Raw genomic sequence first — 60,948 nt, 5'->3', positions numbered from 1 at the left:
TCCTAACTAGACCCGTTCCCAAGGCTCTCGGGCTTTATCAGTCAACAAAATAGACATGACTCCCCATCACTGGGGGCTCAGAGTTTTAGCAGAGGAAACAGGCAGCATGTTGGGGGTAGCAAGAGCTTGGAAAAATTTTAAAAAATGAGTGATATGAGCAAACTCGGGTAATGGCGGTGGGGTGGGAGGCAGGCAGGAGGGAATAAGGCAATCCTGGCAGATCTCACGGAGTAATGAACTTGAAGCAGAATAGATCCGGAGGAAGAAGGAAGAGCCGGAGCCAGAGGCCCCCAGAGTGAGGGGGAGAGTGTGGGCGGAGAGGCAGAGCACGCCGGGTCCTGAGGCCTTTGTGACGACTTTGGCTCCTAATGAAATGGTGAACCGTTTAGTGAGTTTTGAGGGGAGGGGTGATGTAGTCCAACTTATGCTTTTGTGTTTGTGTTTTTCTGGGGGAGGTAATTTATTTATTTTAATGAAGGTGCTGGGGATTGAACCCAGGATCTCATGTATGCTAAGCATGCGCCCTACACCCACCCCCTCAATGTATGCTTTTACAGGCTCCCTATGACTCTATGTGGATGAGAGATTGTAGGAAAGCAAAGATGGAAACAGGAGGCTATTGGTGTCCAGGAAGGGCTGAAGGTGGCTCTTAGGAGGGTGGGGAGCAGGGAGCAGGTGGTTAATGAAGACAGAGTATCCAGAATTTTCTAACAAGCTGGATTTTCTGTCTGTGTGTGTAAGAGAAAGAGAGAGAAAGGACATGGTTCCAACATCTGGACCTGGAAAATGGGAGGGATGTCCTCTCCATCCACAGGGTATGGGACAAGGTGGAGCTGAGCAGGTGGAAAGGGGCTGGTTTCAGCTCAGTTCTTCAATGTCGTGATTAAGGGGTGTATTACATATTGCCATAGAAATGCCTAATAGGTAGAGGAGTCTGTTTTCTTTTTCTTTTTAACATTTAAAAAATATAATTTAAATGTATTAATTGTATTATGTGAATGATTTGGGAATTTTGTTTCATGCCAAGGTATATGTTATATATAGCCAAATGGAAAATATATCAGAAAAGGGGAGAAATGAGGGCTTTCACATAAACTGATTGTCCGTAACATAGGTAAAATTTCAATAAAACCAGTTTTCAGTGCAAAAACCTCATCTCGGTGTTACATAAAAATAAATGAAAAAGGACTATGTTGATGTATCATTATTTCATGTTACATAACAGCCCGAAACAAACTCACTGTTTCACTTTGAGGCTTGTACAAATACTATCTGCTTTATTCACATAAATACAGAAATGCAGAAATGTTCTCAGGTAAAATAAACATCTTAGTGGAAATAATACAGATTTGAGCATTTTACATGATATATATGTACTGATTCAAAATTTGGAAAAGTAATTACATAGTAGAACATATGTATGAATGTGAAACCAAGATGAATGAAAGAAAAAGAATGTGAGTCTCAGGGATAAAGGTCCAGATGGAAAGGGCAAATCAGGGATTTTTGGAGAAATTGAGAAATTGATGGCATGCCAATTTCCAAGGCTGGGTTGCTTCCACCAAAGGAATAGCAGAGAGAGGAGAGGCCTAGGAACCAGCTCTGGGACACACCCACAGTATATGTTTGGAAAAAAGAGGAGACATTGCCAAAGGACCAGCCAGTAGACCAAAAGCAGACAGAGCGATGGGCTAGAGGTTGAGTGAAGCAGGAACACGGAGGAGGAGGGATGGAAGAGCTGGGTCAAATGCTGCCGAGGGACCATGCATGATGAGGACTGAAAAGTGACCACTATATTTAGCAACGTGGGGTCACTGATGGCCTTGACAGGGCAGTTTCCATAGAGCGAGGGATCAGGGGGAAAAGCCAGAGTGGGTGTAAAAGGGGATGGTTCAGGAGAAGATGCAGACAGTGAGTTTAAACAACTCCTTAAATATTTTCTGCAAAGACACAGGGTGGCAATTGGTGGGGGTGAATTAGGGTCAAGGAGTGCTGTTTGTTTCTTTTAAGAGGATGGACGTTTATATACTGATGGGAGCCAACTAGCAGGAGAACAAAATAGATGAGGTAGTGAAAGAGAGGATGGTTTTGGGAGTGACAACCCAGAGAAGATGGGAGGGAAGGGGCCCCGGGGACTTTTGGAGGAATTGGCTTTCGATGTCACTTGTAATAAGAGGTGGGGCACAGAGAGTGAGGTCACAGACATCAGAAGGCGAGCGGATGTGCTGGGAGTTGCTTGTGAAATTTCTCTTCTGTTGGCTTGTAGGCTTGTTCAAAGTAGAAAAGTAACCTTACCAGCTGAGGGACGAGGAGGAAGAAAGAGTTACTGGAGCCATTAGCAGAAGATAAGAAAGAGCCTTCCATGGAGAATGGGACAGTGAAAAGAGCAGGGGGAGATGGGGGAGTGCGCTCCCAGAACGTTAAATTTTATCTTTGAGGTCCCCAAGTGTGTGATGTGTGATTATCCTTCCTGCTCTCTACAAAATAAAAATTAAGTATGATTCAGAGGAAATGCTATTTCATTCTAAGAGGCTGCCTGTTTCTCAGGAATGGTCATCTTAAACTGCAAACATTACAAGAAATGTTGAAAAGATGAACCTGTGTACCTAAAATCCCCTATTTTCTATTAATCTGGTTACTATTTAGTTCCCCTATGAATAACACATAACCAATACTGCCGTGATGGAGGTACATCGATGCTTAAAAGGAAATGAGATCTGTATCCTTCTCCTAAATTCCATGGCTTCCTTAATATGCAATTCCCCTTGGAATTTAGGAATGTCTAGTATAAGAAGTGAGAAACAGTTTGAGAAAATCCCGGCTCAGAATTACACAGCACAAACACATCTCAGAAGTATATACAGCTGTAAAGAATTTTACAAGCAAAACTCCGTAACTACTCTTAAAGACTTTTGCAAACCTGGGCCTGCCCAGATGTTTCCAAACTGGAAAGGAACTCCAATCACTTGCCTGGTACCGGGACCAGAGGCTGGCCAGCCTTTTCTGTAATAGCGAGAGAGGAAATATTTTCAGTTTTGCAGATCATTTTGTTGTAACCATGCAGGTCTGCAATAAGAAAGTGAAGAGCACTGGGAGACAGGAAACAAATGGGCATGCCCACACCCTCCCTTCCACTCAGGGCAGCTTCTCTGTGGTGGGGAGCTTTGCCACAATCACTTGCTTCTTTGTTTCCATTGGTTTCTTTGTTTCCACCTTACTGCTCAAGCTCAGAACTTCATGTTGGTCTGGTCCTTCTGCATCCATGCAGAGAGAAGGCTGAGCAGGGGTGGGAACCCCACCTGATGGAGAAGAGAGATTGCTGGGAGGGACACTGTGGTGGCCACCATGACACGACACAATCACACCTTCCGTGGTGAAAGGGAATGAAGACAAGGGAGGGACACAGCAGTGGGACCCCTAGGTCACCTGCCAGGCTTGCTCTCCCTCCGTGGCCACCCTGGGGGCCTGGGGGGTGTTGGGCTTCAGCTACAGATATTAGGCTGAAGGGACTCAATATAAAGGACCCTCCACCTCCTCACTAGGTTCCAAACGCAGCCCCTCTAAGTCCACCCTCTGAGTTTCTGGAACTCAGCTGGAAGAATACATGATCAGGCCAGACCCAGAGCCCAAGCCAAACACGACAGGGGTCACGTAGGGTTGTAACCCCGTGCTCAGTGGTCGGGGACTCCTTGCAAATCTGCAGAAATCCCCGTTCCGCCTCATTCCTGGGAGAAAGCCCAGATCTCCTCCTGCTTTGTCTGTTCTTCTCTTGAGGCTATTGTCCTGGAGGGATGCAGAGTCCTTGAACCTGGCCCTCCAAACGTACATAAGCAGCTTGTTCAATAAAACAAATTATGCACTTTTTCACATTTGCTAGTTTTTTGATTCCAGAAAGGCTGTGGGACTCATTCTCACACTCTTCTTTGCCCCCACCACTTGGTGGCCCTCTCCTCATGGAAACACGATTTCCCACATCTGCACCCTGCCTCCCAGCTTGTCAGAGGGGAGTGTCCCACAAAGACACAGGAGTTTGTGAGGATCCTGTCCCCCAGCAGAAAGACTACTCCTGGAGCGACGGACAGGGATCTGGCCTCCTGAGCCGCTCAGCTCTAATTCAAAGCGTAAAGTGGGGACCCCAAACATTGCTGAATGAATTTCTGAGTCACCTGGGCTGGAGGGGCCTGATTTTTCTTTCCAGGAATGGAGGTAGCGCAACTTCCATTTTCAGGGCTGACATTGACGATGGATCTAGTTCCCCCCACTGCACCGCAGGAAGGAGGGGCCCTTCCATCCCACAGCTAGGAAACCCAGCCCACGGGAGTTCTGAAGCAGTGCATCACTGCCAGGTCCAGCATCCCTCAGAGTGGCCTCTGCCCCTGAATGAGCCCCTTCCCTGGGCCTTTTCTGCCCCGACACGACCACACCCCAGGTTGTGCCAGAGCTCTGGGGCTCTGTGTCCAGGGTACACAGGTGGGACCTGAGCCAGGTGTCCCCTGGGCCTCAAGGGGGAGAGATCTGCCTCTGCATCAGGGGAAGGTGACCCCACATGGCTGGCAGGACACTCTCAATATGGACCTCCAGGAGCCCAGGGAGCAGTTTCCCTGCAGGTGTTAGGAGCCATCATCAGGAGGGCAGGACCCTCTTTGCGCAGAGCATCCAGCAGTGCTGGGCCCACGTGCTGACCACAGAAACCTACATGCCCCCAGGGTACCCCAGGCAACCTCACAACTTCGTCACCTAGTGACCTGGGTACCACGGGCTCCTTGGCCATCCCATGAGGGTAGTCCTTGCAGGCATGGTCTCCAGGTGCTCCCGTTAAGAAATCCCCCTGGGTTTCTGTGGTCACAGAGACCACACCAGAAAATTGTAGTCCTGCAGTGACCCCCACAGCAGTCAGCTCCCCTGTGCATGTCCAGGGACAAATGACAGCAATTTATTGCCAGGAACCATAATGAACAAGGGGGTGGGATTCCATACTAAGTTCAGGATCCTGGTAACTCACTCTGCACCCCAAAAAGCATCCATGAGAAATGTGTGTATTTGGATGCCTGTGCCCCTAGAAAAGCTGTTCCAGAGGGCTCCTGGGACTCTCCAGCCCCTCTCAAGATTCTCAGAGCCTGGGTCTAAATTTCTATCTCCCTCCTTTGGTGTACAGTCACCTGTGTCTCGTGGTCACGGGTCACTTTATTGCATGACTTGGCATGTTTTTAGTGCTCGTACTCCACCCCTGCACTAGACTCCCAAGATGTTCCCACTGACCCTTGGTTCCCTGTGTGGGTCAGGGGGCCCTAAGTCTGCAACTTTCACTCTCCTCCTCTACCCCCACCACTGGGGCCACCCCTAGGTGGACTGGGAGGTGTTTGTAAATGAGTCTTACACAAGGACATGACTGGACAAAGCAGGACCCCACCCCCAGAAAGCACACCTGCTCCCTTCTCTGAAGAGGACCCCACAGCCCCACATTGCCTCCCAGGGGTCTACTCAGGACACAGTCCCCCTGTTCTGGGCAAGGCATCTCCCTGGAATCCTTGCTTCCAGGCAATCTCTCTGTCATTCTTCAGAGTTTAGAGTTGTTCCCATGTCTCTGAGCACCTAGGTGACCAGCACAGGCCCTTCAGTGACCTGGAGAGACAAGGAAGATATGTGGCCACAGGTCTCACAGGACACACCTGCAGGGACCCCAGGCCAAAGGGCCGTCCTTCTGCCTTCTCAGGTGTGGATCCCGTGGTACCTTTTTGCAGGGGGCCCAAATGGGGAGTGGGGCCCAGAGCAGTTCATGGGGCTCTCTGGGCAGGGAAGACTTGGGCCAGGCGGCCTTGCCTGGTTTCCCTGCTGGACCACTCTGAAAACCCCGGCTCCTCTGGCTGTGGCTGGAGGCCCCCCAAACCTCAGGGCAGGGCCCTTTGTCTCAGCCTCCACTGCCTCCAAAGCCACGCTGGTGCTGGCATGTGGAAAGAGCTTTCTTGCTTTCTTGTGGCCAAGTTGCCACAGGTGGATGCTGTGGGGAGCTGGAGAGAGAGGTAGCACTTGCTCAGATGTGAGTGGTGAGGCAAATTGACACCCTGTCAATTAGCCTTAAACATTGGAAAGAGGGCTTTCCCGTGAAAGCTGGAAGTTACTTTCAGTAATTTGTCTAAAGATTTCTTTTTTTTTTCCCCTTAAAGACTCATAAAACCTCTCCCAGGTCATTCCTGGTATGGACCATTATCCAGGGATCAATCAAGAACTGCAGAAGGAGAGGGGTGGGGCTGAGGGAGAGGGGAGGGGAGATCAGAGCCCACGGAGAGGAGATGCCCCTCCCAGGAGCCACACACTGGGCAGTGGCTGCTGGCATCCAGCTCTCCTGTTCTCAGGCCCATTTCATCTGGGGGGTGTTTCCAAAAGAAACAATGGTGGAAGGGCCAAGGAGGACACCTAGACCTCCCAGAATAGACAGGGGGAGCAGAGTCACCATGCTGGCCCAGGGCTTGGAGACAGACCTGTAGTGGAGACCACAGGTCTCCTGAGAAGCCAGTTTTGAAATAAAGGCAGTATGCGCTGAAATACCCAGTTCGAGCGAGTGCTTCATCATAGACATGTAATTTACATAGTTCTTCTCACCACGAAACTGTGTTCCCAACACGCTATGTGAATGACGGCTTCAACACACATTCACTTCTGAGATGTGAACAAGTGTAGAGCCGCTCTTTCATCCAGCATAATGGGCATGGTCACACCTAGGAACGCTTACCAAGATTTCTCAGCTGGTTCCTTCACCCAGATTCAAAATAAAGGCACTTTGTGCTGGAAAAGCCTGTTGGAGCGTGTTCAGAGCTGTTTTGGGCTCTGTCCCAGCTGGAGGGTGCAAACCCCAACTTCCAGAAAGAGGGACCAGGACCCTACCCGCCAGGTGGTGTTGCCTTTGTTGGGGAACAGTGATCTTTGGGTTAGATATTTTGCGGCTCTCTCTAAAAACTGCTTTGACTTAAGTTTGCATCCTAGTCACCAGTTCCAGGGCAACAGAAAAAGCATACCCTACATCCCTTTGCACTCAAATCTTCCCAAAAGAGCAAATATTTGCCCATGAAAATACCAGCTGCTCTTCTAAGGCCCCCTAAATACCCAGCAGTTTGGGCGGTGCCCTCTTGACCAGGGACAGGAGGAAAGGGACCAGCGGCCCTCAGGCAGGCTTGGCCCAGTGTGGCAGCTGCACTGTGGGTGTGTAGTGGGGAGGGCCATGCAGGGAATCCTGTTTGAGGGGCCTCTGTGCACGACTGCTTTATGGTCTGAGGTTTCATAAAAAGGCTCCAGGCATCCTAACAGGTCAGATAAAGCCCCCACCCTCAGGCTGGAACCACCAGGAGCTCAGTACCTGTAACAGGGACAGTGCCTGGTGTGGGGAGAGGTCATGGGACACTCCGGGGGCAGGGGCAGTGGTGCTGGGGAAGGCAGGGGATGCAGTGAAGGGTGGAGGGAGCAGGGTCCCTTGCTTGGGGGTGAGAGTTCTTGGGGAGACCACAGAGCATGGCACACACCATCCCCACCCCATATCCCAAATTCCTAGCCCCGCCAACAAGGGGCTGCTCTACACCCTCTCACCGTGGCTCTCCTGTAAGACCGCACCCAACCCGGCATCTGGCACCCCTGCCCTACCTCCCCTCTTGGGACAGATCCCGTCTTCTTGGAAACTGCCCAGCAGCGTGATTTCAAGTCCGACAGCGGACCTGGCGGATCTGCACTTCAGGTGCCCTAACTGGCCAGCCATGCGTGCCTGGGCTCAGTCCTCTATCTTGCCCACCGGCAGCCTGGGTCCACGTCCGGTGCAAGTGGAGGCCAGCGGAGCCCAGGCTGAGCCCCGCACACTGACAGCTGAGAGTGCCCCCGCCCCGCTGCCCCGCTGCCCCGCTGCCCCGCTGCCCCGCTGCCCCGCTGCCCCGCTGCCCCGCTGCCCCGCTGCCCCGCTGCCCCGCTGCCCCGCCTACTGGTGGCAGCACCGCCCCAGCCTCCGGCGGGCGCCAACTGCAGGTGAGGACGTCCGCGCGGCTCCGCCCGCCCCGGCCCCGCCCAGCTGTCCCATAAGCCTCCCCCCAGCCCCCGTCCTGGCCTCGCCCTGGCTCCCATTGGCTCCGAAAGTTCTGCCCTCACACATCTAGACTCGGGAGGACGCACGACGCAAGCGCTAGGGGAGGGTCCCGTGACGTTGCCATGGCTACAGGCGCCGCGCTCCGCGCCAGCCGGTGTGCGCTTCTGGGGCGGGCAGCGGGCTCCGGAAGTGTGCAGCTGCCCGGGACCATGGCAGTGCTTGCTGCTGGGGCTGGCGGCTTGCTCGGCCGGGCGACTAGTTCTGGCCTGGTCAGTCGGCGGCCGACATCCTGTCTGGGGCGGCGTCCCACATACGGTAAACGTACGTCCGCGCCGTCGGCGGGGCCGGCGGACATGAACCGGGGTGGGATCGGGGTTGGGGCGGTGGCCAGGGAGGGCTGTGGTGCCAGGGAGCGGGTTGGGGAGGGGCAGGGCAGGGCTTGGGCACAGCCTCAAGCTTTCCTCCCCCTCAGGCCCTGGGGCTGGGGCCGCGAGTCTGGGTCGCCCTTGGTGGCCGTGGCCTCCCAGAACCCCCCAGGAAGGTCAGGCGGAGGACCCATCTTAGATGAAGCGGGGCCTTACCCGGGTTTCGAAGAGCCCCAGAATCAGATGTTGGAATGGGGTGGTTTATCAGCCTTGTTTATCTGCAGGGAAATTTCAGTTAAATCCAGATGTTGGTTCCTTCAGTCAACCTCAGGAATAAGACACAAGGGTCAGTGCCGATTAGCAGTTATCTAGGGCTTGACTCAAAATAGACTGTGTGGGGTGTAGGGATGGTAGATGGTCCCTCCCTCTCAAGGTTGGCAGTCTTCTGGGATTAGAGGCCCCAGTTGAGGATTACCTCAACTGCAGTAATGGAGGTTGTGGGAAACATTAACATAGAGAAGGGAGGCGTGTGGCTGCGGTAACTCATTAAAGAAGCCAGGACACTTGCCTGGCTCTTGTGTAGGAGGGTCTCGCCTATGGTAGGGCAGCAGTTATCAAAGTGTGTCTGAGGCCCCTGAGATGCAAGACTATTTTAGTAGAAACCCCGGTATGTCACCTGCCTTTTGCATACTCTTGCACTCCCGAGTTTCCTGTGGGGTTTTCCAGGGAAAACCTGGACTGTGATACCACAAAACAGGGAATATAGAGGCAGATAGAATTCAGCTCTCACCAGTCCAAAAGAGATTTGCAGAAATTAAAATCACTGCTATTCTTCTTATTAATGATTTTTGTTTAGAAAAATATACTTATTTTTTGCTTAAGAGTATTAATGGTAACATGTACTAGGTTGTTATTATTTTTAAGTGAACTCATAAGCATTTTTTAAAGTTCTAATTTAACTTCTAACACAGGAAATATTGATAGATTTAACCCACATAAACAGCAGCCTTTTGGAGTCCTCAGTAATTAAGAGTGTACAGGGGTCTGTAGACCAAGAAGCTTGAGAGCCCCTGGAGAACGGGTGCTCAGGTACTAGTCAGGTGCTTAGCGTTATTAGACAGATGCCAAGATGTCTTCTGCATGTGCTCCTGGACTCGAAGTAATTGGCCACATGGAGATGGGTGGGCAGTGCCTCCACTATACAAACCAGAAGCTGCTGAACGTGTCTTGAGTCTAGGCCATGTACTGTGCAGGGATTCCCGTTGTATCTGTTATATCTAAGCCCGGATTCCTGTGCAGAGGCCTGGCCCTGAAGACCCGCTCTCCTTTGCTCCCTGCCAGGTACCTTCTGTGTGACGTCAACCCTCCAGAGGGCTTCAGCCTCCGTAGGGGCGTCTGTATCCACATCGCCTTCTTCCTGAAGACCCTGCTGAAAATGGAGGAGTCGGTGCTGGTGCTACCCCCTTGGGGCCGCCTCTACCATTGGCAGAGCCTGGCCATCCACCAGGTCCTGATTCCCTGGTCTGACTTTTTTGATCTCTCAAGTCTCAACAGAAACATCCCTGACACTGAGTACGAACAGTTCATTGCAGGTGAGATGGTGATCGTTTAACTGGGGCCAGACGGTTGTTGTTCTGGTTCCGATGTGAACATCGGGCCACCTTGCTTCGGGCTTGTTGGTCTGCTTAGGGGCCCTGCTCATGTTTCCCGCACTGCAGGTGAATTTGGTCTTTCCATAGTTTTTCTCAGGAAATAGATCTGAAGTGTATGAACTCTGTGTTCCCTCCCCTCTTAAATCCCTGGCCTCCTGGTGAGATGGAGTGGTGACAAGGAGGCCACTGCCACAGAGGCCTTGTCCCAGCAGGACTCGCTCCCTGGGCAGTAAGGGCCATTCTTACCTGAAGGAAAACACGATGTGTGTGTAGCATGGGCCACATGCTGGAGAAGGTATGTAACCTCTCATTCAGTATAATTTGGTCCTGCTCAAGCTTGCCATTTTACTTTCTGTAAGAGGTAAGGGTTGAAGATTTTCTTTGAATAAAGCTATTTAGAGCTTATCTTTTTTTAATTGAAATGTGGTTGATTTAAAGTGTTTTGTTAGTTTCAGATATACAGCTGTTTTGTTAGTTTCAGGTATACAGCATAGAGATTCATTTGCACATATACATAGTCTATTCTTTTTCAGGTTCTTTTCCATTATAGGTTGCAAGATACTGAATATTTTCCCCTGTGTTCTACAGTGAATCCTTGTTGTTTGTCTGTTTTACATATAGTAGTTTGTAATTGTTAATCCCAAACTCCTAAGTTTGTTTTCTAAGTCTGTGAGTGTGTTTTTGTTTTGTAAATAAGTTCATTTGTACCATTTTTTAAAATTCCACATATAAGTAATATCATATAATACTTGTCTTCCTCTGTCTGAGTTATTTCACTTTAGTGTGATAATCTCCAGGTCCATCCATGTTGATGTAAACGGCATTATTTCCTTCTTTATTATGACTGAGTAATATTCTTTTATATCTAAATACTACATATTTATCCAGTCATCTGTCAGTGGGCCTTTAGGTTGCTTCTATGTCTTGGCCATTGTAAACAATGCTGCTGTGATCATTGGGGTGCAGGTATATTTTGGAATTAAGGTTCCCTCTGGATATATACCCAGGAGTGGGATTGCTGGATCAAATGATAAGTCTTTTTTTAGTCTTTTGAGGAATCTCCATACTGTTTTCCACAGTGGCTGCACCAAACTACATTCCCACCAAAAATGTAGGAGAGTTCCCTTTTCTCCACAGCCTCTCCAGCATTTATGGTTTGTGGATTTTTCAATGGTGGCAATTCTGACTAGTGTGAGATGATAACATTATAGTTTTGATTTGCATTTCTATGATAATTAGCTATATTAAGCTTTTTTTATATGCCTATTGGCCATTTGTATATCTTCATTGGAGAATTGCTTGTTTAGTTGTTCTGTCCATTTTTGGACTGGGATGTTTATTTTTTTATTAAGTTTTATGAACTATTTATATAGTCTAGAAGTTAAGCCATGTTCAGTCTCATCTTTTGCAAATATTTTCTCCCATTCCATAGGTTGTCTTTTTGTTTTGTTTACGGTTTCTATTGCTGTGAAAAAGCTGATAGGTGTAATTAGGTCCCATTTGTTTATTTTGGCTTTTATTTCTCTTGCTTGGGTGGATTGCCCTAGGAAAACTTGCTGAGATGTATGTCAAATGATGTTTTGCCAATGTTTTCTTCTGAAAGGTTTATAGCGTCTTGTCTAATGTTTAAGTCTTTAAGCCATTTTGAGTTTGTTTCTTTTTGGGTTTTGTTTTTTGCGACTCTATTTTATGCTTTCGATTTGGGGTTACCTTATTTTTCAAGTATATCAACCCGTTACTATATCTATTTCCTTTAGACTGATAATCACGCAGGCTCCAATACATCCTAAGAATAATGAGAAAAAGAAAAGAAAGAGAAAAAAATCTATCTTTTCTTGCTACTATCTCCCATTCCCACCTTTTTGTATTTTGATGTACTTTTTCTTTTTTACATCTTCATGTTTATTCTCTTGTAACTCGTTATTGCATTTCCAACTATGGTTTTCCCATTTCTATAGCATCCTGCTTCCTTTCTGTTTAGAGTAGAACCTTTTAATATCTATGTTTTGTTCAATAATGCTGAATTATCTCCCCACCCCCCTCCCCCCGCGCCTCTGATTCCTCAGTCCAGGGAAGCCAAAACATCCTTGCCTTCATTGGTTCTGGGAAAGCAATCTTCAGAGTGGGAAAAAAACATTGAAAAGTAATATTCTGTGTGTTGCTTTCTACCCTTGCCCAGAGAGTGAGAATCACCTCTGAAGGCAGAGGAAGAAAGTTGGTGGTGTGGAGCACAAAGTCTTTTCTGCTTTTGCTACTGAAAAAAAGATTGCTTTTATAATTAGTGATGATACCGTTTAAATTGGTGAGATTGAGATTCCACAGCTTCAGCACCTGTGAATAACCAGCTGGGAGAAAGCTCTCCAGGGCCCCTGCAGTGGGAAAGGCAGCCCCTCTGAGTACCTGTTGTTCTATATTCTTACTGCCTCCACACGGGTTTGCTAGGCACCGTGCAGGACAATGCAGTTACACAAGGTGGAGGACGGGGAGACCCCTGCTTGGTGGAGAGCCACAGGAGCCCACACTTGAAGGACAAAGTGAAGAGTAGTGGGGCGGGCATAGGAGGAGAGGATGGTTGAGACACAGGATGGTGTCCTAGAGTCCAGCAGGCGAGGCTGGTGGGGCAGATGGGGCCCTGGGACATGGGCAGACCTTGAGGGATCTGAAGCAAAGATATGAACCAAGAGACTGGGTTCGTGTGGGCGTACAGCGCCCCCTGGGGGCCGCGGGGCAGCGCAGCGAGCCCAGGAGGAGCGGGCACTTCCCCAAAGTTGGGTTGACAGGTCACAACCAACTCACTGGGAACCGAGAGGTACCGAGATATTGCTAATTTTTGTCCCTCGTCCTTGAAAATAACTGCTTCCTGTTGAGTAGCCTGTGTCGTTAGTGAGAATTAAAGACATGAAGCAACATTGCCTCAAAGGTCACCCATTGTGTAGCTGTTAATAAGGGTCAGATGCAAACTTGAATAGATGAAATCAAACATTCATCATCGGATTTTAAAATCCTCTAAAGTAAAAATACTTGCTGTCTTTGTTCTTCATTTCAGGGTTCACTTGGTGATAATAATAGTAACCAAAGCAACAGCAAACCCTTAAAGAACTCTGTCCTGCTGTTCCAGGAACGCTGTGTTCACGACAACCCAATGAGGTGGCACTTTAAAGGAAGGACAGTCATTAATCACACAGCTAGTAAATGGCAGAGCTGGGACTTGAACCCAAGCTCTCTGGCCCCAGAGCCCCCTTTCAGCCCCTTCACTGCAGCTCATCACTTGGCATGCCTGACACAGGCCACCATTAAGGAGCGGCGTGTCCTTGGCCAAGGCTGCTTCACCGCTTGGTCTCTGTTTCCTCATCTGTAGAATGGGGGTGTGGGCAGTGAACTCTGTGAGCTCAGTTGTCACTTCCTCCAGCCCTGCTATTCTACTGCTTTGAGTTAATTTAGTAAGTATCCAAGCCTCTGAATGGCCCACCCATAGGCTGGCGCTTTGCTAGGCCCTGGGTTACGGAGAAAAGTAAGATCAGCCTGCTTCTCCAAGGAGCCTGTGTCCCTCCACGGCAAACAGCTGCGAGGCCCAGGCTCCCTCACTGGCGGTCGGGGGCTGGGCAGGAAAGTCTGATAGAAGATGGAGGTAGAGCCACTCTGAGAACAGTGGTGGCCACACAGCTCTCAGGAGCGGGAGCGTCTGTCCAGGCTGGTGAGAGGGGAGTCCTCATAAGGCCAGTAGCCCCCCAACCTAAGCTCTCAGGACAAAGTTCCAGCCATCCCTGCAGTGTCACCATAGAGCCAGTCCATCCTCATCACTGTGCCTCTGTGCTTCTTTGTCCTGGGGCCTCTCTTCCCCCTACACCCAGAAGACTCTTCTCCCTCTCTTCTCTGAGTGTCCCCTCACTTCACCCGTGGTCCCTGCTTCCTGGGCCACCATCTCTGGAGTTGACGCTTTGCCCCCTCACACCCCCACGTTTGATCAGGAGCCTGGGTTGGCCTCCTTGTGCTCACTTTCCCCCTTCAGATGATTGCTCCCACTCTCGTGGGAGCACCTGGAAAACCCAGATCCTTTCCTAGCAGTGCCTGCCACCCTGGCCTCCCTGCTCATCTGCCTCAGTCAGGAGCACCTGGACCACCAGCTCTGTATTGCCTCGCCTCCTACCATCAAGACGTCAAAGTTCATTCTTCCTTCACCACCCAGTGTGGTCATTGTAGGGTCTTCTTCTCCGTCAGCCTGAGCCAGCCACCCCCCATTCACCCTACCCCCGGGCTCATACCCTGGCGGGTCTCCAACCCCGGTCCAGCCTCTCTCCTTTAAGTGCCCACCTCTAGCCGTCCAGCTGCTTCTCCACCAGCCTCCCTGGCCCTCATTCACCCTCACTGGGGCATCATGTGCTGACTCCTCTGCTTTCCTGCCTGTCCACGTTCCTCTTACTTCCACTTCCCCACCTTCCAGCTCTGCATCCACAGTCAGCACTCTCTTTATGACAGACAAAACCCCCTTGAGCCTTGACCTTTTCAGCTCCTCACCAGGATGACTTCCATCTCGGTTCACCCAGCTCTACTTGTTCTGAGCCTGCAGGCAGCAGGCTCTCCCAGCACAGGTTTCTAAGACTGCAAATCAATGCCCACCGTGTTGCCACTGCCAGGCAATCCTCCAGGATTTCTCTTGTGAGCACATTTCCCCACATCACTCAGTGGTGTCAACATTCTCTGCTCTCTGCACACCTCTAACCTTCCCTCTGTCTCTTCCCCGACTCCCATCAGATGGCCTTCCCTCCTGCTTCAGAGAGAATAGCATGTCACTGGAAAGGAACTCGCTCACCTGCAGCAAATCTGCTCACCTCACCTTTTCTCTGTCCCTCTCCCACTGGACTCTAGCTGTAGTTGTTCTTAGTTTAGTGAGTTTAGTTGACATATATATACACATTAAAAGCATAGCACACTATCGGCTACCTTCTAGGGCTTACTTTTTCAATTTAACATATAGTGTATGATGCATCCACTTCATTGCATGTACCTGCAGTTCACTTGTTTTAACTGATCTTAAATGTTGTGTGTGTGAAAGTAACACAAGAGAAGGGTAAGCCAGGATTCAGGATGCTGGTTACTTCCTGTGAGAAGAGGCCAAGAGCAGGATAGGACACAGTATGTGACTGTCAATACTCCTGTTCTGATGCTGGGTGAAAGGTTCACAACTGTTTCTTATAATATTAATTTTAATACATAAATACCTCTGACAGGCACCTAAGGTGAGAATGTGTCATGAACCAAGACATACAATGGGTAATATTACATCATTATTGTTATGTAATCTTGTTATAAAATATATTAATCATAATCCTACATTGATATGTGTTATATATTATATAGATGCATGAATTATATATTATGTATAAAAATACCTACATATGTATTATATACTATCTGATAATAAATAAACAGAACATAATATGCTAGTATATCTACTATTATGTATTATTTAATAAATAATAACATACTATATCCTGTTATATCACATGGCACATAATCTTCAATCAAATAAAATTATGTCACTATATGTAATGGTAATTAATAAAATTAAATGAAAATGCCCGCAGCTTTTAACACTGACACCACTCCAGCTGTCACTGTCTTTTCTCTTCCCTTTCATGGTCGAGGTCCTCACAGTGCTGTCCATTACCCCTTTCATCTCCTTATCCTGAACCTTCCTCCTCCTCTCATCCCATGCTGCCTTCCACCCCGTGGTCTCTCTAGTCTCCAGCGGCCTCTGGGGCACTGATATGCGGGCGCGGTCTCAGATCCCAACTCACCTGCCTGTCCGCCGCCTCTGCCACCGCTGGTGGGGGCGGGGAGGGGGGCAGAGTGCACCTCTCGTCCTGGAAGAGAACACAGCACAGACTGTGACCAGCAGCAGGTGTGGCCGGGAACTGCAGGACTGGGGGGAGAGCCAGACTGTCTGCATCCAGACCTGGGGCACTTGGAGTGTGAAGAAGCCCCGTCCTCACTGCCCCTGAAGTGAGGAAAACACCCTCAGGTGAGTTAAAGTGCTTATGACCTAGGTCTGTTGGCTGGAAAGGACAAACGGGCCCCTAAGGGGAGGGTAGTTGATGTTCCAGGCCCCACCATGGCCCTAAGGGCTGGCGGGGAACCAGGCTGGACCCTCCACTGGACCCAGTGCCCCCACGGGTGTGGGGCCTTCAGGAACAAGCAGAAAGCCCTTGGTCTCTGGGGGGAACTGGGCAGTGTGGGAGCATCCCTGCAGCGAGTCAAGTGATGTCAGGGCTTGTGGGCTCCCTTTTTATGGCCACATCGAGCCTCAGCAGAAGCCACAGCAGAAGTGGATTCCTGTCCCTCCAGCAGTCATCGTGTCTGAGTGCCAGGCTTCAGACCCGATCCCCTGGGGTACTTGGACAGTTATAGACAGAGGCCGCTTGGGGAGGCCTCAAAGGGGCGGTACTGGCCTTCCTGCCACCACGATTACACAAAGATCAAACAATCCATTTATGGAAATAAAATAAGAAACATAGTCACATCTGGATGCCAAGCTTAGAGGTGGTGTATGGGTGACATTTATTGACAATCCAGCGAGGTTCTGGCCAGAGCTAGAGGCCAGGGCAGCAAGACGGGAGTGGCACTAAGTAGCATCGTGGTTCAGAGGCTGGACTGGGGCCCCGCAGGTTCCTCCCAGGAGGAAACTCAGTGTTTTGGAGGTGGCTAACATACCTCCTTCGTATCACCAGCAAGTGATGCCACCTGCGGAAAATCAGCTATAATCCTGAGCCGGATCAGCCCTAGTGATGTGATAAAGGCTCCTACAAGAGGGGGGGCCAGACAGATAGTGAACCAACCAACAGGCTGGTGAGTTTCTGGCCTGTGTTTATCGTGCTTTTGTATCAAGAATGAGGAGAGAGTTGAATGGCTCACCATGAAGATTTTAACAACTTAAAGAGGGTTCCGTGTCTCACCCGAAGGAATTCAGGAGGTGTTTAGACCCTGTGGAGACTAACGGCCTCTTGGTTCCTCATGAACCTGGCAAACCCACCAGCCCTCTATGGCCAGACCTTGGCAAGTGCCTTCCCTTGTTCTAACAAAATCCTTTCCACCCACGCCTGTGGTAAGCTTTTTTTTTTTTTTTTTAAATAATGGGAATGAAGTTACCTTACAGCCTCCTCAGAACTCTCCGTAGGGTTTCTGCCCTTAGACCCCAGCAAGGGGGCCTGCTGCCCTGGGTCCTGAAATACAGAGGGTCCCTCTGGCCCTGACACTTCCTCTGGCCACGCCCTCCATGGGGTGGAGTCAGCAGGGCCAAGGGGACATGGTCATTGTCTCCATCCCGTGCTGTAGAAACCCAGGACCCCAAATGCACTGCCTCAACAGCCCCTGACCCACTTGTAGTGCCTGCACCGGCTCTCCCCAGAGTTCAGATTCCCAGGACTCACAGAGAGGCCAACGGGCAGCTGTTTGCATGGAGGGTATGGACAAAGCCCGGATGTGAGGTCTGAGTGTCCCCCTGTGCACATCCAAGGCCCCTTGTGGCAAAGGATGGACCCAACATTGGGAAGAAAATGGTCAGGCTAGTGATCAGAGACTGGGAATCAGCTATCCCCACACCCTCACTTTCTTTGCGGGACTCGCTTGAGTCTGGGAATTCTAAATTTGATCCTGGATTTCCCCCTTATAATGAATGTATATTTGTAAAGGCAGGAGTTTAGAACCTACTGCACTTAACATGTTTACATGTATAGGATGTGAGCTCCCAGGTATGCTCTAGCCCTGCACTTCCAAAGTTCCAGAGCAGTTATGTTGGCTCTACTGGGACTGTAAGTGGTAAAGACTATCTCCAGAGAGGAGGGGCTCCTGCTTCATGCTCCAAAGTCAGGATCTTCTAAGTGGATAAAACAATGGACACTGACCCTCAATTGTAAATTGATTTAGAATAACGCCAAAGTGTGTAAGACGTGTGTGTATGCATGCGCACACCTGGGGACGTGTGTGGTACATGACTGTGTGTGTGTTTGCGTGTGCGCACGCCTGGGGATGTATGTGGTTCTGTTTGTTATGTGTGTGTGTGCGCCTGAGGACGTGTGTGGTTGTGTGTATGGTATGTGTGTGTGTGTGGTACATGACTCCATGTGTGTGTGCACATGGGGATGTATGTGGAGCAGAGTCAGTGTGTCTGCACGTGTGTTTGTGTGTACGTGCATGCATTAGTTTTAACAGTAGAAGCTGTCCTTTAGAATTATGAAGAAGTAAAAATTGTATGATGTCCTTTGCTGTATAATTCAAATTTAAAATAATCTTCAATCACCAGAAATTTAGTCCCCCTCATATTCTGATTTTTTTTCCATATTGATTATGTCTTCATTTTACTGATGGGAAAACTGTAGCTTAGAGATGCTAACTGACTCAACAAAGGGCATGGAGCTCGCGAGCCCAGGACCAGGACGCAGTCCAAGCCGCGCTGCTCCAGAGGCCTGGAGCCCTGCTCACGATCACACGTGGCCTCTTGGCAGGGGAACAGACACTGATGGGCCGGGGCCAGCGTGCAGGCTGCCCAAGCCGGGGACTCGGGAAGCCGGGCGGAGAGTACCAGACAGCAGACAAGGGTGAAGGGCTGCTAAGAAGTCAGATAGTTTCCTAGGTCTTGGATGAGGAATGAGGCTCACTGCTCATCCTTGATCCCTTTGCTGGTGGCTAAAAGGTACCAAGGCCCACGAAAGCACTTCTGGGAGCTGCCTGCCAAAACCAGGAAAAGTGCTGCTCAGGACTGGCTCTGCAGTAGGAGCAGAGGGAGGCAATGTCGCCTCCAGGTGGACATCCTTGGTGATGGCAGTGGGAGGCCTAGCAGTCTTGGTTTGGAGGTGGCAGGATAAGGTCCTAGTGGATGATCGTTTTCACATGTCTTAAAAATCATTGCTTCATATATTTTATCCATTTTGTGGTTTATTTTAGGATGGTAAATACAGTCTCTGTTACTCCATATTAAATGGATTGATTAATTTTTTTATTGTTAATTTTCTCTTCAGTGATTTGGAAGCTATATTGCCTCTTAATGAAAATTCTCTAAATTTTTATAAATGATCTCTAAGTTCATTACTTTATATGTAATTGAACCAGTATTCCTATAAGAGTCTCAAAAGTGAAATAATCTATTAGATCCTGTTCCTCAATAATGATAAATTTAGCATATTTTACCTATCTGCTGTTCCAAATTGTGTGTGTGTTTGTGTGTGTGTGCTCCAGTTACTATTTTTTAGACTGTTGCTTTAAGTTTGTTACATTAACAAAGAAAATATAGGTATAAACACCTTGGATTTCATTGCTCACTACCACTATTTAATCCTATGTCTTTCCCACTTTTCAGTTATTTACTTATCGGGATTTCCCAATCAACTGGACACATGATTGACTAATTTTTTTCTAGCGGTGGACTTGTAACACTTACATATCTATATGCAGATTTATGTTCTCCTGATCAACAACTCTCAGCGTGTTGTTGATGGCCCAAGCCTTGTATTAAAATAAGGCATAGTTTTTCATTAGCAAAAAAAAAAAAAAAATTCTTAATTTAAGGTGCTGTCTTTTTATGGCTGTCTAGTCTTGTATGGTGAATGGATATTAATAGAGATTTCCTTAACTTTCCTCCTTCTTTTTGCCATATCTCGAATTCATTGAGAAGAATGTTTTTACCATTTCTCAGATGGGCTTCCGCTTTGACTTCCACTTTAAACCATCACCCCACTCTTTTTCCCCATGCTTATTCCTGAAAAAGTGAGCTCTCTATCGGATTAAAGGTGGTTCCCATCAGAGATGTGTGGCTCCCTGTCCAAAGGTCCAAAGGAAGAGAAAAGGAAAGATTCCTATTTTTGGTGGTTACATTTTGTCACGTTAGAGATCTAGTTATCCCTGTGGCTGTGGTGGAATCTGCAATATCCTAGCTCATAGTTTCCTTTTTCTGGCTTACTAGGGGAGCCGCATTAGCTGGGGTCACGGCGCTGTGGCTGTTGTCAGGATCCCGGGGCTGAGGCAGCCCCTCTCAGCCCTTGTTATTTTGATCTTGCAAACTGGGTCCCAGCTATGCGAACCCTGCATTTGGCGGCCAGGTCGCCCCCCACGCGACGTGTCCCCAGTTCCTCGGCATCCCTCACTGCTATCAGCTAGCTCTAGTAAGGGTACAAGATGGCTTCCACTGCGGTCCTTCATCTTTCCTCTCTATTCAGGCCCTCCTTTCCCACTAGTGGCCCTAAGCCTTCTCTCCTGCGCTACTTAAGCTGAAGGAATTCCTCAGGATTTCCATCAGGTAGATGGCGCTCTTCTATGTTTGGACCACTTCAGTGCTTGCAGTGGAAATTTAGGAGGTGGGAAGAAGGAGCTTGCGGGTTCTCCATATCAAGGGGTTCCCTATCCAGCAGATTCAACTAACTGTGGATTGAAAATATTCGGGTAAAAAACAGAAAGTTTCAAAAAGCAACACTTGAATTTGCCATAAACTGGCAACTACTTACATAGCATTCATGTTGTATTAGATACCATGTGTAATCTAGAGATAATTTAAAGTACACAGGAGGACACAGCGAAAGAGAAAGTGACAACAAATATATGTGTATATTCATGTATAACTGAAAACTTGTGCTGTATGCTGGAATTTGAAACAACATTGTAAAATGACTATAACTCAATAAAAAAAAAGTTTGAATATATATAAAAAAAAGTACATGGGAGGATGTACATGATTTCCATGCAAGCCCTATGTCATTTTATACAAGAGATGTCAGCATCCATGAATGTTGATGTCGGGGGGAGTCCTGGAAACAGTGCCCCATGGTTACCAAGGGATGACTGGAAGTCTAGGCTCCTTATCACAGCCTGTCAAGTCCCCACGTGGTCTGAATCCTACTTGTACCACACTTCCCTTGTCACTCTCCTCCAGCCCTGGCAGACTGCCCTCAGGTTCTTGAACAGGCCACCCTCACTGCACTTCATGTCTGGCCCCTAGAAATACCCGTTTCTTTCTAAGCATGGCTCTGCTTTCACAAAATGGGCTGCACTGTCACTAGAGAAGACAGTGTGGAGGTTCCTTTAAAAACTGAAAATGGACTTACCTCATGATCCAGCCTTCCCACTCCCAGGCATATGTCAGAAGAAAACTCTAATTCAAAAAGTCACATGCACCTCAATGCTCACAGCAGCACTATTTATAATAGCCAGGACATGGCAATAACCCAAATGTCCATCAGCAGCTGACTGGATAAAGAAGTCGTAGGATACAATGGAATACTATGCAGCCATGAAAAAAACAAATAATGTCATTTGCAGCCACATGGATGGACATAGAGATAGTCATTCTAAGTGAAGTAAGCCAGAAAAAGAGAAAAATGCCATATTATATCACTAAAATCTGGAATCTAAAAATGACACAAATGAACTTAGCTACAAAAGAGAAACAGACCCACAGAGTTAGAGAAACAAACTTTCGGTTATCAGGGAGAGAAGGGGATGGGAAGGGATAAATATGGGAATTCGAAAAGTGCCCCTCTTGGGGAGTGATGGAAATGTTAGCTATCTTGATTGTGGTGATGGTTTTCTGGGTGTAGACATTTATCAAATTCATCAAATACTACAGGTGAAATATGTGTATTTTACTGTACAGGAATCATACCACAATAAAGGTGCCTGTAAAAGAACAAGAAAAGATTGGCGGCATTGTGTCCTATGTTTTTATGTGTCTTTAGTGAGTGGGTCTTCAAGTTTCTGATCTGCCATATTTTCTGAACCAGAAGTGCCCTCCTTCCCTTTTCTTTGGTAAACTGTCAGTGGGTGGCATTTATTCCCGTGGCTTCAACTGCTCTCAGTCCACTGATTAACTGTCAAATCTTTTCCAGCATGAACATCTCAGTTCAGTCCCAGAAATATACTAATAATTGACAAGTAGACATTCCCATTTGATTAGCCCATAAAAATCTCAAGCTCTGTATGTTTGGATTTACACTCGCTCAGAACTAGATTTACTTCTTCAAACAATGGCATCACTATCCCATCTGATTTCCGAGCCGTACATCTGGGATTTTTCCTTTACTTTTTCACTCCTTCACCCCCGTCAGTACTACAATTCTATTCCTTAATGTCCCCCAACTAAGTCCCTGCTCCTCGCTCCCCACTGCATTAATTCACACCCCTTGCTAGTCCCCCCAGTCTGTTCTTTAGAGTGAACAATCCACTTTGCTCACTTTTAATGACTAATCTGTGTCACTCTCCTCCTTAAAACCCCAAAGAATTCCCCACTGTCTATGTGAGGAAGTCCACGCTCCCTGATTTAACGTCACATCTTCTCATCACCTAGTTGCTGCTTTTTTTCAGCCTCAGCTTCCGTTAGTTCCTCACAGCCTGTAGCCTCACTGACCTTCCTTCCCTAAGTGCAAAGTGCTCTTAGACACGACCAGGCGTCTGCACGAGACCTGCAAGCTGCCGAGAATCCCGTCCCCACCACGCACTCTCCTGGTCTACAGATTTGCTGGAATCCTTCAGATGTCAGTGCAGAAAGCGTTTCCCCTCTGACACCTTCCCTACCTTCTAGAATCCTGCCCCTGGCAGTGCAAAAGCCCCTCTGAACATACAGTATACATGATGCCAAGTGACTCTTACCGCATTGTTTTGAAAACCTATTTAAATTTGTCTCTTCCATGACACACTGTGATCTCCTTGAGGGATGGGGGCTGGGTGGTATTTGTCTAGACAGCTAATGTCTGGCACAGACCCCGGGCCATTGGAAACAGTCTGCTGACTCATCAAGAATTGTCGTCTTTGCGATGTAAGAAAGACTACATGATCTCTGATCTTACACCATCCGGCAAGGGTCAAAATAATTTCACATAGAACTGCACAGGCAAAATATGTGTATTCTTTTCCTCTTTGTGAGCCCGAGATCATAGGCATCCTGGAACGGAGGTGTCACTCTAAGCTGTCTGACCCCTAGGCTGTCACGTCCAGCTCCAACATATTTTTTAGAAGTTGTAGGGATACGTGTACATCACCCCATCTTAGAGCAAACGGCGCTTCAGCCTGACCCAGTTTAATGTCTATATGAAAATCAGAAATCTTCCAAACTGAAGCCTGAAGAAACATTTCCCATCTCTCCTTCCAGTCTGTCTTCCATCTGCATCACACATCCCCACTACTCATCTGCGTCAGGCCACATTCTACCTAGAAACATTGTTGGTGGGACACTTGGATGAGAACTAATTACAGGAGTCATAAATATGGTCCCATGAACGTAGGCTCTGCACAACAAGGATGCTTTGACCGGAGGCCTCAGCCGTGCCTGTAGGGTCTGTTCACGTGTTCTGCCTGGCTTCCCTGCAGACGTTCTGCAGAAAATCAAGCCTGCAGTTAAAGTCAGAGAAGGTCCAAGAAATCCAGAAAAATGAAGTGAGATTCAGTTCCTTGGGAATATTTCTGAAAACCATCCACTAATAGGAAGAAGAGATTTTAGAGGTTTGTTTCAGAGCAGATGATGTCCAACTGCAGGTGGGTCAGTTTTGTCATTGTTGCTCGCTAGTTGGCTTTCTGCTGCTTCTAACACGCCTCTTTATAGAGAAGTGGCCTAAGTCGGCCCTCAGAGCAGAAAGGTGAGCTGGGCCTGAAGACAGCCAAGCTCTTCTGCTGTGTAGTGACCCGCTGAGAAGGAAGGGATGGCCCAGGGCTTCCTCTGACTCTCTCCCTCAGTTATAAACTCTATGAAGGAAAATGGAACAAAAAATCTTAATTCAATATGGTATTGTCAATGTATAAAAATAATTGTCTTTGGAGGGGATGGCATAGTTCAAGGGCTAGAGTACGTGCGGGGTTCAATTTACAGTACCTCAATGTAAAAAAATAACAAGAAAAATTCTTTTAAAAAAAGAAAAAGAACAAAGAAGAAAAGAGATCTCAAACAACCCAAGTTTAAAAAGAAAAAAAGTCTTTTAAAAATAGTAATCAGCTCGGTCTTTTGCTAGATTAGGAGTTTGGGATTAAAAGATACACACTACTATGTATAAAATAAATAACCAACTCTCAGGTCCTTAATAACCTAGTTCAACCTGAATCCTTGCTCTTTTTTCCCCTAAGCAACCCGTGGAAGCCTCTGAAATTCTCATCTTATAAAATAATTCATTTAAAGGCGGCTTGAAAGTTACTGGTTAAAACAGTTATTTGTGGTTCCATGAATATAAGCCTAGTAAGAAAGACAGACAATAAACCAGTAGGCAAATAAATATATGATGTACTGCCAGGTACTAACAATTGCCACAAAGAAACATAAAGCATATTAGGAGAGAAAATGATTGAATAGGACATATGTGCATTCTATTTTAAATAATGTGGTCAGATAAGTCCTCTCTGAGGGTAAAATAATTTGAACAAAGTCCTGAATGAAGCAAAAGAATAAGCCACATAGGTAACAGACAAGGAAAGCCTCCCAGGCCGGGAGAAGTGTAAGTACGAGACTTGGAGTTAAAAACACAGCTGTCCCAGTGGGGACCATCTGGGCGGTGAAGATGGGCTGGAGCAGAACGGTGAGAACTGAGGCTGCAGAGACGGGTGAGGGACCGGATCACACAGGGCCTTGGTAGGGACTCCGGATATCCTTCTGAATACAATGGAAAATCACGAGAGTATTTTGTAAAGCGGAAAAACTTGATCTGATTCATACTTTAATAAGACCGTTCTGGGTAACATATGGGGAATAAGCAATGGAAGCAGGGCAAGGTAACCTGATGGGAAGCCAGTGGGATGAGTGCTGCTGACCTGGAGAGAGACACCGAGGTTGGGCTGGGATGATAACGGGAGACGGGCTGAAAGGGGACACGATTTGACAGTAACGGTCACAGGCTTTAATGCTTGAGTTGGACACAGACACAGAGTGTTTCAGTGTGATGGGTATGTGATATTTGGGGCTGAGCCACAGTTTTTGTGCAGAGACCTGACAGAAGAATAAAGTGGGGACGTTGACGTCGGTAAGAAGAGCTGGTGGGTGTTGACTTCCCCCAAGAGCCGTGACTCTGTTTCTCTGTAGATGAAGTCAGCAGAGCAGGGATGGGTGTTCCTACTTCTGCAGAGAATTCCATGTCCTCCTCACCGACAAATTCGAGAGGCTGACCTGCCCATCCAATTGCAACATCTTGAATCCGCTTCTTTCTATCCAGGAGGAGATTTCCAACTAAGATGCCAATCAAAAATTCCCGTGTCCAGAGTTAGAGCTGTGTGCCTTTGGGATGATCTCAGAGATGCCTACACAAAGGCTCTGTGTGCTCTCTCTCCCTCAGAGCACACTATTCCCTTCAGTCTGGTGGGTCTCAGCAGAGAAGATTTCACAAATAGCCCCTCTCAGGCCCTCGGGACCAACCTCCCACTTAGCCGAGCTCTGAAAATGAGCACGAGTTCCGGGGAAAGGACCTTCTCCAGGGCGCTATCTGGCAGATTACATGAGGACAGTGTACAAAGGAGTGGGAGGGTTGATGGTATAAATGGATTTTAATTTTTGTTCTGAATCTGATTCTGTCCTTCCGTTTTGTTAAGGAAGAGTTCTTAGGCCAGACATGATTCTCCTTTTTTATTTCTATTTGATCATCCAAGAGGTTTAGATAGGGTATTTGTTTTAGGGTAAGAATCTTTAAAAAAAAAAAAAAACAAACCTTGCAAATTTGTCTTGTTAGACATTTGGACAAGTAAATTCTCCCAGCAGTATTGAACCCCCTTGTTCCTCCAGGGGGTCTCCAAAGGTATACATGTTCCAAATCTGACCCAAAACCAATGAACCTTTTTTTTTAAGCACTTCACCATGGACAAAAGATGTCACTAAAGAAGGTGAGAAAAGAGCAGGTCCCCATCATCCAGAGTCCCTCCCAAAGAGCCCACAGAAGTAAAGAGGAGATGAACGAGAGAAACGGGTTATTTATACACACGCAGGAGCCAACCAGAAAAGTAACTACCATGTTAAATGGTGAAAGTTAAAGGCTTTTTTATCAAACTAACTTAATAGGGCAAAGGGGGAGGAGAGAACTGGCTTCCATGACAGGTTTTCTTCTACATCTATAGAATCTCAGGTATCTTCAGATTAAAGTGCTTTTGTATTAACCATGGGTTCCATCTGATTTTCCATTCCTCGAAATTTGTTCTTCTTTTTCAAGATTCAGTCATGTATTCTGAGCCCCTGGATTTTCCACGTGAATTTTAGATTGATTGCGAAGTCCAGCAAAACACCACCTGGGATTTGGGTAAGCATTCTTTGAATCCTTTGATCTATTCGTGGACTATAGTCATCTTAGTAGAATGAAGCCTTCTGCTCCATGAATATGGGATTATTCTCTGTGAACGTAGGTCTTAATTTCTCTCAACAGAATCTCTAATCTATTGTAGTCTTCAGTGTCCAAGTCTGGGACTTCTTCCTCACCTCTATTGGATGCTGATTCAGAAGAGACACGACCTCCTGGAGAACCTCTGTTGCCACGGAGCTGACATGGAACTGAGTCCTGAGAAGGCTTTAAATTCTTTTAAAGATAGGATAAATGTACTTTAATTACTCCATAGATGAGTAATGAATGGGTCACATTAACATAGGATTTTAATCCTTCTAGAATTAGTAGAGTAATATAGACACATTACAAAAAATTGAAATATTGCCTAAAAGAGAAGAGATTTGTAATTCCCACCCACAGAGGTGACTGTCATGAATGATTTGGTGCTTATGTCTCAGTCTCTGGGTCTCTCAATATGTCTCTCTCCATCTCTGTCTCTCACACACTCACAATCAGATCAATTTACATCTATACTGATTTCACACATATGTGGTAGTGCAGATGGGACCCTGAATGCAGACAGTGGGTCTGCATACTTCCACCCTGAGGCCTCCCTTGACATTGGGTTGAGACCAGACACCCACTTTTCCAACTGCACAGCATTCATTCATCCACATGAACCAGAACGAGTGGACCCCATCCCCTCTCCATCAACATTAGTTTTGCTTTAATTCCGACTTTTTCAACCAGTGCTGAGATGAACACCCTTGTAAAGGCATCTTTGAATAAGTGTGTAAGGATTTTAGTGGGATAAACTCTAAGGATCAGAACTTCTGGGGAAGAGATGCATCTGTGGCCCTTTGATGCATCCTGCACCATGTTCTCCTGAAGAGGAGTGACCCTTCACTCTTCCCTCCAGGGTATCTGCCGGAGCCTCTGTCTGCTTACATTGTCACCAGGGCTGGTTGTCACCTGACTAAAGACCCACCAGTGTGATGGTGACCGGTGCTGTCTCTGCAGTGTTTCCGTCTGCCTGTGTTCTCACCAGAGAGGTCAAGCATCTCTAACACAAACTGGCCACCTGCATTGCCTCTCATTGGAACTGTCCATGTCTGTTCTGTTTCTGTTTAGAACACTGGGTTTTGAAAGGATTTTGGACTACAGGGATGGGAAATCTTCCTCCAACCCTGGGTTATGAGGAATGATTTTTCCACCTTGTGGTTTGTCTTTCAAGCAGTTTTTCTAGGCTTTTGCTAATTTTTTTGATTTGTTTGGTTTTGTTTTTGCCACAGGAAGAGCTAAGCATCTCCCTTATGTCTTCTGACTGTGGTGTCACAGGAGGAACAGCAGTGTCTACCCTGAGATTATGCACAGAGTTACTAAAAGGGCTTCATTTTGTACATCACATCTTTAATCCCCCTGGATAACCCCTTAAAATAATAAAAATGCTGTTTCAAGTGAAAACAACAAAAAATCACCATCCCCAGCTTAAAACATGTGGGCAGGGACAAAAGAAATCTTTTTTTAAAGTTTCATTGACAGGGAACAACCAGGAGAGGTAAAGACACGCAGAGAGAAAGAGGACTTGGGGTTGTCAGGGGCTGGGTGAGGAGGGAGGGGAGTGCGCTCTGGATCCATGGTTTCAATTTGAGGAAAGAAATAGTGTGAAACTAGATGGTAGTGATGGTCGCACAACATTGTGAATGCCCCTAATGCTCCTGAATTGCACAATTTAAAAGCGGAAAAGTCTATATTTTATTAATGAAACTCTAAAAAGCAAAATAAATGATGCCATAAATGACGTGAAACAAACAAAGGAAACTAAAGAAAACCAAACAAATACATCTCCAGCGGAAGGGACGTCAACTTTGGGAGGGGGAGGGGGAGGGGACTGATGCTGGGATTTTGGAGAACATTTTGGAGAAGAAGGTGTGGGTGGGTGCAGAGGGGGCTCTGCCCCAGGGGGTGGTGATGCCTGAACTGGTTCTCTGTTGCCCAGCAGTCCAGGTGCAGATGCAGGTTCAGGAGGAGCTGCAGGAGCAGCAGGAGGGAGCTCAGGGTCTCCTGCTGGATCCAGATCGTCCTTTTTTTGGTTTCTGACATCCTCCCCTGCCCTTGCCTGCTCTGTAACTTTTGGATGTGGAGAGCGTTTTAAGTCTTTTGGAAGAGCTCATGCTGTGAGAGAGGAAAATTTTACCCACCTGCCTCCATTTCCATGTGCCTCTTCAAGGACAGAAACCTTCCCAGAGCTTTCCAGACAGCTCCCACCCAGAAAGTGCCCACAGGATGTGTTCTGTGACTGAATTTTTCCAGACAGGTGGTCTGAGGCCATTCTTTGCTCTGGTCCCAACAGTAGCCTCTGGGGACACCTCCCTGTGTGGCCCAGCCCTCGCCCCTCCCTCACCTGCACACATGCACCAGCCCCGCCTTTCTGACCTTCGGGCTTTGCTTCGGGGGCTCCTGGTCCTCCACCTGACTTGCAGCGAGGTGGGCACGGTGCTCCAGGTCAGAGCCGGGTGTGCTGAGCTGCCCGTTAGCCCCGGGCAGATCCCTGGGGAGAGCCCTGGGTGATGTCTGGGTCGGAGGCCTGCCCCACTGATTTGTGGGCCATGGTGGTGGGGACCCCGCCATATCCAGACCCACCTGGAGCCTGCGCTGGCCCTCAGAAGAGTGGCACATCAGCCCTTCACTTGGAGAGGGGGCGTTGGTGTTCTTATTCATCAGCTTCTGTTCAATATGTGGTATCTGGCTCTGCAATGACAGTGACCAGCCGCTGACCCGGCCTGGAAGTCTCAGAGCCCTGCCCAGCCAGGAACACTCCTGATTCTGTCCACTCGACCCTCTGCTGCCACATCAGACCGGGACCTTGTTCAGCTCAGACACCGGGAGGGAAAAGACATACCCAGAGAGCATGGGCTCCACCTCGGGCAGCAGGACCCTTCCCCGGCTCTCCACATCCCAGCCAGCCAGCTTTGACCTGGGCTGTGGATGTGACCAGCCCCCCAGACCTTTGACCTGCTCTTGCTTGAGTCAGAAACCCATCCCCAACATGACTGCTCCACCTCAACCAGCCAGGACTTGGCCGTGTGGCTACCTTGGTGGGATCTGAGTGGTGGCCCGGCCTGGGCAGGCCTGTCCTGGGCATCCCTGTGTTACCTTTGGGTCTCTCTGGCCAAAAGGCCAGAGGCGCCTTGAGTGAGACCTGACCCAGCATCGGCAGCGTTGGTACAGCCCCTCGCTGCAGGCTTTCCAGGGTCTGCGGCCTCGGGATATTGGGATGCAGCAGAACATGCCTCTGTCTCCAACCAAGTGAGCTGAGTAGGGACTTCTCTACAGACTGGGTGCCTGGTGACTTCGGTTCCAAGTTCTGTTGGGCTCTATTGCCAGGGAAGTGAAGTCACTTCCTGGGGTCCACTTATCCAAACTTCCTCCTGACACAAAGCTCCCCAAGGGACTTTCTGGGCTGCTGATCTCTCATTTCTCACTCCATGCCATGTCCACACACAGTGACATCAACTCAGCCCCCCCATAGCCCTGGGGAGGCCTGGATGCAGCCAGCGCCGCAGCTCTGAAGACACAGCTGTGTTCAGACATGGCTCCCCCCACTCAGCAGTGCTGTCACCCTGGACAAGCCACGTGCCTCTCAGGGTCTCCCCAATCCCCCATTGGCACAATGGGGATCATTCTGTCCCCTGTTTCCTAGAGAAGCCATCCTGTCTCTAGACCTAGAAACACCCACTGCATCTGTCACCCCCACGGGCTGGCATCACAGGGAGCTCGTGCACAGACTCAGCAAAGGAAGGACCCCACAGAGGGCTGGCGGAGCGCAGAGCACATGCCACACAGGCCTGGGTCTGCCCTGGGGTCTGGAGAAAGTCACTTTCCTTGCTGCTTGCTTCCCAGGTCCCAGTCATGCGACTGAAATTAAATACAACTGTGACATCGTCCGCTCTGGCATGCAACCTCCTAGGTCATTCTGTCATGTTGACATACAGGCCCAGGGTCCCATCTCGGCCTCTGTGGTGGGCTGCCCCACAATGGCTTCCTATTTTTTTGCCTTCTGTTCCCACGCCCTTGTGTGATTCGCACACCGTCCCCTGGAGGGTGGATGGAATTTGGGACCAGGTTCTGACATGTACACTGACTTGTGAAAATGTGAGTGAGTTCCAGTCATTACCAGCTCCAGTGTTCCTTCTCTCTGTCTCTGTCTCTCTCTCTGTTTCTCTGTCTCTCCCTGCTTCTCTGTGTTTCAGTCTGTCTGTTTCTTTTCCTGTATGTATGTGTGTATATATTTATGTGTTTATGTGTGTATTTATCTGTGTGTATTGTTTGGGCCCAGGGCAGGTCTCTTCTCAAAATCCCTTGATGACATATTGATTATTTTGAATTCATGTTACTGAAGAAAAATTATCTTTGAAAATTGTGCAAGAACTTTGGTGGGATCTTCTCTAAGGATCAGCACTGCTAGGGAAGGGATGCACCTGTGCCACTTTGTTGTATCCTGCACCTTGTTCTGCCGGAGAGAAGCGTCCATTTGCTCTTCCCTCCAGGGGACCTCCTGGGGCCTCTGCCTGCTCACGTTGTCACCAGGGCTGGTTGTCACCGGGCTAAAGACCTGCCAGTGTGATGGTGGCCAGTGCTGTCTCTGCAGTCTGTCCGTCTGACTGTGTCCTCACCTGAGAGGTCGAGCATCTCTAGCACACACTGGCCACCTGCACTGCCTCTCGTTGGAACTGCCTGTGTGTGTTTTGTTTCTTTTCAGAACACTGGGCTTCAAGAGGTTTTTGGACCACAGGGATGTGAAGCTTTTCTCTGACCTTGGGTCATGAGGAAACCTTTTTCCAGGCTGTGGTTTGTCTTTCCAGCTGTCTTTCTTGGCCTTTGTTTTCTGCTTTTGTTTGGTTTTATTTTGCCACAAGAAGAGCTAAGCATCTCACTTTTGGCTCTGGTTTCACACTTAGAACAGCAGTGCCTACCCTGAGATCATGCACAGAGTTACTAAAAGGGCTTCATTTGGTACGTCTCATCTTTAATCCATCTGGATTTTCCTCTCAAAATACAAAAATGCTCATTCACGTGAAAACAAACAAACAAAAAATTCACCCGTCCCTACTTAAGATATGTGGGCAGACAAAAAAAAAAAATCCACCTTTTATATGATTTCATTGATAGGGAACCTCCAGGATAGGTAAAGACAGAGAGAGACAAAGGGGATTAGGGCTTGTCATGGGCTGGGTGAGGTAGGATTTGGGGTGCGCTTTGTATACAAGCTTTTACTTTGAGGAAGGAAATAGTCTGAAACCAGTGGTGTTGGTCTCACAGCATTGTGAATGCACTTAAACCTCCTGAGAATTGCACGATTTAAAATGGGAAAAGGCTAAACTTTATTCTTATAAACTTTAAACAAAAATAGAATATACTATAGTAGAAAAGAAAAACATCTGACTCCATAGAAGATCTGTCCTTTTAGCTTTAACCCTGTGCCCTCTTTTCTAGGCTTAATCTTACTAGCTCTGCACCTTTTGTAAAACAATGTTGCCTTTAGCCTGAAATATACAGGAGAACCTGTTTTCAAGGCTCTGATCTTTAAGGATATTAACACTTTTGCACTTATATAAAGACCACAAGTTGCAGAATAGAAAATAACTTTTGTTTTGTTAGAGGTTTTACAGAGGCACTATGACCTGGTCTATGTAGACAGCTGCAGACCAAGATAATGGCAGACTAATATCTTGGATAACCATCTTCCCCAAGTCAGACTTTAGGCTCCTTTTCTAGTAACTAGGGGAGGGGCTGTGGTTGGTTGTTGCAAACTTGTTGGTGTAGGATTTCTTTGTTCTTGGAATACTTTGCAGCTGTCCACGTGGGTCAGATCATCGTGTTCTTGTAAAACCTGCAACAAAACAAATTTCTATTCTGCAACTTGTTATCTTTATAGGAGTGCAAAAGTGTTAATATCCTTAAAGGTCAGAGTTTTAAGAATAGGCTCTCCTGTTTATTTCAGGCTAAAGGCAACATTGTTTTGCAAAAGGAGCATAGCTAGCAAGACTAAGCCTAGAAAACAGGGCAGAGGGTTAAAGGAAAAGGAACAGAACCAGTATGGAGTCAGATTTGTTCTTCTCTATTACAGTGCCTTTTGGTGAGAGCTAAGAGGATGATTCCTGGGTGGGTCCTCCACTGTCCCAGACTGGGGTTCAGGCAGGATCCCTGCCAGATTCACCATGACTTTGGACCTGATCTCCCGCATGACATTGGACCTGATCTCCCGCAGAGAAAGTGACAATTATTGAATAATTGAATTATTGAATAAAATTGCCTGTCAAAATCCCTTCAATTTCCTGTAAACTATACCACAGCAGGGGATGTCTCATTGGCCAGTCAACTGCCAGTCTCCCCTGAAACAAGGGACCAGCGTCGTAGCGGGATCCACGGTGGCCTGGCCAGTGCACCTCCCTACTTTGCTCTCCAGCCTTGGCTTCCTCACTTTGAAGCTTTAAAAGCTCCCGTCCCTCTTCCCACTGGCCTGGTGTGAATGAACAAGTTCCCTTCACACAACTGGGCTTAGCCCAGGCCACGCACACAGCCCCATACACACAACCCACCATCTGCTGTCTAACCCTGGGTTCAAGTGCACCCTCTGAACTCCCCCACCCCAAATGTCTGCGTGCCCAGTGCCTCCGCCCTAGGTGTCCAGATCACCATCAGGACCATCAAACACCCAAGGCCCACAGGCCAGTGGCTGGCAGCCTGGGATCACCCTGACCCATTGGGTCAGTTGAGGCACAGGGTGCGGGGATCAGGGTGACAGGGCGGGAATTGGAACCGCCTTCAGTCCAGCCTGCCTCTCCCTGTAGACTCAGACATTACTATGAAGGTGCACACTAGGCTGGATCCCCCACTGGTGGCAGTAGTCATCATTACTGGAGCCCGGATTTCCCCACCCCAACCACCGGGTGAAGGGTGAGGTAGTCAGCTCAGAGTAGGGGTCCACTCAGAGCGAAGGGGATCCTATGGTGAGGGGGTACAGAATGAGGGGTGTGGGGCCCACTCAGAGTGGAACTGACCTGGCTGAGAGGTGAGGGGGACAATTTCAGGATGCTGGGGGTCCTGTGGTGAGGCATGAGGGGTAAGCTTGTGGGTGTAGGGGCCACAGGTTAGGACCTAGCAGGATGGAGTGTCAGGGCAGGGACCTAGGTGTGAGGAGAAGGAGCCCTGTCTTCAAGGTCTGGTGGGAGACTGGGCCTGGCCAGGGGTGAGAGGGTAGTAACAGGGAGGGGAAGGTGAGCAGGGGAAGTGGGGCTGGCGGGGTGTGGCATGGCCCAGGGCAGTCGTGTTTCTAGTTCAGTGCCAGGACCCAGTCGGTGGCAGAGTGAAGGCTCTGGGGACGGAGACCCGGCGGGACGAGCAGGAGGGGCCCCACCTGGCTCCTCCCGGCCCCAGTGGCCTGGTCTGGTAAAGCAGGAGACCCACCCGGGCAGTTTGCGCTGCGGGCAGGAGGAGGAGGGGCACGCACGCGCAGACAGACAGACGCGCGATGCCGGAACACGCCCAGAACGCGTGGAAGCTGGCGGCAGCCGGTTGCTCCTGGACCAGCTCCTGGAAGAGGAACACGGCCTGGGGTCTGGGCCGCCGCTTGCCCGCGGCTCGGCTGCCGCTGCCGGGCAGTCAAGGGGGCGCTGGTGGGGGCGCGCTGCTCGAAGCCGGCGGGTGACGCCTGGGCTGTGCGGCTGGGGAGGCGCCCAGGGAGGGGTGCGGAGGTGAGGTCCCAGCCGCGCGTCCCGTTAGGACCCTGAGGCGGGTCCCAGCCGCTGCTGTGGTTAGTGGTAACCCCGCTATTAGTAGTTCCTGAACCCCGCGTTTTTGCCGCCGCTTATACCCGGGTTTATGAGAGCAGGTAGAGCCCCGGGAGGTGGGAGGGCGCCGGACGGCTCCAGAGCATCTCCGACTGGCCCTCAGACCATGGCCTGCTCCTGGGAGGTGGGTGTGGTGCGGGCGCGGGGCCTCGGATGGAATGGGGGCTGCCCCATGAGAGCCCCTGGATTTGCTCCCATCTTCCCCGCGCCCTGACCTTGGGGGCGGCCTCTAAAGCCCCAGGTTCGTGGTACTGAGGTTACATGTCAGGCTGCTCCTGGGAGGTGGGCGCGGTGCAGTCAGTGTGTTGGGATGGCTGCAGCAACAGCAGGAAATGGTCGCAACCCCCGCGCTCTCACAGGGCAGCCCCAATCCCACCATCGCAGCCACCGCCATTCCCTGACAGCACAGCACCCGCCTTCCAGGAGCAGGCGGACCTGTAACCTGAGTTCCACGAACCTGGGGCAGCAAAAGCCAAGCTCAGGCCATGCGCTGGGGAGTTTGAAGCAAATCCACGGGCTCCCATGGGCAGACCCCATAACCCGCCACTGCCTACGACCACACCGCGCCTTCCTCCCGGGAGCAGGCCGACCTGGGGACCGTGCCAGGAGCAGCAGAGGCTGAGCCCTGGACAGGCCGTGGGGGAGATGGGGGCAAATCGACCAGCTTGCCAGGTCGCTGCCCATCTCCCTGCCATTGCCCCAGGTTCGTGGATCACTTGTTTTCAAGTCAGTGGGTTCCTGAGAGGCAGGCTTGGTGCAGTCAGGTGGCGGGGGCTGTGGGGAGGGTTGCTGCCCCATAGGGACCAGGTGGACTTGTTCCCTTCTCCCCCAGGGCCAGACCTGGGGACGGCCTCTGCTGCCTCAGGTTGGCAGGACACATGTCATGTCAGCCTGTCCCTGGAAGGCGGGCTCAGTGTACTCGGGGCAGCCTCAGTGGCTGACAAGGATTTTAGAAGTGGGTTCTAGCACAGCATAACTAACTCTCCTTTCTTCTCTTGCTTCCTCAGTTGGTGGCTGTACCGGCTTTTTCATTATAGGTTATTGCTGGATAATGAACGTAGGGTTCTGTGCTATACAGAAGAAACTTTACTTAAAATCTATATTTATATATATAGTGGCTAATGTTTGTAAATCTCAAACTCCCAAATTTAGCCCTTCCCATCCCCTTTCCCTGGTAACCTTAAGATTGTTTACTAAGTCTGCAAGTCTGTTTCCGTTTTGTAGATGAGTTCACAGTGTCTTTTTCTCTCTTTTTTTAGATTGCACATATGAGTCGGTATCATTTGGTATTTTTCTGTTTCTGGCTGCTTTCACTTAGAATGACGATCTCTGGCTCCATCGATGTTGCTGCAAATGGTTTTATTTTGTCCTTTTCATGGTAGAGTAGTATTCCAGTGTATAAATATACCACAACTTCTTTATCCAGTCATCTGTTGCTACATTTAGCTTTCCTCCATGTCTCGTCTATTGTATACAGTGGTGCTATGAATACTGGGGTGCAGGTATCTTTTCACATTGGAGTTCCTTCCAGTTATATACCCAGAAGCGGGATTGCTGGGTCATAGGATAAGTCTACTTTTATTTTTTGAGGGATTTCCGTGCTTTCCATAATGACTACACCAAACTGAATTCCCACCAGCAGTATAAGAGGGTTCCCTTCCCTCTACAGCCACTCTAGTATTTATCATTCATAAACTTCTGAGCGATGGCCATTCTGACTGGTGTGAGCTGATACCTCATTGAAGTTTTGATTTGCATTTCTCTGTTTATTAGTGATACTGAGCATTTTTTCATGTGTCTATTGGCCATTTGTGTCTTCATTGGAGAAATGCTTGTTTAGGTCTTCTGCCTATTTTTGGATTGAGTCGTTTGTTTTTTTGTTACTAAGTTGTATCAGCTGTTTATATATTCTGAAAATTAAGCCTTTGTTAGTCATATCATTTGGAAATATTTTCTCCAATTCGTAGGTTGTTGTTTTGTTTTACTTATGGTTGCCTTTGCTGTGAAGAAATTTATGAGTTTAATTGCGTCCCATTTGTTTGTTTTTTTCTCTTATTTCCATTGCCTGGGTAGATTGCCCTAGGAGAACGTTCCTAAGATTTATGTCAGATAATGTTTTGCCTATGTTTTCTTTTAGGAGATTTATCATGTCTTGTCCATCTGCATCTTAAGCCTGTACTCTAGATCTGTGCTTCAGTTTTGAATTTTGAGCTTCTTAGAGAACACCTACTCTTAGCTCATATGTCACATTCAAAATTTCTAAAGCTGATTTCATAATCTTTTTTCTTGCAGTGTCTCCACTTATTCAGTGGGATAATCATTCTTCCGATCTTGAATACCCAAAGGCTTGGAGTGGTCTTTGATTTATTTCTCTCATCACCCTCCACATTTTGTCAGCTTCTGGAACTGTATGTTTTTGATTTCAAGTGTCTATTCTGATTGCTGATGCTCTGATGAAGAGCTTTCATCCCTGATAAATGAATTTTTCCTTCTGCTGAATTCTTGGATATTCTCTCCCCCCCCACCTTTCAGTCAACCTACAGTTTTGACGCTCCAACATCTAGAGTCAAGTCAAAGATTTACCACAACCAGGTCTCAGCCAGGTAGTCTCGACCTTCCATCACTTTGGCCTTACCTTATGTGTTCCAATCATTATGTGACCTATCCTCCTAGGGTAACCTGTGCCTTATTAAAAACCAGGAATCACCAGGCTTTTCCTATCCAGTCCTCAGTTAAATAGCTTAGAATTGCCCTGAGAACTAGTTGGAGCCCCATCCCCTTCATAGAGTCTTCCTTATTTACTCCAAATACTTCTAGTTCCTCTTTGTATTCCTGCAGTGTTTATGACCAGTAGCCTGTAATCTTGGCTTTGAGTACTGACTTGGTACCACTCCCGGGTGGTTTCCAATGTGTCTCATCACTTAGCTCGTAACTGGAGAAGACTCCCTTGTTCAGCCTCCTTTATAACCCTCACCCTGCTTAGCATCAGGCAATAGCAGGCATCCAGGCAGTGCTTACCTACTTTACTTATTCGCAGGGGTGGTGGTGTGGATTATAGCTGGTAACTATTAATTCAGTGTTGCAATTAAAAAAGAAAGCCAAGAAAATCCATAAAACTTTATCTCCATGTTCAGTTTAGCGCTTTACCTCAACAGTTTTCTTAACTATGTGTTTACATTTACATAGTGTTCAGTGCTTGTACAGTTCCCTGAGGCAAGCAGGTGAGATGTCATTATGCTTACATTTCATATTGGATATATTTGTGCAATGACAAAACCTCCTTTTATAAGTAAACAGCCGGAAGCCCAGAGAGACTAAGAGCCTAACCCAGGGTCACCTGGTTAGTGTTGGGCACAGGCCAGGACTGCGGTTCACATCTTCCAGCTGCCCCTCTTCCAGTGCCTTTTCATTCCAGTGCTGGGAAATGTAGCCCCATCAGCCAAGTGGCCAAGTCCCATTGCTGCCCCTTTACCTGCCAGTGATGGCAGTGCTACAAAAAGTGGCAAAGGAAAGGTCAGAAATAGGAGTGATAAAAGACATGGTAGTGCTGGAAATGGATCCTCAACCTCCTCCTCCCTATTTGAGCGCCTCACAAGTGTCCCACTCTGACAGTGCTGCTCATTGTTTATGACATAGTCTTTAAAATCAGACTGATTTTTTATAGGACATGCTTTTATCTTGGTCCCTTTCCTGCTAGTAGTCACTGTCATGGGTAGAAAGTGCCTGACTCTGCTCTGTTTGTCACTTAGGTGGGAGGGAAAGTGGGAGAGGGAGAGGGTTGAACTGAAGCCGAGCTTTTTACAGATCTGTTGTTCTAGGACCAGAGCACTTCCACTCTTCCTTTCACCACCTCTCCACCTCCAAGTCCCAGCCACCCACTCCTGCCTGCTTCCCCACATGCCACATCCTGGGGGAGGACAGGGTGGTGGGCAATGCCCTCACTGCCCTCCGCTTTGGGAGGTGAAGGAGTCTGCTTTAACTTTTGAGCTGTTTTGGTAATTGGGCATTTCCAGCTTTTCTAGACATCTCCTATCTAGCTCTGAGAAATTGGAGATGTAACTTAGCCATACATGGACTCTACTAATGTATTCAGTGGCATTAATGTGATGTTGTCTGTAAGGTGTTCTGTGACTGGATAGGAGGTTTTTTATCTCACAGGATGCTTCATATCCAATTCTAAAGACCTACAGGCTGCAGGTGTAATTCAAGTTCTTACATGTCTGTAAGGCAGACATGAACATTATTTGGTAATATGACCATATGTTCATTGATTACGGTTAGTCCGCCGGCTCTGTATCTAATAAAAGTTTAAATTCCAAACGCTTGAAGAAAATTTGTGGAACATGTCTTTTTGCCTGTAAGTAGTTGCAAAAACTGAAGTCACATCTCTACCACAGGCCACAGTGTTTTCCAGTAGAGAAAGCCCTCTACTTTTACAACCTCTAAGTAATGTGGTGGTTCTTTGTGTGAGCTGAGGGATACCAGAGTATTTTGTTGGAAAACTAGAGTGGCATGACATGTATTCTGGGACTGGTTACAGTTGAATCTCTACTTCTTATATCCTGCACTGATTACAGAGGCAATGTTAGTGCGGTAACCAGCTCCTGAATGCAAGTGTAGCTAGGAAGAAAACAGAGAAAATAGAAGGGATATAAAGTAATGGAGGGACTTCATAGCAGGACAAATGGTGACTTTGACACCACCAGCTGCTGACGTGGACTTGGCAGGAATTTGTGAGAAGTGGTGAGTGTCTTTGCAAGCAGGAGAGTCCTGCAGCTTTTGGGGTGAACAGGCAAAGGGGAGAGCAGATATGGTGGCCACCCTGGGGCTATTTGTGTCTTGAATGTGAAAATATCTGGTCCCCTGTTCAATTTTGCAGCCACAACTTCACATGACTCAGGGCATTATTTCCACCAGAAAACCATAAAAACATAAAGAACCTCTGTTTCCCAAAGTGTTTGTTCTCGATCTGAGATGATTGTCCTGTGGTGGGAGGTAAATGGGCGGTGGGGCCTGTTACATCACCCCCTTTCACTAAAAGTCTACCTCACTGTTTTTCACCCCACTCCTAGAGGTGCTGTCATTCTATTACACCTAGACCTGTGAGATGGGCTTGCCTGAATCCTCACCTGAAGAGGGACGGTTATGTGCAGTTTTAAAAAATTGCTTGGGTCATGGGGTCCTATGTCCCCTCCATTGGAAATCACTGTTCCAGAGCAAATAGTATGCATCTATAGAAACTATATTGTTTGTAAGATGTCTTCAGAAGTTTTGCAGTAGGTTTAAATATTTGCTTGCTGATGGCGTCTTGATTGTTTGAAGGTGGCAACCCTCACTAGGGGCTTTGTTTGCTTCCTGTCTGAGATTTCCTTTACTGGCAGTAGAGTGTTCGTAGGAAGAGTTAGAAAGTTACCTGGTCTGAGAAGCCGAATTTGCCCGCAGCTGGGAATTGGCAGAAGAGTCAGTTATGGAAGGAAGGCTTTAGGATTATCTGATAGCAGAGTTCTGGGATCCAAACCCTGGGAAACCTCAGCTTTTGTAGAGTATGTTCTGTAACAAAAGGCTATTGGATAATTTTAACACTTGTTATGGGATGTAAAGTTGGGGAAAGACTTAAAAGTGAAATAACCTTAAAAAAGAATCTCCAAATATTTTAAAGAAGACAGTTCTCAGAATGAGAGCTTTTCTGGAAAAGACTAGTTCTTCACTTCACAGGGGAAGCAGGGAGCAGGTGTAACTGCACTTACGGTAACTTAGAAGTTAAACTTCACCCTCCCACTTAGCTGTGTCCTTCTGTACGTTCATCTCCCACATCTGTAGTTTTAGACATGACGTGTCATTTTCTGGTACTGCATTCTGCTTCTGAGTGAGAGACTGACACAAAGTCACATAGCGATTGAAAAATTGCGCAAAGGACTTATTGTTAAAAATGTAGCCCTGTGGCAGGGTGCTACATTTGCAAGTGACTTTCAGTACAGAGAACCCTTAAAAGAATACAGTGTTATTTCTTTTTTTATTCCTTTAAGCCTTTGAATAGAAGGTTTTCTTTGCAGAGTTTCTGGAGTACATCAAAACAAGCAGGAACTAAAAATAGCTTTAAGAAAGCACCAGTATAGACGTTGCTTATAGTATGGTATCTGTCTTAAAGTTAATTCTTTAAAGCAGGAAGTTGTAATTCTCAATTTCTTAAGCAAATACAAACATTCTTGACTCTTAATGACATTCTTTGTGGGGTGAAGCTGCTTTTGCTTCCATTCTGAGCATTGAAAGGCCTTCTATAATACTTCTACCAGTCCTCAATATTTTATTTTCCCTCTGTTGTGAACATGTTATTAAACTTGAAGCAGATATAAATATCATTAACTTGCTACATATGTAGATATTCAGTGTTACATAGTCAGAAAGTTTGTGTACGTCACACGTATCTACATAATTCCCCCCTTTCCAACTGTGTTCCTGATGAAAGGATGGTGGGAAATGGCATTATGGGGATATGTCTTACACTACACAGTGTTTCCCCTGTTCCCTTTATCAGATCTGGATGTTCTTTCATCTTTCAGTTTCTAGACTTACTAGCTCTTTTTCTTAAGCGAGGTGTAACTCATCCCCCTGCACACACTCACATGCATGTACACACACACACACACACACACACACACACACACATATTCTGCCATAGGGAGTAGCGTGCACCATCCCATTCTCCCACTCCATCTCTGATCCCACCCAATGGAGGCAGTGTCTTGCACGAATTCATTTGTAAGTTCCATTTTAAAACTCGAGTGGTCGGGAAATAGGACTGATATCCACACCTAGTAGGCAGGCCCTCAAGAATAACTTCTATGGTTAATGCCAGGTTATCTTAATGTTTGAGTACCTGGGTTACATGGCTTCCTGTACCACCTGTGTGACCCATGATTCCCACATTTCTGTCTCTGGCTAGACTTTTTCTCTCCAACTCTGGACTCTTACAATCTTCTGCTGATTTGACATCTTCACTTGGAACTCTGATATCTTAAGACCAACATGTGTAAAAACTGAGCTCTTGGTCCTCCTACCCCCCAAACTGGTTCTTTCTGCAGCCTCCCCTATTCAGTTAGTGGAAACTTAATCCTTCCAGCTGCTTGGGTCAAAAATCTTGGAGTTATTCTGACTTTCACTGACATACCACTAGAATTCTGTCAGTTGATCTGGTTTAACACTGCCTTTAAAACATATCCAGAACCCAGCCACTTCTCACCATGGCTCCTGCCTCCACTGATGCTTCCCTGCCCTGAGCCACTGTCCTCTCCTCCTGCACAGCCCTTCTCAATGGCTTCCCTCTTTTAATCTCTGAACCATTTCGACTATTCTCACCTGGCACTCAAGTGAGCCTTGAAAACCTAAGTTAGATTGTGTCGTCCTTCTGCAGTGCCTCCGCATTTCACTCCGGGTAAAAGCCACAGTCCTTACAACGTCCTCCAAGGCCTTACAGGATCTGCACTGACCCTTCTCCGCAGCTCCAGCCTTGCCCCCATTCTGGAACATGCGAGGTGCGTGCTGGCCTTGGTGATGGTTATTCCGTCCACCTGGGACTTCTCACCTCCTAGTCCTAGTCCTAATCTCAGTCCTCAGTGTGGCCTGCTCTGGTATTTAATACAACATCACCCTTATCCCATACTCTCAACCCTATTTACCTTGCCCTTTTTTCTTTTTCCATGGTTCCTCTTTCCTAACATGCCACCTCCTCTGCTGCTCTGTTGTGTGAATTGTCATCTCCACCCCCCACCCCAGATAGACCCCAACCAAGCTCCGTGAGGACAGGACTTTTGTTTTGTTTATTGATCTATTCCAAGTGCCTAGACTAGTCCTGGGTACATAGTAGGCAGTCAAAAATTATTTGCTGAATAAATTAAAAGACTATTTTAAAACTGAATCATCCTTTCAGGAACTGGTGAGGAAAGGAAGCTGCATGAAGGAAAATGGTGCAGTAAATAATGATATTTGCCTGTTGTTCTTTGTGTGATATATATGTGTTTTAGTCTTAATTTGGTATCCCAGTTTCTTAATTTAATAGCTGTATTAAGGTGCAATTTACAGGCCATAAAATTCACACATTATAATTGTTCAAGTCAGCCATTTTAGCTATTTCTAGAGTTGTGCAACTGTGTCCCCAAAATGTCCCCTTGTGTCTGTCCATATGCAGTTCGCCCTCCCCTTAGTGGTACCCTGATATTATATCTTTTTGTTTTTTTGGCAATCATATCTCAAAAGAATAATTTACACAGGAGTACTAATATAGCTTTGCACTTTTAGAAATGACACACTTAAATATGAATTCAGCGGTCATTGCTGAATGTACGTAGCAGTATCAGACATTGGTGAGAAGAATGGACTTGAGTGTCAGACTGGCTGCAGTCTTACCCAGCTCCACCATTTACCAAGTTACCCAAATTATTTTCTGCCCCAAGCTCTTTATCTGTTATATAAGGGTAATAATAGCAGCTTACAGAGCTGTGAGGATTAAGAAAACAGGGAAACAAAATTTAGTATAGTGGCCAGCTTATGTTATTACCTAAAAAATAGCCTTGCAGGTAGACAGCAAAATTCAAATCAGTTTCTAAAGTATGTGTAAAATATGATCCAGTTCCTGCCTGGTTTGTAAACACGTATGCTTACTGCAGAATGTAAAAGCAGGCTAATATCCAACAGAAAAGACCATTTATCAGCATTTCTTTCAAAGGCAGTTGCAAAACCAGTTTTACTAAATTTTCTGTGCCCATCTCTGACAGAGCTTTGACACCAGGGAGGTAATTATCTACTTTTCTGTTAAAATCACGCTGACCATCAGAAAGTGTTCTGAATTATATTTTAGCCTTTATGTTGGGAAATACTGTGAGACATCTTCAAAATTAATGGGGGGAGGGGCATTCATTGTAGCTCTTGTAGCCTGATAAGCCTGCACTAAATTATCATTTTTAAACTTTTAATTAAAATTAGTTAATTAATTTTTTGCAGGGGGGGTGGTAATTAGATTTTTATTTATTCATTTTATTTTTAGAAGAAGTACTGGGGATTGATCCCAGGTGCTTGTGCATGCTAAGAATATGATCTTTCACTTGAGCTATACCCTCCCCCCTAAATTATCTTTAATAAGGTCTTTTTCTCTGTTTTGTTATTTTCTTTTATGTACAGATGCACAAAGCAGGGTCATCAGAATCCTCTCAATTCCAAAGATGATAATAGTGAAAAACATTGCACAGTGACATTGAATCCTTGGCATATGAAGAAAGATTGTAAAGTCCTGAATGAATTAAGAAGTTATTGTTAAATTAACATACATGTAACCATGGCTCTCTTACCTTTATTTTTCACCTTATAATGAAGATACTCCACACCCGTCAAGGTTGCTTTGTTTGATATAGGGAATATCTAAAGCCTTTTCTGCAAGTTTTTTAAATAAGTAAGAGCAGGTAATTTACCAGAATTGGAAATGGTGTAATGTGCTCTGTCTAGTATGGTAGCCACAGACCACATGTGGCTATTGTGAATTGAGATGTTTTATAAGTGGAAAATACGTAATAGATTTTCAAGACTTCATAAAACAAAAATAATGTAAAATATTTTTTAATAAGTTTTAAAAGTGTTTATCACACTTTTGAAATGATAGTATATTGGATATTTTTAGATAAATATAATTATTGCTGGAATTAATTTCACTTGTTCCTTTTTATTTTCTAAATGGGATTATTGGAAATTGTGATTTGCACTATGTTTCTATTGACAGTGCTGGCTTGTAAATTATTGCAAATAATATGAAAAGAAAACTTTGATTAAAAATTTTGTAATTGAGTAGTTGATTTATATCCTAGTATTTTCAGGTGTACAACACAGAGGCCCAACATTTTTATAGATTATATTCCATTTAAAGTCACCATAAAATAATGGCTATATTTCCCTGTGCTGTATGATGCAGCCCTGTAGCCTATCCATTATATACGTAGTAATTTTTACCTCTCAATCCCCTACTCCCTTCCTGCCTCCCCTCTCCTCCTTCTCCCCACTGGTAACCACCAGTCTGTTCTGTGTACCTGTGAGTATATTTCTGTTTTATTATAGTCATTAATTTGTTTTATTTTTTAGATATACATATAAGTTAATACATAGAATAATTGTTTTTCTTTCTCTGACTTATTTCACTTAGCCTAATACCCTGTAGGTCCATCCATGTTATTGCAAATGGCATTATTTTATCTTTTATGGGTGAGCAGTATTCCACTGTGTGTGTGTGTGCGTGTGTATATATATGTATATATACATATTTATATAATATACCACACCTTCATTATCCAGTCATCTGTCAGTGAACATTTGGGTTGTTTCAGTGTTTTGGCTATTGTAAATAGTGCTGCTGTGAACATTGGGGTGCATGTCTTTTTGAATTATATTCTTCTCCAGACATATACCCATGAATGGGATTGCTGGATGACATGGAAATCTATTTTTAGTTTTTTAAGGAACCTCTATACTGTCCTCCATAGTGGCTGCACCAATTTACATTCCCACCAACTGAGTAGGAGGGTTCCTTTTTGTCTTAAAAGGTCAAAAATTCTCTACATTTATATACTTTCCTTACAGTTTAGGACACAATTTGGCAAAAGCCAGATAGAATTTAATAGCAGTTAATACAGTATTTTTTTTTAAATGGCCATGCATTATGGATAGATATGTTATTGATGAGTTGGTTCTCTATTTTTGTAGATGCAGAAGTTTTTATAGCTTCACAGACATTTCAGACTTTCAGAGAGAAAAATTTCTTTACATTTTGCTGAACTTGTCCGGGTGGCTTTATCGAATTTGGTCCAGGCCTGCAGAGGTAAATACATATCCAAACCTGAACCATTTGAATGTCTGCAAGATTTTAAGAGTCTAGAATGTCAGATCTGGACTATAACTCTGGTGAATGACATCAGTGAGTGGACTCAAGAAAACTCCATTTGAGTCCAAAACTTTTCATAAGCTAAAAAAGGCTTTGAAATTGTGGCAAAGCCAGAGAGTTTTGTGCTCCACATATGACCACAAACACATGGGGACAACCACAGGCCTTCTGGAGTGCCAAGGGAATTCCATGTGGGAGTCCAGCACTCACAGGAATCCAACAAATCTCTGCTTGCCAGAGCACCTTCATTGCTACTGTGCTGTTTTGAGCAAATGTCTTTTCATCAGGTTCAAACTGGTTTGTTGTTATTTTTGCATAAAAAAAAATCAAACAACTTCTTGTTCCCTTGGTGAAAGTAAAAGCCTAACATTTTCTGGTTTCTTTTGACAGAGAAAACATGAGCCTATGAATCTAACTTCATCTATGATGGTCTGCAGCTGGGAGCAACCAGATCAGTGTCAGTCCCTTTGCAGCCATTGGTTGGGAGCCTGCATGTTACCTGGAATGGTATTTGAAATATGTCACCCTAGCCGTGCCTTCGCTGTGGGCTGGGAGGCGAGTCAGTCAGAATCTGCATTATGGAATGTATGTTTCAGATCCAAAGCTAGGAGATCTTTTCTAATAGCCAGAGAATGTACTCATAAATATATCTATTAATTATGCAAGAAACTTTTTAAAGATTTTTTTATTATAAAAATTTACCCCCAGAAATTGAAAATGAAAGAACAGTGGAATTAAAAATCATCTGTTCCTTAATTATACATTAAGAATCTTAAAATCCTTGTAAACTTTTTTTATTCAAATGTAGATATTTTTCCCTTCCAAGAAGGAAAATTATTATTTCATATTTTTTTGCTTTTTCCTTTTATTATATATTCCATATCAATAAATATAATTCTTTTCAATCCCTTTTAATGGCCGTTTAACACTATATTGAACAGATATGTAATTAGTCCTAGGTTTCAGAAATTTAAAAAATTGTCATTACAATACCACTGCAAAGAATATTTTGGTGTTTCTATTTTTAGTTACTAATTTGGATTAAAAATTAAGAAGTTTGCTTTTCTTCATCTAAAACATTGGTTATTTTATGAATGAACTGTAAGGATTTTAAATAACTTTTCAGTAATTTCAACAAAGAAATTATCTTTAAGGCAAATATGTATGATGGTTTGCAAATCTACTTTTATTATATCTTCACTTTTACCAGTGTCATATGTGTGTGTGTTTGCACAAGTGCTTTAACTACCAGCAACGTAAGAAAAACCTGTGTACTAAAAATGTGAAAATACTTAGTTTCCTGGTTTGTGTTTTCATTCTCCCAATATAGGTTTTGGATGACAAGCTTGTATTTGCAAAAGTACACACCCTGTGGGAGGTGCTCTGTACATACATTGAGATACTGCACATAAAATTGCCTCTGAAGCTCAATGATCTGAAAACTCGGTCCTCTGCCTTTGATAATTTCAGCTGTTATCTGAAAGTCCCCCAAGTGGATGAAAGTATCATCAAGCTGGAGCAAGAGTTTTTCATTGCCCTATTTGAGAAGAGCTGCGTGAATGACTTTTATATTCAGGATAGAGATACATTCTTCAATCCAGCCACTAGAAGCTGCATTGTAAGTCTAAACTGAGTTTAGCTGCTGTCTTGGGGGTGATTTAGAGCCTGCTGTTGAATTATCAGTGATTTGGTTTGGTTGGTTTGGTTTGGTTTTTAAAAACTGCCCATAAAAAGGAAAAAAAGAGAAAGAAAAGAAATATGCCTACAGATTCCTGTTAGGATAATAAACAGTGGCTGTTTAGTTACCCTGTATAAACCACACACTCTCTTAGAATATTTTTATGTTTACTTCATCCTTTCTCAGATCAAGTATCAACTAAGGGATAGTGTTAAAAAAAATTTCGGGATTAACAGGCTTGTGAGCTCTGGGATCTGCAAGGCAGCTTTCCCTCCCATTGGTGTAAGTCAAATGGCAGAAATGAAATAAAGCACGTCATGTATCCTCCGGTGTTAACCGGAAAAGGCTAATATTCTTGACCTTGTTTCTTCCTGGGTAAAATGAAGACAATATGTCAGGAGGCGAGACCCTCACTTAGGGCAAGAACCATGTTGTTTTGTTCACTGCTAAATCCCAGGCACCGGGAAGGCTGAGTTTAACGAGTGAATGGATGAACTGTAGTTCCCCCAGAGTTACCATGTGGGGCAGTGCAGATTAGCAGCTAAGAGCATAGACTCGAGAGGGGAGGGTACAGCTCAAGTGATGGGGTGCATGCTTAGCACGCATAAGGTCCTGGGTTCAGCCCCCAACATCTCCTCTAAAATAAACCAATAACCCTAATTACCTCCCCATCCCCCACCATAATTACATTATTATCTCCCCGCCACAAAAAAAAAAAAAAAAAAAAAAAAAAGAGAGAAGTGGCCAAGAGCGTAAACTCAGGCTGGAACACCTGTGCTGGTTTCTCGCTGTCGACCTTGTAAAAGTCATTTAGCCACTGTGTTTATCAAGTTCCTCATCAATAAAATGGGGATAATAATAGTACCCACCTCGTAGAGTTGCTATGGGGATTAATGAATCTGTGTCAATGTTAGAACAGCCCTGGCTAATAGTAAGTACTATGCATCTGTCAGCTCTTTTCATAATTATTGACAGATGTTATTATCAACCAAAGAAGTATTAGTTCTTTGTAAGGGAAATGCATTTTAGACCATTTCATTTATAATTTTCTGTAATTCAGGCTTTTCCCTCTGAAATACCATTTTCTGTCTGTGCACTAGGAAGCCACAGGGCTTTCCAAATTTCATCTGTCTGGGTTCTTGTCATGATGGCAATACTGCAGAGTGTTGACATTTTTTAGGGACTCCGTCTGAGATGACAGCAACCCCTCAAATTCAGGAGCACTTCTCTAACGGATAACATCTTGCATGAAATGAAGTTTTTAAAATGTAACAGCTTCAGACGCTTAATGATGCCATAAATGCAAGGATGCTATATCTAAGCTCTTTAAATAAATCCCGTCATTGAAATAATGGAAATACTGTATTATAGCACTCTATGACTTTGTTATATTTGCTATCCATTTATCTGACTCTCTAAGACCAAAGAAAGCAAAGACTGAGATTGATCGTTACTACTGTGTGGTACACATATTTGTGGATGAAGACAATACTGAAATGCACTGTTTAAGATATTAAAGTGGACACTAAACAGCTGCTTGATGCACATGCATGAACAGAACAGGGAGCTGGGTACAGGGAGCAGACACTGAGCTTCCTGGATCAGAGACCCAGCATAGCAGTCCAGCCCAGCCGTCCACATGTTTTATATTTATGTCCCAGCAAAATTAGCAGTGAGAGTCTTAAATGAACTTTGGGGACACTTGCAAACAGCTGTCATGATTACTAATGTGGGACACCAGGATCCTACAGTGTTTAGTTGGCATCTGCGCACAACCAGTTCTTTTCCACTAAAGCCTCTTGTACTTGCTGGTCCCACATCCAGGCTGAGGAATCATCTCATGTGGTGTTTGGGAGGGAGGTAAGTGGAGTCAGAATCCATGCTAAGGCTGGGTGGGTAATAATCTGGTTCTAGTACAGGAGAAAGGAAAGTAGGTCAGGTGGGAAGGAGAATGACTGGATTTAAATTTTGTTTCTTGAGTAAGCTAAATATATAACATCATGTCAAGTTTCTTTGTTGTTTATATTCCATGTGCTGTCACAAAATATCTACTGAATTTTGGGGACAAAAAATCCTGGGTTTTAAAATTGACCCTGCCCCTAACCAGCCAGAGTCCAGGTTCCTCTGGGGGTCCAAGGAGGGGGCTGCACCGTCAGGTGTCCCTCCACTGCAGCAGTTTGGGCACTTGGGTGGCCTAGTTTTTTGACTTTTGAAGACTGGCCCGCTTGTAGGACATTAAGCATCTGCAAGGCTCTCACCAGGTACCCACGGTGGTCCCAGTGCTGTAACATCCAAGCGTTCCTTTCCACCCACCAATGCAAATGACCCTCAAGGAGTTAGTATTAATACTAGGTGAGAATTATGAAAAAGTATATGGTACCTCCATCCCTCCTGGCAAGTGAGGGCCCCTTATTTACAAATGACCATAAAGTGTTAGCACCACATTTTAACAACAGAACATGTGAAAACGTGGTGACAGTGATGCTCACCTGTTTGCTTCTGCTTCCCAGTGCAACTTCAGCCTCCGTCAGAGGACCTCAGCTGCCCCAGCAAACCGGGCCTTCTGTACAGGGAATGGGCTCCTCCTCAAAGCATAGACAAGAAGCAGCCCTTAGATCTCATCAGGTGAGTTGTTGTGGAGAGCACTCCAGTGGGAAGGGCTCAGGGTTGCCCTCATGGCATCTGAGTGTGACAGTCCTCCAAGAGTGTTACCAACCAGGAAGCTCACAGGAGCTCTGAGCTTTATTGCGCCAAGTCTTTTCTGGAGGCTTTATTACAGAGACATGATTTATTGGGTCACTACCAACATGGCTAACCCAAACCCTAACTGTAACTCAAACCTTTCCTTAGCCCTAACCATTGAGCCCATTCCTCTCCTGGTCGTCACTCATTTGTCACAAAGCTCAAAGCGCCACTCCTCTAATCACATGGTTGGTGTCTCTGGCTGGCCAGTCCCAATCCTGAGTCATCTCATGAACACAAGCCATCCAAGGGTCCACCATGAATAGAAAAGACACTCTTATCTTGGGAAATTTCAAGGCTTTAGGGGTTGCTATCCAGGAACTGGGACCAATGACCTACCAAATTCTTCATTAAACAGGAGTAAATGTTAGATTTCACTTAAATTATAAAATAAGAGACGGAGGACGGAGAAGATGGTGGAGTACAGGGACGCTCGTGGCTCACCCTCTCCCACAGATACAACAAGATCCACAACTATGGACCCACTCAGCCAACCAGAGAACCTGCGGAACTACGACAGAACATCGCCCTCTTCAAAAGATAAAGACGCCAAAAATCTGGTAGAAGAAAAGGAAAAAAGAAAGAACAAAAGGCAAAGCAGCGCAGGACTGGTCCCGCGGGGAGGGAGCGGCAAAGGAGGACTGGTGCTCGCTTGCTGGGTCTCCCCTCTCCAACTGAGAGGCCAGCTGGACGGAGGGGGAGCCTCCGAGGCTCGGATCTGTACAGACAGCCCTTGACTGACAGAACTAAGTTAAACGGGCACAGAGCGTCCCCCCGACACCCAGCCTGAGACGGGCCGGCGGCGGCGGGCAGGGCCAGGCTGCACAAGCGGGGCGGAGGACGGGGGCGGCTGCACGGAGGCAGCCCCAGGGGAACGCAAGGGGCTGTGCGCTGTGGCTGTGGGTGCACAGGGCAGAACAACCTGGGCCCTCCATAAAACAGCAAGGTTGATGTGCTCTCGGGGGAAGGGTGCATACCCCCATCTCTGAAAACCTGCGGAAACTTTTCGGGGGAAGAGAGGCGGGGCTCAGGGACAGCCGCCATATCGCCATATCCTCCGGCGCTTAGCACCCAGGCGGGGGCGGGGGCGAAACCTGCATCCGCACGGAAGGGCTTAGCAGCCTCAAAGGCCAGACTGAGACTGGCCTACATACAGCCCGGGGCAGATAGGATCCTTTCATTCTGGTCCCTCAGAGAACTTGCTCCACAAAAACAAACAAGGAGCTGGGTTCTGGCTCGGAGCAGGGACAGGGCTGTCCCTCGGTCTTCCCCGAGCCCACCTGCGGAGCGCCGACCAGGGCGGAGCGCGCAGCCGCACAGAGCAGCGGAGCTACCGGCGGCGGCGCAGGTAGAGCGAGAGCGGCCCCTCCGCCTTTCGGGCAGGAACACAGCCCCTGACCGAGGTCCTGGGAGTGGGCACGACCCGCCCTCCTATCCGGCCAGTCTGCAACATCTGACTGCGGCATCCAGAGGGGCAGCGACCCGCCCGCCCACAGTAGAGGAGAGTTGCACCTGACCCAGTGTTAGGAGGAGGCATGATCTGCTTGCCGACAGGTGCTGGGAGCAGCACAGAAGAGGGCGCCAATGGAGGGCCTCTGAAAACAGCAAGCTGAGCTTCCAAAACAGGACGAAGACAGAAAGACTTCACATTAAAAGCACACAGACTCCAGGATAACACAGACAACTCCCCCTTTTTTTTTCTTTTTTTAAATCTGTTTTTACATGTGCTATTTTCGATTACTCTCTTAATTTTTACCTCTTAATACATTTCTATTTATCTTGGGTTTTGATGTCCTGTTATTGATTAGACAGAGGTTTCAAATACATCTATTCATCTCCCCCCCCCTTTTTTTAAAGGTTTTAAAAGGACGTCTCAACCCGATTAATACTCTGCTTCAACTCGCTCTTCTATTATTCATTATACACTGTTTTCAAACCCTCTTTCTCCCTTCTTTTAAAATTCATTCTCTCTCTCTCTTATTTTTTTTTCTTTTTTTCCTAAGATCTATTCCTAAATAGGCATTAGATAGATTAAACCTTTAAGGACCAAAATAGACAACTGATACTCCATAAACCACAGTGCCAAAGAGGTATGAGCAAGATGAAGCAGAGAAACGTTTCCCAATTAAAAGAACAAGAGAAGTCCCCTGAAAGAAAGATCAATGAAATAGACATCGATAGCCTACTAGATCAAAATTTCAAAAAAGGAGTGATCAAATTGCTGAAGGAATTAAAAGAGATAGTGTTTAGAGATACAAAATGTGTCAAAAATGAAATTGAAGCTATAAAGAAGAGCCAAGTAGAATGGGTAAACTCATTGACAGAGATGAGGAATGATCTAATAGCTGTGCAAAGTCGACTAGATAATGCAGAGGAACGAAATAGTGGTCTAGAAGACAGGGCAATAGAAAGCACCCATTCAGAAGAACTACAAGATAAGCAAATAAAAAATACTGAAAATAGCATAAGGGACATATGGGATAATATAAAGCATCCCAATCTTGGCATAATAGGGGTCCCAGAAGGGGAAGAAAGATCAAAGGGGATTGAAAAGGTTTTTGAAGAAATCATGGCTGAAAACTTCCCAAACTTAAAGAAGGAATCAGATATCCAAGTACAGGAAGCTCAGAGGGTCCCAAACAGGAAGAACCCAAATAGACCCACACCAAGACATATCATAATCAAGATGGCCAGAGTCAAGGATAAAGAAAATATTCTAAAGGCAGCAAGAGGGAAGCAAAGAGTAAGATACATGGGAACCCCCATAAGGCTCTCAGCTGATTTCTCTACACAAAAACTACAGGCCAGAAGGGAGTGGCAAGATATATTCAAAGCCCTGAATGAAAAAAAAAGATGCAGCCTAGGATATTTTATCCAGCAAGGCTATCCTTTAGGATAGAAGGAGAAATAAAGAGTTTCACAGAGAAAAAAAAGCTGCAGGAGTTTAGCAACACTAAACCCATGCTAAAAGAAATATTGAAAGGGCTATTCTAAATAGAAAAGCAGCAGGATGCTACAGAAATGAGAAACTCACAACTGGAAAGGTGATAACTCATGAATTACAAATAAACTAAACACGAAATTATAAAAGAAGACATACATATCAGTAAGAGTGGGAGAGGGAGGCAGGGAAATATAGAATATTTTTTTCTTTCTTTTTTAAATTTTTTTAACAGTAGGATGGGTTTGAGATCATGTTACTATCAGTTTAATAAATACAGTTATAGTAATGGGTTAATAGATTTACAAAAAAGGGTAACCACAAGCCAAAAATTTACAAGGGAGTCACAAAAATTAAATTAAATCCATGATAATACAAAGGAAAATTACCAAACCACAAAAGGAAGAAGAAAGGAACAAAGAGGATATACCAATTCAACTGCAAAGATAAGTTCAAAATGGCAATAAACACACATCTATCATTAATTACTGTAAATGTTAATGGACTAAATGCTCCAGTCAAAAGACATAAAGTGGCAGACTGGATAATAAAGCAAGAAAATTCAATATGCTGCATACAAGAGACCCACTTTAGGGAGAAGGACACGTATAGATTGAGAGTGAAAGGATGGAAAAGGATATTCCATGCAAATGGAAAAGCCAAAAAAGCAGGTGTTGCAGTACTGATTTCAGACAAAATAGACTTTAAAAAAAAAGGCCATAAAGATAAAGAAGGACATTTTATAATGATTAAAGGAATGATACAAGATGAGGATATTACAGTTGTTAATATATATGCACCCAATATAGGAGCACCTATGTACATACAAGAAATACTAACAGAGATAAAGGGGGATATTGATGGGAATACAATCATAGTTGGAGATTTTAACACTGCATTAACATCACTAGACAGATCTTCCAGACAGAAAATAAACAAGGCAACAGAGAAATTAAATACTACAATAGAAAAACTAGATTTGGTGGATATTTTCAGAGCATTACACCCCAAAAAAATAGGATATACATTCTTTTCAAGTGCACATGGAACATTTTCCAGGATCGATCATGTACTTGGGCACAAAAGAAACCTCAAAAATTTTAAGAAGATAGAAATTACCTCAAGCACTTTTACTGACCACAATGCCATGAAACTGGAAATCAACAACAGAGAAACAAAGGAGAAAAAAAGGAAAGCATGGAGATTAAACAATATGTTATTGAAAAAACAATGGATCAATGAGGAAATAAAAGCTGAAATTAAAAAATACCTTGAGACAAATGATAATGAAAGCACAACCACTCTAAAACTATGGGACACAGCAAAGGCAGTGCTAAGAGGGAAGTTTATAGCGATACAGGCCTTCCTCAAAAAAGAAGAACAATCTCAAATAAACAATTTAACCCACCACCTGAATGAATTAGAAAAAGAAGAACAAAAAGCTCCAAAAAGCAGCAGAAGGAAGGAAATAATATAGATCAGAGGGGAATTAAATACAATAGAGATTAACAAGACCATAGAAAAAATCAACCAAACCAAAAGCTGGTTTTTTTAAAAAGTAAATAAAATCGACAAACCTCTGGCCAAACTCACAAAGAAGAAAAAAGAGAGAGCACAAATTAGCAAAATAAGAAAGGAAAATGGAGAAATTACAACAAACAAAATAGAAATACAGAATATCATACAAGAATATTATGAAAAACTATATGGAACCAAACTGGATAACCTAGAGGAGATGGACAAGTTTTTGGAAACATACTGTCCACCAAAACTGAATCAAGAAGAATCTGAACACTTGAACATTCTGATCACTAGAAAGGAAATAGAAATAGCAATTAAAAACCTCCCTACAAATAAAAGTCCAGGACCGGACGGCTTCACCGGGGAATTCTACCAAACATACAAAGAAGAACTCATACCAGTCCTTCTCAAACTCTTCCAGATGATTGAAAAGGAGGGAATACTCCCAAACTCATTCTATGAAGCCACCATCACCCTGATACCAAAACCAGGTAAAGACACTACAAAAAAAGAGAATTGTAGGCCAATATCACTGATGAACATAGACGCCAAAATCCTCACCAAAATTTTAGCAAATAGAATCCAACAACACATAAAAAAGATTATACATCATGACCAAGTGGGGTTCATCCCAGGGACACAAGGCTGGTTCAACATATGCAAATCAATCAATGTAATACATCATATCAACAAGAGAAAGGACAAAAACCACATGATCATCTCAATCGATGCAGAAAAAGCATTTGATAAAATTCAACACCCATTTATGATAAAAACTCTCGCCAAAGTGGGTATAGCGGGAACATATCTCAACATAATAAAAGCTATATATGACAAACCTACAGCCAGCATAGTACTCAACGGTGAAAAACTCAAAAGCTTCCCACTAAAATCTGGGACAAGGATGCCCACTATCACCACTCTTATTCAACATAGTCCTGGAAGTCCTAGCCACAGCAGTCAGGCAAGAGAAAGAAATAAAAGGGATCCAAATTGGAAAAGAAGAGGTAAAAGTGTCATTATATGCTGATGACATGTTACTATATATAGAAAACCCTAAAAGGTCCACACAAAAGCTACTAGAGCTGATTGAAGAATTCAGCAAGGTAGCAGGTTACAAAATTAACGTTCGAAAATCAGTTGCATTTCTTTACACTAACGATAAATCAACAGAAGAAGAAAGTAAAGAAACAATCCCCTTTAAAATAGCACCCAAAGTAATAAAATATCTGGGAATAAATCTAACCAAGGAGGTGAAAGAATTATACACAGAAAACTATAAACCATTGATGAAGGAAATTAAAGAAGACTTTAAAAAATGGAAAGATATTCCATGCTCTTGGATTGGAAGAATCAATAATGTTAAAATGGTCACACTGTCCAAGGTAATCTACAGATTTAATGCAATCCCTACCAAATTACCCAGGACATATTTCACAGAACTACAACAAATCAGAATAAAATTTATATGGAACCATCAAAGACCTAGAATTGCCAAAGCATTACTGAAGAGAAAGAAAGAGGCTGGAGGAATAACTCTCCCAGACTTCAGACAATACTATAGAGCTACAGTCATCAAGACAGCATGGTATTGGTACCAAAACAGACATATAGCCCAGAAATGAACCCACAAACTTTTGGTCAACTCATCTTTGACAAAGGAGGCAAGAATATACAATGGAATAAAGACAGTCTCTTCAGCAAATGGTGTTGGGAAAACTGGACAGCAGCATGTAAAACAATGAAGCTAGAACACTCCCTTACACCATATACAAAAATTAACTCAAAATGGATTAAAGACTTAAACATAAGACAAGATACAATAAACCTCCTAGAGGAAAACATAGGCAAAACATTATCTGACATGCATTTCAAAAACTTTCTCCTAGAAGAAATAAAAGCAAGAATAAACAAATGGGACCTAATGAAACTTACAAGTTTCTGCACAGCAAAGGAAACCAGAAGTAAAACAAGAAGAAAACCTAAGGAATGGGAGAAAATTTTTGCTAGTGAAACCGACAAAGGCTTGATCTCCAGAATATATAAGCAGCTCATATGACTCAATAAGAAAAAAATAAACAACCCAATCCAAAAATGGGCAGAAGACCTAAACAAGCAATTCTCCAAGGAAGACATACAAATGATCAAAAAGCACATGAAAAAAATGCTCAATATCACTAATTATCAGAGAAATGCAAATCAAAACTACAATGAGGTATCACCTCACACCAGTCAGAATGGCCGTCATTCAAAAATCCACAAATGACAAATGCTAGAGAGGCTGTGGAGAAAGGGAAACCTCCTACACTCCTGGTGGGAATGCAGTTTGGTGCAGCCACTATGGAAAACAGTGTGGAGATTCCTCAAAAGACTAGGAATAGACTTACCATATGACCCAGGAATCCCACTCCTGGGCTTGTATCCAGAAGGAAATCTACTTCAGGATGACACCTGCACCCCAATGTTCATAGCAGCACTATTTACAATAGCCAAAACATGGAAACAGCCTAAATGTACATCAACAGGTGACTGGATAAAGAAGAGGTGGTATATTTATACAATGGAATACTACTCAGCCATAAAAACTGACAACATAATGCCATTTGCAGCAACATGGATGCTCCTGGAGAATGTCATTCTAAGTGAAGTAAGCCAGAAAGGGAAAGAAAAATACCATATGAGATCGCTCATATGTGGAATCTAAAAAACAAAAACAAAGAGTAAATAAAGGACAGAAATAGACTCAGAGACAGAGAATACAGACTTGTGGTTACCGGGGGGTGGAGGGTGGGAAGGGATAGCCTGGGATTTCAAAATTGTAGGATAGATAAACAAGATTACACTGTATAGCACAGGGAAATATACACAAAATGTTATGATGACTCACAGAGAAAAAAATGTGACAATGAGTGTGTATATGTCGATGAACGACTGAAAAATTGTGCTGAACACTGGAATTTGAAACATTGTAAAATGATTATAAATCAATAAAAAAAAAGCTAAAAAAAAAAAAAAGAAAAAAAAAATGCCATGAGTGTTGACAGGGGTTGCATTGGATCTGTAGGTTCCTTTGGGTAGATGGCCATTTTGATAATGTTGTTGCTTCCAACCCAAGAGCATAAGATATATTTCCATTTCTTTGTATCATCCTCAATTTCCTTCATCAGTGTTTTACAGTTTTCAGAATATACGTAACCTCCTTGGTTAAGTTTATTGTTAGGTATTTTGTTGGTTTTGATGCAATGGAATTGTTTATGCCAGTTCTAAAATTCTGGGTTTTGAAGTTAAAAATGAATGAAGGCCAAAAAAGGAAAAATACACTTCTCTCTTATGGATGAATTGTATTCCATTACCTACATATGGTGAATCTCCTTTATCCATTCATCTGTTGATATGTACTTGGGATGCTTTCATGTCTTGGCAATTGTAAATAGTGTTGCTGTTAATAGTGGGATGTGTGTATCTTTTTGAATTTTTATTGTGTTTGGTTTTATTCCTTTAATAACTACATAAGTTTAAAAAGCTAAAGCTCTAAACATTCTTAGAGACAATGAACAGTACATATATGTAAATTTAAAAAATATGTGCAGTAAAGACAGCTGATAGACTCATGAGGGATTTCCTTTTCTGTGACACTTTCCTTTTTTCTTGCTGCCTTTAGAATTCTATCATTGTCTTTAAATTTTGCTTTTTGAATGATGGTATGTCTTGATGTGAGTCTGTCTCAGCTGATCCTGTTTGAGACTCTCTGATTCCTGTGCCTTGATACTCGTTTCTTTCTTCAGATTTGGGAAGTTTTCAGCCTTAATTTTATCCAATGTTTTCTCAGCCTTTTTCTCTCTCCCTGCAGGGACTTCTGTAATGTGAGTGTTACTATGCTTGCTGCTGTCTCGGAAGTGCTTTAAACTCATGTAGCAGGCCTTTTCTTCTTGCTTTTTTGATTGGGTGTTTTTCATTCTGTCTTTCGGATTGCTAATGGATCATCTGCATTGCCTAATCTTCTGTACAACTTGCAGTTCTGCTCTGATTGGTCCATTTTTATATTTTCTAGTTCTTTTGACAGTTTTCCCGGTGCTCATCTCTTCTTTTTCCCAGTTCAGTTATCATTCTTGTTGCTATTGCTTTGACCTCTTTGTCAGGTAAAGTATTTATTTCTTTTCATTATGGTTATTTTGTTATTCTTTCATTTAAAATGTGTTCTTGTGTCTTCTCATTTTAACTTTCTCTATTTCTGTGAAATTAGGTGAAACAGTTGCCTGCCCCAGAATGAAAGGTGTCCTTGTGTGAGAGCATTCCTGTGCAGACTTCTGTGCCCAGTGGGTGTGTTGGGAAGAGCTGGACCTGAAGTGATCCTGGGCTGCCCTCTTCCCCCGGAACGTGCTGGCAGCCGCTGCAATGGGGGCTGCAGGGCTGGAGTCAGAGGGGCTGAAGCCAGTTCCAGGTTGAAGCAGAGGCTTCTCCTCTGCTCAGTGACTGTTCTAGCCCTATCAGGGGTGGCACAGTGCCCTGTGGGGCTGGAGCTGGATCTCTGTGGGAGTGGGGTTCTCCTGGGTGTGGTGGCAGTCTCTGGTTTGGGATGTGGCTGAGGCCTGAGGGCTTGCAGCGGCCCTTCTGTACTGGTTTTACTTTTTCCCCAGTGTGCACACCTTGGCTAGAGGGTGGATTGGGGCCAGAGAGATTGGGGCCGCACCACTGAGCTGGCCCCACCCCGTCAGGCGTGCACAGGAAAGTGAGTTCTGGTGATGGAAGTCCCTGCCCTGGTGCTGGTGCTGTTCCCTGCAGAGTGTGTGCAGGGACACTAGCTGGCCGTGACTGCCGGCCGTCTTTTCAGAGGCAGGGCCTCACCCAGGCCAGCGCCACTTTCTCCCACGGTGTGCACTCTCACGGGCAGTGGAGGCCTCCACCTGAGTGGGGAGCAGCACCAGAACACGGAGGGAGGGAGCAGGAGCCTGGGGGAGTCCGGGGGTCCCCCTGAGCCACCCCTGCCAACCGGCCGGAGCCCCAGGCAGTGTTCAGCCTGCTGTGTCCCTGCCGTGATGGGGAGTCAGCGGGTCTCTGCACAGGCTGTTCAAGAGCAGTGGCTCCGCGTCTTACAGCGCCCCAGCAAGCTAGCTGGTTTTCACTCCAGCTGAGGGGACTCCTCGTCCCGGTGCTGAACCCCGTGCCTGGGTGCCTGACACGTGCTTCAGACCAGTACATAATGCGTGGGTTGTTGTCAGGGCTGGAGCACTTCTGTGACATCATGCTGTCTGAGCACGGATGCCCACAGCTCCTACTGTGTGTGGCTGGTGGGGAGCCCTGCGGGGAGTGGCTGTACGTCTGTCTGGCACAGACAGATGGGGCTCGTTATGATCATTCTTTGTAAAGATAGTATAAGGACAGGATATGCCGTCTGGTTTTCCAAGGGATTGAATATTATAATGTGTGATGTGCCCCAGCTGCCTAGTGTGAGCAGCATGACTGCAGGTGCTCTGGGTCCAGGAATGCAAACTCCAGTTAAGCCCTTGGGAACCAAAGGAGCAGGTCCTAAAGGAGTCTGCTTACTCTAAATGCTCTTACACATACCAGTCACAGGGAAACACCAGATTAAGAAATGGATGCTGCCTGAGTTTAGTGTTGAATTATTATAAAATGTAAGGAACCTACAAGATTCTGGGTAAAAATTAATGCAGTGACAAGTGAAAATGATCCAAGGAGTACATACAGTAAGATACAGAGTCCTGAATTTAATCATCTTGTCTGATTTTCTCAGTGGGTAGTAAATAATTAGGGTTTTGACTAATGTTGTTTTGATTTAACTATAGAATGTGGTCAGTTGTGAAGTGTGAAAGTCTAAGGATGTTTGTAGTAAGGGTACTTGTGATGACACAGTTTTGGGGGTTAATGATTGCTGGGATGGATGAAATCGGCTGGCTGTGTATGCTGGTGGAAGAAGAGACGTTGTTGATGCAAGTGGAGGCACTAACAGAAAGGAGGCTAGTGAAAAGTGGAGGCTGTGTCAGTTGATTCAGGAGCAATAAGCTGATAAGGCTGGTTAATATGCCATAAGGTTTAGTGTTAATTCAGAGGATATAATTTTCAGTAATCATGTTAATTGTATTACTATAATGTTTGGAATAATGAGTTTTAGCCTTGAAGAAGGTTAAGATTTTGTACACAATCAGTACCGCAGGCGCTGGATCCCACAGCTGTTAGTGACGGTCCCGGTGCAGCCGCACAGGCGGGGAGCACTGATGGTAGGTGTTATGCCAGCTCATGTAGAATGGGTGCTGAGCGTGGTGACAGCAGCTGTAATGAAAAATGATATTGTGCCATCTGAGCATAGTAATTGGGGATATTAAGTGTGATTTATATATTAGTATCCATATAGGATAGTGTAAATGCAAAGAGGATAGTAATATAGACTAATGCCATTTGATAATTATGAAGTTAATTTCAATTTTATGAGTTAAAATGTTTTTGTTTAAAGTAATTATCATACGTTCATTCTAATCCTTTTAAATTCATTCATAGGCTAACCTTATGGCTACTAGTAATGCGATTACAGTTTGTGCCATGAAGAGTTTAGTTTTTAGGTTACTCTTCTGAAATGCTCAGGGTAGGGGTAGGAGGAGGGCAACTTCTAGGTCAAATATAGGAAAGTAGTGACAACTGAGAGTAAGTAAATGGAGAAGGTGGGCGTGCTGCCCTATAGAGTCACATCCACACGTGTGTGGGCTTGATTTTTCTGGGCACTGACTAGAGGAGGTCAGAGTGCGGTCAGGACAAGCTGTGAGTCTGGTAGTGTAGCGGTGAGTGACGTCGGTATAAGCTTTATTGTTTCTCCAGTTACAGGAAAAGCTGTAGGCTGGAAGTCAGTTGTTCTATTTAATACTAAAAGAATAAAATGCTCATCAATAGATAGCGATCTATAGGAACAATCAAACTATCTACAAAATGCACTATCAGGCCACT

General features: G+C 45.4%; 1 long non-coding RNA gene across 1 annotated transcript; it reads left to right on the top strand.

The window, feature by feature from the left end:
• Window positions 1-9,774: 9,774 nt before the first annotated feature.
• LOC135321607 (uncharacterized) lies at window positions 9,775-26,560 on the top strand. The gene is made up of 3 exons (XR_010381480.1): window positions 9,775-10,019; window positions 26,234-26,320; window positions 26,444-26,560. It is a non-coding gene; the product is annotated as an uncharacterized LOC135321607 (long non-coding RNA).
• Window positions 26,561-60,948: the final 34,388 nt, after the last annotated feature.

Source organism: Camelus dromedarius, chromosome 6 (assembly GCF_036321535.1).
Source record: "Camelus dromedarius isolate mCamDro1 chromosome 6, mCamDro1.pat, whole genome shotgun sequence".
Classification (NCBI taxonomy): domain Eukaryota; kingdom Metazoa; phylum Chordata; class Mammalia; order Artiodactyla; family Camelidae; genus Camelus; species Camelus dromedarius.
This window is presented reverse-complemented; position numbering and strand designations above follow the sequence as displayed.